We start from the raw sequence: 64,101 nt of genomic DNA on the forward strand, positions 1-64,101 counted from the left end.
CTAAGGGTAATCAAGGTTTAAGTTGAAAGAAAAGGGTCATCTCAATAATGCATTAGACGCCTTAGAGAGAGCGAGGGCTGCATAGGCATGAGGGAATATAAGAGTCGGTGCAGTTTGGGATGGTATGACAAAGATAGAAATCAGAGTGTCACTTACCCATAGAGGTGCAGTGTAGATGGGGTAGCCAATCAGGTGTAGAAGGGGTGGTAGCTTAGGTGGAGGTATATAAGAGGTAGTCAGGTGATCCATCTTCCTCTTGAGTCTGGATTCCCACCCTCCCTCCCTTGTGCTAATCTACCACCTGGCCTTTCGGCCTTCACCCAAATTTGGCTCTCATAAATTTAATCTTAATTGGTGGGAGGGCTCTCTCGATCAGCAGTCCAGTTTGAAGTACAGGAGGTCACTGTGAGGTATTGCAACCCTCTGCCAGGAAGGCTGGTGAGTCCCGCCCCCGAGGGGGGATGCAGGACACTTTTAGAACTGTCCTCACCATGCCCTAGGAGGGGCGGAAAGACAGTCACAGCGCAGGCTGGCTTTGAATTCAATGGGGGCGGTTCATCACCCTGGTTACAAGTTGGGGCGTTTTAGTTGCCGCCATTGTTAACGTTTTATGACTGGCTGGTCTCCAAGCGCTCTCCAGGCCATCCCTTTTCAATAGGGTCATACCACAATAAATACCCTTGACCTTTTAAACTTATGCAGTGGTTGTCCGTGTCGTTATTTCAGGTCACGTGTCCGTGTGAGTTATTTCAGGTCATGTGTCCGTGTGATTTACTTCTAAGGGTAATCAAGGTTTAAGTTGAAAGAAAAGGGTCATCTCAATAATGCATTAGACGCCTTTATAGTAATGGAAGCCTGAGACTGGATGATATCACAGACGCTGATCAGGGGACGTACACAGTGATTGCTCAAAATGCCGAATTTACACAGACTAAAACAGAATCGTATCAGCTGAACATCTACGGTGAGTACTAAGCATGGACTATAGGATCATTATTCCTCATGTTATGTTGCAGTATTATTACATACTAGCGTTTGCCCGCAGCCCCCACGTTGATATCTGTTATTGCTCAGTGGAACTCATTCTGCAAACACAGCAGTGGCTCTAATATTGTGATGTATATTTTATATTGTACAATACACATTAATCACACAAATAGTTGACTTTAGTCAAACAAATATGTTGTAGAATGTTTTGTAGATCCTAAATCTGTTGCGACCTAACCAGGGACGTTTAATTGTGTGTGTGTGTGTGTGTGTGTTGGGGGGGGAATAGACCCCCCCACAAATCTTATAGAGGAGCATCAGGGAATAGGCAGCTGCAGGTGGGATGGGGATTAACAAATAGTGGTATTTGGAGTCTCCTTCCTCCAAGATCTATCAGAGTGAATGGTAGGTTGTGAGGGTAAATAATTGAGACAGCCAACTAAGCAACAATAACCCTGCAATCAGGTGTAGATCTGACACAAACTGAAGGCAGAGGAAGAAAAGAAGACTCTTTGCTTATTTGGTACAGTATGTGATGATATGAATATATAAATGTAACTTTAATTTGGCTTTGAAAATAGGGATTTTTCTTTTTCAAACAACATATACCAGAAAATAAAATCTTGTATAAGACAAGTCTTGAAGAAAATTAATTCTTGTTTAGCAATTCATTAGAATTCCAAAGTGTAATAGATTGGTGTAGTCACCTCTGTGTAGTGAAAAGGTATATAGATATCTGGATATAGGTTGTGAGATCTTTTACTGTACAGCCCACTAATTCTCCTATCCATCTTGGATGTTTATTATGTAGTCAGGGGGTAATTCAGGTGTGCTCGCTAGGCTGCGTTTATTTGGAGCCTAGCAAGCAGGTTAACACCCCGCCGAATGCACGCCTCCCCCAAAGCCCCCCTCCCCCAGACACCCAAGTCCCCTCGCTACGCTGTGAGCAGATGTGTACATTAACACATCTGCCTGCAAAGGGCCCGAACATAGGAAAAGCCTTTACTGGTTACTTGCCACCAAACGATTTTTCATCCAGGCTCTGGTGCACGCAGCCGCTATGTGAGCCAGGACTCACTTTTCAGGTGGCCATAGTTATCTGAATTTGGGGCGGGCACTGACGTCATGGCAATAAGGAATCTTTATTGATCTGTCCTGGCAATCAATGTAAAGTAATGTGATTGTAGTGCGATTACATTATATGGCCAGTACAGTAATTAATGGTTTGCTTTGTGGAAGCTGGAACCCGCGGGGACAGACTACTCCTGAATCTCCTTGTACATCTCATTTGTTACTATAAATTAAATCTGACTGAATGGACATAACGTTTTGGCTGATATCACCATCATTGTCATCATTGTCATCATCATTATTAATAAATGTAATGTCAGACGGGAGAACCAGGTTTTCTTGCACCCCAGAAGAACAGATCAGAGGCTTCAGCTACCACCACTGATGCTCTTTTGTGTTCCAGCTGCCCTCACTGAACCACCAGTTCTCCGGACCAATGCATCAAATGGTCTTATTGCCGGCAGGAACGTGACCCTCCGCTGTGACGCTGGCAGTCAGAATGTAACCAGCTACACTTTCCATAGGGACAAAGAGGACGTCTGCTCTAAGCCCCATGTGACCTGCAGGGGGTCATTCCTGGACTTCCAGCCAATCACAGGGAGTGACACTGGCACCTACACCTGCACCATCCAGAACCCGGCCAGCACCAGGAGCAGTAACTCTGTGTATATGTATGTAATAGGTAAGAGTCTGATGAATGAGGAACACAACAGAGAGAATGGAATAATCATGAAAGCATAAACTCACCAAGGGGCCAGATTCTCTAAGCTTCAAAAGTGATAAAATGGAGAGTGATAAACAGCCAGCCAATCAGCTCCTACCTGCCATGTCACAGACTGTGTTTGAAAAATGTCAGACAGGAGCTGATTGGTTGGCTGTTTATCACTCTACATTTTATCGCTTTTGAAGCTTAGAGAATCTGTCCCTAAAAAACTAAAGGAGTAATTTTGGTTTGCTCGCTATTTAGCGAGTTCTACCCCATCCCGATGTTTTGGGGACTGTGCATTGTATATTGTGCACATGTGCAGCTCCCCTTTGGTTTGGCGACTTGCATAGTCTGAGCCCTTCGTAAACATCAGTGGATAGTGACGGGACGGGGAGCGCCCATGGGAATGCCCAGTGTTGTATGGGTGTCCCCATGAAAGCACTGGGCGTTCTCATGGGTACATGGGCGGGATGATGTCTGCCAGGGGCAGGTGGCAGATATAACAGGATGTCAGCCTCCCGTCCTGTCTTCGTCCCGGCGCTCGCAAATAAAAGCCAGATCCAACTGACTTTTATTCGCCGACCATCGAATGGTTTCTCCAGCAGCAGCAGAAGCATGTGAGGGGGTGTGTTTTCATTAAACGTCCCCTCGCATGTTACCAAGGGGAATCGGCGGAGGCGGCGGGCGGCATCTCTGGTGCTCAGTAAGGTGCGATGTTTGCAGCTTACTGAGAAAACCAGAATCACTCCCTAAGCTAAAGCCCCCCATACGCCAGAAAGATATTGCACCCAATCATACAATCTGGACTGGTTGTATGATGGATTGTGTGCAGATTGTACGCACATCGTGTGCACACAATCGTGCAATGCGCGGTCCCACAGATTGGAGGATTGGTCTACTGATCAGACGTGCTGCATCAGTTGATCGATTGGAGCTGATTGCATGTGCTTTTAATCACATGCAATCGTCATTTGATGGCTCATACAACCAGTGTCATTTGAGTGGCAGTTTTCAGGCAGTTTAGGTGCATACAATCGATTGTAAGACGACCGGTCATATGCAGCAACTGGATTGTATAACAGAATGTATGACGGATTGTGAGTACGTTGTGTTTACAAAAACCACCAAGGACTGCGGGGGAGTTGAAGGGAAATTGGACACAATCATGATTGTAAGACCGGTCTTTCTGATGTATGACCACCTTTAGGCCATTTGATACCACCAAACTCTAGGATGCTGCAGTAATGTCTTTGTACACAGCAAAAAAAAAATTAAATTGCATCTTGAACCTTTCTCATTACCTTCAACATCAATGGGGATTTCCTGACTTTGATGCTCTTCTTATTAAGATGTCTCCTCATACACAGTAATGCAGCACATGGAAAATCGAGAGAAAACATAGTGTGGCCAGTACAGTAATTAATGGTTTGCTATGTGTAAAACACTAGCAAGGAATGAAAGTGCTTATTCCCCAGGTAAAAGGAAGGTATTATTCACATATACAAGATATCCAATCAGCAGATGTTTACCGTTGGTGAATATAAAGACCACAAATGGTTAGATCAAGCTCCTCATCCTCATCTGTGGGTCCTCGTTCCCAATCCATTGCTATAGCTTAAGAACTCACATAGATTTAAAAAAAGTGAAATATATCTAGCGCAATACTGATATCACAAAAATACCATTATGGATGCACTGAATGAAAAATATAGATATAATGTTATTCTGTATATACAGTATAAAGAATGCCCACCAGATTGTCAAATTCATAGGTAACCTCAAATAATAAGAAATAGATCCATACCTATAATCAACATTGTTGGCACTTTCCTTGTTATCCAAAAATGCCTACCAGATGGATAAGAAGCTTAAGCACATTTATATGAAAAAAGGATCAATAATAGCATAGACTGGTGGACTTGTACCTTCTGGTGGTCCCAGGGTAAAACATGCCTTCACCATGATAAGGATTTCCTTGTCTGTCCCTTTTGGCTTCTCCAAAGCCAACACTGGAATTGCTGCCCCAGAATTAGCCATTGGTGCTATGTCACACAAACTATCCTTATGCCTATTTCTTATTACAGTACTGCCTACTGAGCTAGTTTATGTTATTGCTGGGACACAGAACTATTGGCAGTGAAGGTGTTTTTTTTAGGAAATATGAGACTGACTGATGTGTTTGTAAGTTTCTGGTATGATCCTAATGTACAGAGCCTGAAAACTGGCAGAAGACCTGACTCAACAGGCCTGGTGGGTTATATTCATTGTTCCACGTAACCTGCGGCACATAATAACAGGTGTGGTTAGACTTGTTGCCTTTATCGTGTTGACAATAATCATGTTGACAGATTCAAACGGTCCACTTGGAGCATGCATGTCGATAAACACCATGTTGACATAAATCATGCTTACCTGCATGATATATCCACATGAGGAACTGTTTACAAACCATCCCTGGCAGTGGCGTAACTAGATACATGTGGGCCCTATAGCAAAAGTTTGTAAGGGCCCCTATTCATCAGCTAATGCAATTTTTTTTATATAGCACATGATACCTTGACAGGCAAAGTGGGCCCCTCTCAGCTCTGGGCCCCATAGCAGCTGCACCCCCTGCACCTATGGTAGCTACGCCCTTGGTCCCTGGTGATCTAGTTGTCTCTTACCTACTCCCAGCAGCAGCGGAGTCTCCTGTATCTTTCCCCCGGTTCTAGTGGTTCTTCGATAGGGGTTCCGGTAAGGACCTGTGATGCTGCAGCATTCCGAATAGTATTTTTCCTATTATCCCTAACCCTTATCTTACTCCCCCTAATTCCCAAACCTGACCCTCCCCCCTTCCCCCTTAGGCTAACCGTAACCTCCGCCTTCGGGCCTAACCGAGTATCTGGTGAGGACTAGTGATGTTGCAGCATTCCAGCGAGTATTTCTACCACTATCCTTAACCCCAATCCCCCAAGTGCCTAAACCATAGGTAAAACCTAATCATAACCTAACAATGTTGGCATTTCACATGGTGACATTTCAAATGTCAACATTGTGAGCTTGTTGACAGTTTGGAGAGATATTCATATTGTAGACAACGCCAAAGGATGACTCATCTATAAAAATAAAAAAATTGCGTTATTGGTGGCCCACAGTCCAAGGACCAGTCACAAATTTATAACTAAACGTTACTATCACTTTAGTAAAATAATAGACCTCAAGCAGTGACATAGACATGAGCTGACTCATATACTAGGGATCATTGTATCTTTTCACTAAAGGGACTTAGTGGCTCATTTTGAACAAGCAGCTGCAGGGCCCAAGGGAAATCCAACACACCAGGCTCCCAGTCCCCAATACTGTACGTGAATACCGTTGCCTACCCATTGGAAGCAGGGCCGGCAACAGAAATATTGGGGCCCTGTACAATGATATCTCTGGGGCCCCCCACCTAATCCCAAATCCACACAACGCTCTTCTGCATGAGCCTCATTTAACCTTTCGCTGCTCGAGATCCTGCTTTCAGGTGCGGACTTTTCTCGTTCTCAGTCCTGCTGGCTTGGCTTCTGGCTGCTGCTTCCTGCTGGCTTCTGGCTGCTGCTGGCCTGTCACTTTCACAAAAGAACCCTGAGCACTACGAGCAGGCAGGGCAGGTCTTTCGCAGAGTGCGGAACAGACGACCCACGTGTGTGCAGGAAAAGTACAGGAGCCAGAGACTGAGGCCACAACACCAGTGGCGGGTACTGCTGTGCGCCTGCGGCCCCAGGCCATGCGCCAACAGAGTAGATGGCCCTGCGCGCCAAGTGGCAGGGCGCACACACAGTAGACGGCAGTGGCACACAGTGAGTCGGTCAGACTCGGCCAAAAACAGATGGTGCACAGTAGACGGCCAGGCCGCAAGGGTCACTGACAGGCCAGCTAGTACAGGCAGTGGCCGTGCCTGGGTATGGAAACTCTGGGGCCCTTCAAATCTCTGGGGCCCGTCACTCTTGACCCCCCCCCCTGTCGCCTGCCCTCCGCAATCAATCAGCTTTGAAGTAACATTTATCAGGTGTGTTCTATAAAATGATACAGAGCAGCTGATTGGTTGCCATGGCAAACCACCACTGTTTCGTGAATCAGCCTGGTTCCAACGCTGGTTCTGTTGAGGTGCTATAGGGCTGGTGAAACCACATGCAATCATGACATTAATGGACACCTAGTACAAGTGCTACTGTATATGATGGATGTACCTTGAGATGCTTCCATCTCACTGTATTCTTGCAAATAGTTTTTCATGCATCTAGTCACAACATATAAAGAATTCTGTGAGTGCAAGCGGGTTCCCGCACCTGTATGGGCACAGTATGGGGAAATGTTTTGAGATACAAATCTACTACTGTTTCTTTTAAAGTGACAATAATTTAAAAGGCAAAGCCAACCGGGGAAACGCACAGCTATTGCGAAATTGATGTAAGAATTTTGGGTATGCTGGTCTTTGTGTAATGTGACCTTTGTGATGTCATCACCAGAGCCAATTTCCGGGGTGAATCTGACCAGTAACACATCAGACTCGCTGGTCTGGCCAGGAATTAATTCAACTTCGCTGCACTGTTCTAGTGCCGGTACAAATGTCAGCTTCTCCTGGAGCCTAAAGGGGACAGCACTGCCTCAGGACCCCCGATACCGTATGACAGAGGATAACTCCACCCTCATTATCAGCCCCGTCTCAGCCAATGATAACGGAAACTTTACCTGCACAGCTTCAAACCCTGCAAACAACATGACCAGCAATGGCGTACAGCTCAGCCTGGCCGGTGAGTAATACATGGAAATGGAGAATGTTAGTAAATAGAGCAGGGCTGGCCAATCCGGTCCTCGAGATCTACCAACGGTCCATGTTTTCCAAATTAACTAGCTGGTGCACAGGTGCAGTCATTACTCACTTTCAAATTTCCCAGACTCCCTACCTGGTGCACAGGTGCAGTCATTACTAACTGTTACATTCCCCAGACGCCCTAGCTGGTGCACAAGTGCAGCTATTACTAACTGTCACATTTCAAACATGCTGCAGTCATTCCTACTATAGATCCCCAGGTTACCTGAGACACATGCACTGTTGGTAGATCTTGAGGACAGGTTTGGCCGCCCCTGCAATATATTATATTAATTTATGCTGTCTCTTTGCTTTGTTACTACAGTGTTTGCTGTTTGATAGCTGCATTACACTAATCTGCACAGTGGGACAGTCCTGAAACATGGGTTTTGTCTCCTATGAAGAACAGGATACATTATGGGCCTGATTCTGGTTCACTCGCAAAAGCAAATTCTCTCTCTAATGGACAAAACCATGGGCCTTATTCTAGTCCACTCTTTCTGACAAACTCCTTCTTAGATGGACAAAACCATGTGCACTGCAGGTGGGGCAGATGTTACTTGTGCAGAGAGATTTCGATTTGGGTGGGATTTTACTTCAACGTGAGATCTATATTGCAGTGTAAAAATAAAGCAGCCAGTATTTACCCTGCACAGAAACAAAATAACTCCCCCAAATCTAATTCTCTCTGTACCTTTTACATCTGCCCCCCTGCAGTGCACATGGTTTTGTCCATCTAAGAAGGATTTTGTCAGAAAGAATGACCTAGAATAAGGCCCCATGTGCACTGCAGGTGGGGCAGATGTAACATGTGCAGAGAGAGTTAGTTTTGGGTGAGTTATTTTGTTTCTGTGCAGGGTAAATACTGACTGCTTTATTTTAGCCTGCAATATAGATATCAGTTTGAAGTACAAACCCCACCCAAATCTAACTCTTTCTGCACATGTTACATCTGCCCCACCTGCAGTTCACATCGTTTGTCCATTAGAGCAGTGATTTTCAACCTTTTTCAGCTCGCAACACACCGGGCAAGACTGTAAAATTGCCAAGGCACACCAACCGTTTTTAATCAAATATAATACATATAATATCAAATGCCGCCCTCCCCCTCCTTAGATATTCCAAGCACCAGCTCCCCCTTAGAAATTCCACACACAAATGCACCCCCTTAGATATTAAAAGCATCAACTCCCCCTTAGAAATTCCCCACACAAATCCCCCTCCTTAGAAATTCCACACACAAATGCCCCTCATTAGTTATTCCACGCACCTGTCCCATAGATGGTGCCGACAAAACCTCACCGTCCGGGGGGGCCTTATGTGCATGTGCCGGGATGTGCCTGCAGAGCGCACAGGCTGATCTGACGTGCCTGGCACCTGCTACGCACAGGCACGTCCCAGCGTCGGCTCCAGACAGCGGCGCCGCGCACGCACACAAGCCCGAGCCGCCCACCCCCTGCATGTCAGTATTTACAGTGACAGGCTCCAGCACTGCCGGCGACTATTTGGTGAGTCACCGTGACCCACAGTCTGGCGGCACACCTGTGAACTGGCCGCGGCACACCGGTTGAAAAAGACTGCATTAGAGAGAGAATTTGCTTTTGTGTGCTAACCAGAATCAGGGCATATACTCCACTCATGTACTGAATAAAGTACATATTATGTATGAATTATTTACCTATTAGTTTCCTACTTTGTTCTGCCACCTTATTCTGTGTCTGGATTGCAGCTGCGGTCTCTGCGGTGACGCTGCGCAGTAACACATCAGACCTGCTCTGGGAGGGAGAGGATTCTGTGTCTCTGCATTGTTCCGCCCAAGGCTCAGCTGTCATATTCTCCTGGCGACAGAATGGAGAACTATTGGATGGGTCCCAGCATCCATCTTATACCATTACACAGAGCGGCTCTCCCCCGAACTCCAATCTCACCATCAGCCCTGTCTCCAGGAAGGACAGTGGACAATTCACTTGTACAGGATCTAACTTGGCAAACAATGAGACCAGTCCTGCAGTGACATTGGACCTGGCTTGTGAGTATTGCTGTGTGTTGTAAAACATTTCTAGTCTGTCATTGGTTGTTGTGGTAATACATGAGTTATATTTGGGGTATTAGGAAAAGTGCATGAGCTACAACTTTGACTTGGGCCCTGATTCCAGACATTATAACAGTCAGCAGCAGTGATAGTGATATGGTTCCCATACACTAGGCAGGGTGATATTGCATACAATCCTTTGACGTCTACCACATCTGTGCAATAAATCAGATGATTGTATGCATGTCGAATCATGTGCGGGCCCACCAGTCGAATATCGCGTCGACCGATCTTATGTTCTGCACATGATATCTGACGAATTGCATGAGCAATCACATGTGGTCTTTAACGATTGGCAGCAGCAGCGCTGGGGTGTGGCAGCAGGTTCAGGGAGCAGGAGGAGCTGGCTTGCGGCGGGAATCGGCGGCAGAAAAAAAAAACAGTTTAAAACAGAGTTGGTGGCCCTCTGATTGGCTGAGAGAGCTTTCGCAGCCAATCAGGGGCCTCTTAGTGTGAGGCCTCTGATTGGCTGTGAGCTCTCTCAGCCAGTTAGAGGGCTTCCCAATGTTTTAAACTATTTTTTGTTTTCAAATTCTGCCCCCGCTGACCCCCCCCCCCCCCCCCCCCCCGCCAGCCAGCTCTCCTTTATTTCCCTGCACTACTCCGCCCCCGAGAAAACAATACAGTGTGAAAGTAGAATATAGGTTGGTGACCGGCTATCATGAGCAGTAGTGAGTGGGATGAGGATTTTACATTTAAGTACATGTCTGCCCAACACAACCTCACATTCCCATTATCACCCTACCCGCTCGGTATACCGTATAACCCATGTTATACAGAGTATCACACATACTGTACACCGCTGAATGGACATTAACAAATGTATAGCACCAGACAATTAGATTATAATCACCAGATGACTTGTACCACTGCTAATCTGGACTGGGCATGATCCAGTGGGCCCGATTCACACTTGTTGGCACAGCTGTTAATTTCTACGGCGGCCAATTATCGTCAGACTGCGCGTGCGTATATTCCGTAGTGCGCAATGCCCGCCAGCAATCAACTCCTGCATCTTTTTCTGATCGCTGACCATTCACCCAGTGATTGACAGCGTCTGGAGGTGGAACCCGGCCGTTTACTGGGAGTCCCAGAAAAAACGCAGACGTGTCAGTAAAAAACGCTAGATGTAGTAAAGCCGGTTAGAGGAGGGTGTGTGACATCAGCTACAGCCCGGATTGGCACCACCGAGTAAGTCTTGGGCTACGCGGCGCCTGCGATGAGTTGTGGCCAGTGTACAAATCATTCGATGGTGAGCGGCTTGCGACAGGATTTGAACTAATTTGCACATGATCCATTTGCACAGCGGGCTCATTAATCTGTAGGGCTCCTGGTGCTTGCAAAGATGAGGTCAGTATCCCAGTGGTTGAAATGCTGATGGTGACATTGCTGACATCGGCGTCCCAATGTTCAAAACCCCAATGGATACAATCCTGCTGTGCATGTGACCTCCCTAGGCCCTATCACAGCACAGCTGTATAACACCGCTATATATCAATTGTGTGGTTAAATCTCAGTACACTTGTTGCTAACTCTCATTCCTCTTTTCTCCCAGCCAAAGTGCACATGTGCACCATGTGAGCAAGACACTACCATGGAACGTATTGTAGGAGCCGGACTGGAGGCAAAGCCTGGGGGTAGGCTCCCCTGACAGGGTTTGTAGGGAGCTGACTAGCAGTTAGTCATAGGAGGAGTGCTTAAGGAGAGGGTCATAGGGGGAGGGGCTTAACGGGGTGTTGGAGGGGTTTATAAGCAGGGTTCAGGCAGGAAATAAGGGTCACTGGGAGATTTTTCTCAACAGCTAAGCAGCGTGACATCTCCCATGGCTTCCCCAGGCAATGCTGATGCAGAGGTATCCGCTGCGCTTGCTGCCCTCAGGGAGGCAGCTGGCACCAGAGGGATTGAGTGGCTGCAGCAGCAGATGTCAGGTCTGCTGGGGGGACTGGGAGCAGCAACGCAAGAGGCTGCTCCAGCGGGTGCACGGCCTCGGAGGTCCAGGCCTCCGGAGCGCTTTAGCCCATCTGTGTCCCCCAGGGTTCAGCGCCATTCACGGAGCCCCGTTAGGGACCCTCCAGGCCAGGCTGTGGGCCGGGCACCTTCCGCCCGCAGGACCAGGTCTGGGAGGAATCCAACCAGCAGGCGGAACCCTCCGCGCGGGGGGGATCCCCCCCACGTGCAAGAAGATCCGGCGTTGCGTGGTACTGGACCTGGTGCGGTGGGGCATGCGGGGCATGCTGCTGCCCAGCGCGGGGTGAGTCGTGCCAGGGGGGCAGAAGTACAGGCTGAGGACCGCAGGCCTGGTACACGGAGCGAGAGGCGCACAGCTGGCTCCACCTCCAACGAGGTCACGCCGGCTGGTGCTGTACCTGAGGGTCGGGATGTCAGGAGAAGAGTGATGGCAGCGTCAGCAGATGATGGAGAAATACCTGGTCCTTCCTCATTGGCTGGAGTTCGTCAGGACACTGGACCTGCGGCTGCTGGGTTCACAGCCCCCAGGCAGCCTGGTGAGTCTGTCTCTATGTCTGTTAATGCTTTAGCGCAGAGTCAGGGGGGGGGGAGGGTTAGCCCTCCAAGGGGAAATGAGTAGAGGTTTTACTGAATTATTGAGTGGTTTTGCAGATTGGTTGGTGGGTTTGCGGCAGGGGGCGGGGCCGTCCCCGGCGGCAGCATGGGTGCCGCAGAATGCGGGCACACCAGCTAGCATTAGTGTGCCAGTCAGTAATAGTGTGCCGGTTAGCAGTGGGGTGCCGGTTAGCAGTGGGGTGCCGGTGAGCAGCGGGGTGCCGGTATCCGGCGGTGAGCAAAATAGCAGTAGTGCAGGGGCAGAAGGGGGCAGTGTCGGGACGCAGGAGGAGAGTGGAAGGCTCAGTGACACTGCAAAAGGGGAGGTGTATGTATGCTTTGAGGGGCCATTGGGGGCCCACCTGAAGCAGGAGGTGAGGGAGAAGATTTGGAAAGGGGAATACGTTGATATATTTTCATTGCTCCCTTTAGAGCGTTTTAATCTGGATAGGCCCCGCAAGGAGGAGAAGAAGGAGGAGGAGGAACGGCGGCGGTACCGGCTGATACCGCGGTCATTCACGAACTGGCTCCAAGCATTTGCTATTTTAGCTAGTGTGATTGGGGAGAAGGCGCCTGACAATTGTTCAGGCTTGTTTTGTTACATGGATGCGATAGGAGAGGCATACCGTGTGTATGGGGGCTTGGCTTGGCTCAGGTACGATGAGCAGTTTAGGCAGAGGAAGGCTGTTCGCCCTAACATACGTTGGGACCATAAGGATATTGCTTTATGGTTAAAGGTGACGGCTCCCACAAAAAGTGGGCAGCCCTTTCGTGGGGACGGGGGGGGGCCGAGGGAGGCCAAAAATGGGACGGCCATGCAGAAGGGACTCTGCTTTGCCTTTAATGACGGGTCATGTCGTTTTGGGGCAAAATGCAAATTTAAACATGAATGTTCCTCGTGTGGAGGGACCCATGGTGCAAATAAATGCTTCAGAGGGAAGTCACGGGACGGTAATTCAAAAGGGGGAGACACCGGTTCGGCTGGAAAGGATGCTGGGGTATCTGCGTAGGTATCCTGACCAGCAGACAGCCGTGTTGTTGGAGGAGGGGTTTAGGGAAGGTTTTAAGATACCTTCCGACGTGCAGGTTTCAGGGGGCTTGAGGAGGAATTTGAAGTCTGCAAGGGAGCATCCAGAGGTGGTGCAGGATAAACTGCGTAAGGAGGTGCAGCTGGGTCGTATGGCTGGACCTTTTGGGTCGGCACCATGGCCAGATTTGATAGTCTCTCCATTGGGGGTGGTGCCAAAAAAGGAGGCGAACAAGTTTCGTCTTATACACCATTTATCTTTTCCAAAAGGGGCGTCGGTCAATGATGGCATTGACCCTGACATCTGCTCGGTGGTTTATACATCGTTTGACGCGGCTGTTCAGTGGGTGAAGCGGTTTGGGAAAGGGGCCAGATTGGCAAAGACTGATATTGAATCGGCATTCCGTTTGCTGCCGGTTCACCCAACCAGTTTGCGTTTGTTGGGTTGTTGTTGGGACGGGGAATTTTTTGTTGATCGTTGTTTACCGATGGGTTGTTCTTTGTCATGTGCTTATTTTGAGGCCTTTAGTTCTTTTTTGGAGTGGGTGGTTAAGGATGTCTCTGGGTGTAGTTCAGTTATTCATTACCTAGATGACTTCTTATGTATTGGTCCTGGGGGGACCGGAGTATGTGACTTATTGTTGAGGACTGTTGAAAGGGTGTCGGCAGACTTTGGGGTCCCGCTTGCTCCAGGTAAGACGGAGGGCCCTGCGACTGTGATCAGTTTTTTGGGTATTGTCATTGATACCGAGAATATGGAGTGCCGCTTGCCCGAGGAGAAATTGCTGGGTTTGAAGGCCGAGGTAGGGAGGGCATTGCTGTTGAAGAAGATTAGATTGCGGGAATTGCAATCCTTGCTGGGCAAATTGAATTTTGCGTGTCGCATTATGCCTATGGGCCGCATTTTCAGCAGGAGGCTGGCAGCAGCGACCGCAGGGGTGGTTCTTCCTCATCATTTTGTCAGATTAGGTAGCGAGTTGAAAGGGGACTTGCGGGTGTGGGCAACTTTTTTGGAAGTTTTTAACGGCAGAGCTTTGTGGATGTCAGACACATGCGTCGCTACTGAGCTAGACCTTTTCACAGACGCGGCCGGGAGTGGTGGGTTCGGGGCATATTGCCAGGGACATTGGTGTGTAGGCCGGTGGCCGGAGTCTTGGGTGCAGAGAGGCATGGTTAAAAACTTGGCATTGTTGGAGTTGTTTCCTATCTTTGTAGCAGTAGTTGTTTGGGGGGAGCTATTCCGCAATAGAAAGATTTGTTTTCACTGCGATAATTTGGGGGTTGTCATGGCTATTAACCAATTGTCGGCATCTTCACCGTCAGTGGTCACTGTTTTGCAGCAGTTAGTATTGGAATGTCTGGCTTTGAATTTGTGGGTTGTGGCTAGGCACGTTCCTGGTGTCTCTAACGGCATTGCGGATGCTTTATCTCGTTCACAGTGGGAGCGTTTTCGGGAGTTGGCACCAGAGGCGGACAGGGAGGGGACCGGGTTCCCGAGTCGGCTCTGGGCTCTGCTGGACGGGTAGTCGATCAGCTCATCAGGGAATCCTTGGCCCCGAATACATGGTCGGCATACAATCAGGAATGGCGGAGCTGGTTAGAATGGCGTGAGGTAGTAGGTCTGAAGGAGGATGATGACGAGTTGGCTGTCTTGCTATATATAGGCCATTGTAAGGAGATTGGTTGGTCAGTGGCAAAAATCACGCGCTGCATGGCGGGCTTGGCTTTTGGGTTTCGTGCAGGCGGCAGGCCTGACGTCACTAAGAATTTCCTGATTGCGCAGGCTTTGAAAGGTTGGAGGAGAGGTCATGTCGTACAGGATCAGAGAAGGCCGGTGTCTTTCCAGTTGTTACAGAATATGGGCATGAAGTTAGGGGAGGTCTGTAGTTCAAATTTCGAGGAAAGGTTGTTTGGGGTAGCTTTTTCGCTTGCCTTCTTCGGGGCACTGCGGATTGGGGAGCTCGTGAGTCCAAGCGTGTCCAGGCCGGGAGGTTTGTTAGGAGAGGATGTGGATTTATACTTGGATAGGGTGGAGCTAGTGGTGAGGAGGTCTAAGACGGATCAGTTAGGGAGGGGGAAGAAGGTAGTTCTCTTCTCTGTACCAGGGTCGGATATGTGCCCGGTGGCACGGCTGAGGATATTTAAGGAGGTCAGAGTGGGCAGGGAAAGGGATCCTTTGCTGATGCATGCGAATGGATCCTTTTTATCACGGTTTCAGTTCACAAGTGTGTTTAGAGCAGTCCTGCGGACGTTGGGCCTCAAGGGGGAGGAATACGCGGGTCACTCTTTCCGCATTGGGGCCGCAACTGAGGCTGCTAGAATGGGATTTGGGGATGAGTTGATTAAGCGTATTGGGCGGTGGGAATCGTCTCGCTTTCGGTCTTATGTTCGTTTAAGGGATTGTTGAGGTTGACCGTGTTTTTTCTGTTTTAGGGCAGCCTCCGTGCCTGATTTGGATTTTAGGACATTCATATGTCTTTTGGGGAGCTTTACGGGCGGATGTCAGACCGAACGGCCGCCAGCTGGGTTTGGATAGAGAGGAGGCAGTGGTTCGCTGGCTGGGAAAACGCAGTATGGTATGGAGTGGAGTGCTGCAGGAATTTCACCGTTTTGTTCGGCTCGATAGGGTTCCCGACATATTAGTTCTGCATGTAGGCGGGAATGATCTTGGGAGCAGACCATTTAGGGAGTTGATACGGGATATCAAGTTTGATCTCCTACGGTTATGGGCAATGTTTCCGGAATTAATCACGGTTTGGTCAGACATCGTGCCACGCCATTATTGGAGGGATGCGAGGTCGGCTGACAAGCTCAATAAGGCACGGATTAAAGTTAACAGGGCGATTGGGCGTTTTATGGCCAGGAACGGGGCTGTTGTGGTGAGGCACAGGGAACTTGAGTCTGGTGCCGGGGCATTTTGGAGAGGTGACGGTGTGCACCTGAATGCTGTGGGGATAGATGTTTGGTCTTTGGGACTACAAGAGGGAATAGAAACAGCGTTCCGGATGTGGGGGGGGCGCACGGGGTTAAGGGTTTAACCTCGTGCTTTGTGGCGGAGGGGGGTCCTCGAGGTTGGTGGCATTGAGGCTTAATTATGCGGCGGGGAGGGCCCCATGAGGGGGCTGGACTCCCCTGGGTGAGGTTAATTAATGAGCACTGGGTGTGTACAATTGGTGCCCTCGAGCCAATCGCTATCGGCTGGGGGTAAGAGCTCCTGGAAGTGCTTAGAGGTGTGGATATATATTTATTGAGGGCCTCGGGGACCACCTTCCGTGGGAATGTATTGTATTGTTCAATAAAGATGGCTGCTGTGGCCAATTTTATCCAACAAGAGAGTTATGTCATTTGTGGGGGGATAGTTGGGCACAGCGATTAGACAATACCCTGTCATGTAGGAGCCGGACTGGAGGCAAAGCCTGGGGGTAGGCTCCCCTGACAGGGTTTGTAGGGAGCTGACTAGCAGTTAGTCATAGGAGGAGTGCTTAAGGAGAGGGTCATAGGGGGAGGGGCTTAACGGGGTGTTGGAGGGGTTTATAAGCAGGGTTCAGGCAGGAAATAGGGGTCACTGGGAGATTTTTCTCAACAGCTCCCACCCACCCTTCCCTATTTTTTATAGTTTAGGTAGAATATTTGCTAGGATGTCTTTTTGTCACAGTGGCCTGTGCGGAGGGGGGTCCTCGAGGTTGGTGGCATTGAGGCTTAATTATGCGGCGGGGAGGGCCCCATGAGGGGGCTGGACTCCCCTGGGTGAGGTTAATTAATGAGCACTGGGTGTGTACAATTGGTGCCCTCGAGCCAATCGCTATCGGCTGGGGGTAAGAGCTCCTGGAAGTGCTTAGAGGTGTGGATATATATTTATTGAGGGCCTCGGGGACCACCTTCCGTGGGAATGTATTGTATTGTTCAATAAAGATGGCTGCTGTGGCCAATTTTATCCAACAAGAGAGTTATGTCATTTGTGGGGGGATAGTTGGGCACAGCGATTAGACAATACCCTGTCAAGAGGACAGCAGATATCATAAAGAGCGGGTATGTCCAAACTGTGGCCCTCCAGCTGTTGTGAAACTACACGTCCCATCATGCCTTGCCACAGTTTTACTATTGGGGAATGCTAAAACTATGGCAAGGCATGCTGGGATGTGTAGTTTCACAACAGCTGGAGGGCCACAGTTTGGACACGCCTGAGCTAGAGGCTCAGTTAGTAATAATAATGTACAATGCGCACCCCCGACCCCGGGTACACATATCTAATAATGCAGAAGGTCAAATAACTGTATTTAAATCTCAGTATACTAATTACTCTCCCTCATTTCTTCTCGCAGGGCGCCCAGCAGAGGGCATTCAATGTCTCGCACAACCTTACAGTCAGAGTCTCCAGCTCACCTGCTCCTGGCCGGGAGGGGAACCTCCAGCCAACGTGACCATGATATTTAGTAACACAACAGAGACCAATCGAAACCAAGTGAGCAGGAATTTGACTTCAGAAAGTAATCTCCAAGGATCTAATCTGACCTGCCTTGGGGATCAGATGGGGAGAACCTCAAGCTGTACACTGCTGCTTGGTGAGATAAACATGGATATCATAATAATAAGCTGTATTGTGAATCTGTTACTGCACTTTTATATAACTGTTCCATCACCGATGGCTGTGATGTCATAGTCCAAGGTGTAAGAGTGATGTCATCCATTGTTCTATTCAATATTCTTATCCAAATTTTAACTAAACCTCCAAATGTATATGATCTATGGAGGTAACGTACATTATAGTGTAATATGGGGCTATTACAGGTCGCTGTAGATGGTATACGTTCATTAGGTTGACATGCACTGGGTCGACTACTGAAGGTTGACTGGGCTCAGGGACTGTACCAATAGGACACGGTTCCTATAAAATAAACTTTACTTTTGGGTCTCTAAATATCCCCTTAATAATTTTGCTTTATGTTCATAGTGAACAGATCTCACCAGTCTGTAACTGAATATTAATTGATGAATACAGCCTAGGGATGATCATCGATCATCGATGATTTGAAATCATTGATGGTTTATGGCCGATGTGGAATACTTTTGCAACCTATGGGGGAGAACCAGATGGTTTCCCTCCATCGATGACACAGCAAAACTGATGTTCTGCTTTTGTTTTGTGCCAGGACACACATTATAGCTCCACCCCCAATACCCCATGAAGCCCCACCCCCCATGTTTTATTGGAACACAGGCCAATCAGTCAAACAAAATGGATGCCAATCAATAAATATAAAGGTAAAAATATGGATGGCCATTCATTGCATAGTTTAACACTATCGGTGGCCAATTGCACTATTGCCATCGATGGCAACCATACCTAATAGCCGTTTGAAGATTGTGGATTACAGGATCTAGTATCCGACCAATTGTTAGCATCCCCTCGCATGGCACAGAGAGGCATGCGAGGGGATGCGGTACATTTTTGACGGTGTCCATGCCAACCAGGTCGACATACGGGACAAAAAAATTCGAAAAATGTTGACCTTTTGACTGTCAACCTTCCCATTGTCGACCTAATGCTTGTGTCGACCTTAGCCATGTTGACTAATTTCATGTGTCGACCTTCAGTGGTTGACCCAATGCATGTCAACATAATATGGGTCGATTCAATGACCCATTCTCCTGTAGAGAGCGGAAGCTCCTCCCACATGTTTGGGCCAAGATGAAGCTACAGGTAGAACCAGGGCTATTTTTCAGCAGGCTGTAGCAGGAACTGAGGCCCTTATTCTAGTTCACTCTTTCTGACAAAATATTTCTTAGATGGACAAAACCATGTGCACTGCAGGTGAGGTAGGTGTTACTTGTGCAGAGATAATTAGATTTGGGTGGGGTTTTACACCTGCCTCACCTGCAGTGCACATGGTTTTGTTCCATCTAAGAAATATTTTGTCAGAAAGAGTGAACTAGAATAAGGGCCTCAGTTCCTGCTGGAGCCTGCTGAAAAATAGCCCTGGGTAGAACTGAACATTGATGGTCAGGATGAGGGAACGCTATGAAGTGACTTAGCCTAGTTCTTCTGATTGTATTTTATCAGATCCCCCAGAGGCTCCAGGACATGACAATAATACAATCACTAGAGTGGAAGAGGGGCAGCCGGCAGTAATGACAGTGACTCTGACAGCTAGACCCCAATCCCGAACCAGTGCTCCTACACCGAAGGTCCTCCCTGCTAAGTTCTTCTGGTACGTTGCAAATCACACTCCTGTACCAAATGGAGGTAAATTCTCAGTGATCTCTACTGACTACACATCCAGTCTCCGTATCTCTGATGTGACTGTAGAAGAAAGTGGGAAATACGAATGCAGAGCCAACAATTTTATTGGAAACGCCACCTTTATCTTTACACTCAATGTGACAGCAAAGGGTAAGTGATATTCTTTAAATAACTGAAAGAAACATTATCATGTACAGAAGTCCACCAGTACCAGGCATTTATTGTAAATAGTATTCAGCTTAGTAGTAGTAGTAGTACGTTTATTTATAAGGCGCCGCAAAGTGTCCGCAGCGCCTTACATAGCAAACAAAAAACAAATGACAAGGTAACGTACAGGGTGTGTTGAAAAATACAGTATAAATAGGGGTATAGCTGGTAGAAATAAAATCAGCATCAGTTCAGAAGTAGGTGTCAAAATTGTCGAGGAGACTGAAGATGAAGTAGAGGAAGGGAAGAACAGGACAGGAGCACGGGTGAGGTAAAGAGGTAGGGTGAGTACGTGAGGCAGGAGGACCCTACTCATAAGAGTTAACATACTAAAAATAGGTGGGTGGACGAACGAAAAACAACAGGATAAGTAGGAACGGAGGGGAACGGAGGCAGGATAGAAGGATCAAAAGAGGTTAGGAGGAGGGATAGGCTAATCGAAAAAAGTGGGTTTTGAGGGAGCGCTTGAAGGAGGTAAGGGAATCAGAAAGCCTGATGGGTGGCGGGAGGTTGTTCCAGTGCAGGGGGGCAGCGCGAGAGAAGTCTTGGACACGGGAGTGGGAGGAGGTGATTAGGTGAGAGGTCAGTCGGCGGTCAGCGATGGAGCGAAGAGGACGGGAGGGAGTGTGGATAGAGATCAGTGAAGAGAGGTAAGGAGCGGTGGAGGAGAAGAGAGCCTTGTAGGTGGTGGTGAGGAGTTTAAAGAGAACTCGGAAAGGAATGGGGAGCCCGTGAAGAGATAGACAGAGGGGGGAGGCGGAGGTAGAGCGGCGGGAGAGGAAGATGAGCCTAGCAGCAGCGTTAAGAATGGTTTGGAGAGGTGCGAGGCGAGTGAGAGGTAGCCCAGAGAGAAGGATGTTGCAGTAGTCTAGGCGGGAGATGACAAGAGAGTGAATGAGAATTTTGGCCGCGTCAGTGGAGAGGAATGGTCTGATGCGTGAGATGTTGCGTAGGTGAAAGCGGCAAGACTGTGAGAGAGCACGAATGTGGGGGGTGAAAGAGAGGGAGGAGTCAATGATGACACCGAGGCAGCGCGTTTGGTCGGTGGAGGTGATCTCGGTTTCACCAATGCTGATGGAGATAGTGGGAGAAGAGGGGATGTTCGGGGGATGGAAGATTAGAAGTTCAGTTTTAGCCATGTTTAGTTTCAGGAAGCGTTGGGTCATCCAGGCTGAGATGGCCATGAGGCATTCTGAGACCTTGGACAGGAGTGATGGGGATAGGTCGGGGGAGGAGAGATAGATTAGGGTATCATCAGCATAAAGGTGGTAATGAAAACCATAGGAGCTGATGAGGGTGCCCAGAGAGGTGGTGTAGAGGGAGAAGAGGGACAAGGACTGACCCTTGAGGAACACCGACTGGCTGCGGGGTAGTAGGAGAGGAGGAGCTTGGAATGGAGACGGAGAAGGAGCGATCGGAGAGGTATGAGGTGAACCAGGAGAAGACCGTGCCAGTGATGCCAAAGGAGCGGAGGGTGTTGAGCAGGAGAGGGTGGTCAACAGTGTCAAAGGCTGCCGACAGATCAAGCTGGATGAGGATAGAGAAGAGGCCTTTGGATTTAGCCGATAGTAAATCGTTAGTGACTTTGGTCAGGGCAGTTTCAGTGGAATGTAAAGGGCGGAACCCGGATTGGAGGGGGTCTAGAATGGAGTTAGCAGTAAGGTGGCTTAGGAGACGATTATAGGTCAGACGTTCTAGGAGCTTGGAGGCAAAAGGGAGGAGGGAGATGGGCCTGTAGTTGGATGGAGAGTTGGGGTCCAGATTTGTTTTTTTTTAAATTGGGGAGACAAGAGCGTGTTTGAAGGAGGAAGGGAAGATCCCAGAGGATAGGGAAAGATTAAAGAGGTGAGCCAGGTGAGAGCAGACTGACGGACTGAGACGACGGATAATATTGGAGGGGATAGGATCGAGCGGGCAGGTGGAGGGAGAAGCGGATTGAAGGATAGAGTGGACTTCAGCCGCAGTGGTGGGGTAAAATGAGGACAGGGGATGGAAGGAGGGGAGTGGAGATGTAGGAGGGGAGGAGGGAGAGGGTGAGGTCATGGTAGCAGTGATGGCAGTCCTGAGAGAGGAGATTTTGGTTGAAAAGTAGGTAGCAAAATCAGCGGCTACGATGGAGGACGGAAGAGCTGGAGGAGGGGGGGAGAGCAAGGAATTGAAGGTGCCGAAGAGCCTGCGGGGATTGGATGATTGGGAAAGGATGAGGGACTTAAAGTAGGATTCCTTGGCCAGAGCAAGGGCAGAGCTGAAGGAGGAAAGAATTAATTTGAAAAGGATATAATCCGCAAGGGAGCGTGATTTCTTCCAGAAGCGCTCAGCATTGCGAGAGCACTTTTTAAGGAATCGGGTGTGATAACGCAGATATTTATCTGATAAGATTAGATATGATAAATAACCCAAACCAAATATATTTACTTTATTACCTTTAAATATAACGGCAACGCTGAAATGATTGCACACCCACACAACCTTGTTATAAAATGTATGGCAATGCTTTACTTAAAGAATAGCTTCATTACAGGTATTTGCAAATGCAGACTAACACAAGAAACATAAAACTGACTAGCTAATACTTAAACAGTAATTCTAAATCAAATCAAAATGGACACCTTTCAAGGACAGTGATCAGCCATGATTAAACCTCCTTCATAATTACCTCCAGCCCCCCCCCCCCCCCCCCCCCCCCCCCCCCCCCCCCCCCCCCCGTGCTTGCTGGTTCTTCCTCAACTGCCTTTTTCCTCCTTCTGTCACTCTGATATTTAAACCTTAATCACATTAATTAATTAATTACTCATAAGCATTGAGTCTTATTGGAAAGCTCTGCTTTCAATCATGATGTCATAATTAACCCAACACCCAACTTCAGTGGCCTTGTGGTTCTACGCATGTGTGGCTTTGTTCCCATATTATTGATGATTGTGGAGTCTAGGTGTCTGTCCTTGTTCTATTATACTGTCAACATCACATTCTTAAGCTTCTAAAACCAAAAACAATTCTCTATAAGAAATCACTTTTACAGCACTGTTCTGAATGATCAGCCATTTTATAATTTTATTATGCAAGTCATGGTTCAACAAAATGGCTGCTGCTTCTAACAAACACCTGCTGCTTAGCGCAAAGGGTAGGCCTCATACGCAGTGAATAGTACATTGTGCAACAAGCTAAAGTCATCTGCAGCAATAATAACAATATTTGAGAAAACAGAGTATAACAAAAGTATATAATTATTGATGCGTTATTTCAGTTTTAACAGGTGATAGGCGAGTGCCATGGTTGGGGGTTGGAGCATCAAAGGGGGATAGAGGAGGGAGGGCAGGCAGAGTCCAATGCCAAAGATAGGGTGTCATTATAGAGGGAGGTGGCGAGGTTCGGGCAGGACATGAGGGCGATTGGGGCGAGAAGAGGACACAGCGTGTTTGAGAAGGCAGCAAGATCAAGTGTGTTGACGTTATGCCGTGAGACAATGCGCTTGGGAGGGGGGGTGGGAGAGGGGGAAGCAGTGAGGGAGAAGGAGATGAGGTGATGGTCAGAAAGAGGAAAAGCCGAGATATTGTAGTCAGTAAGGGAACAAGAGCGAGAGAAGACGAGATCGAGGGAGTGTCCTTGGATGTGGGTGGGAGAGGTAGTCCACTGAGATAGGCCAAGAGAGGAGCAGAGAGAGAGGAGTTTGGAGGTGCCAGGATCAGCGGGGTTATCCAAGGGGATGTTAAAGTCACCAAGAATGACAGAAGGCAGGTCAGAGGAGAGGAAGTGTGGAAGCCAGGCGGCGAAGTTGTCAAGAAATTGGGAGATAGGGCCAGGGGGGCGGTAGATTGCAGCGACCCGGAGGTGGTAGGGGTAGTATAGATGGATAGAGTGAGACTCAAAGGAGGAGAAAAGGAGAGAGGGTTCAGGGTGAATGACACTGTAGGTGCATGAGGCTGAGAGGAGAAAACCCACGCCGCCACCTTGGCGACCGTCAGGCCTGGGAGTGTGAGAGAAAGAGAGGCCACCGTGGGAGAGAGCAGCTGGAGAGACAGAATCAGAGGTGGAGAGCCAGGTCTCGGTGATAGCAAGGAGGTGGAATGCTCTAGAGATGAATAGGTCATGGATGGCAGGGAGTTTGTTGCAGATGGATCTGGCATTCCATAGTGCACAGGAAAGAGGGGGGTGGGTTGTGTATTTATGTGGATAAGGTTTTTGGGATTGCAGAAGCGAGGGGGGGGTCGTTGGGAGGGTGGGGGTGCGGGGGCGAGTGGTCAGGATAGGTATGGGATGGGAGGGGGGAGGAGCGGTTGGAGAAAGTGAAGTTGAGAGATTAACAGCCATGAGGACCAGAGGTGAGAGGGTAGGTTAGTGAAAGCAGACAGAGGGATTTGGGGGGACAGACAGCGTCTGTAGTAGATTTGCGAGGATGTGGTAGAAAACCGAGTGAGAGAGAAGGTAACAGGCAGAGGAGACAAGTGGGTAAAATCAGGTTGATTGAGTAATCCAATTAAGTATGAAACAACAAGTGAGAGGATGAAGGGAACAGAGAAGGTCAGAAGTGAGGCAAATGTGAGCAGGCGTGAAGAGGGAAACAGAGGGCCTTATTTTGGTTCATTCTTTCTGACAAAATCCTTCTTAGATGGACAAAACCATGTGCACTGCAGGGAGGGCAGATGTAACATGTGCAGAGAGAATTAGATTTGGGTGAGTAATTTTGTTTCTGTGCAGGGAAAATACTGACTGCTTTATTTTTACACTGCAATATAGATCTCACTTTGAAGTAAAACCCCACCCAAATCTAATTCTCTCTGCAAAAGAAACACCTGCCCCACCTGCAGTGCACATGGTTTTGCCCATCTAAGAAGGATTTTGTCAGAAAGAATGAACCAAAATAAGGCCTGAGTGCAATAAATGTGTGGCAAAGATAAGAGAAAATAATAGTGAGTGAGTAAAATGAAATACAATGTTGGAAAAAATATAGATAAAATGAAATAAATGTCAAAATTGAGCAACAGGTTACAATAGGATAGAAAGAAGATAATATATTACAATAAAATAGAATATGAAGATTTAGACTGTGTTCAAACTCACCTTTTTCAGTATTCGAACTCACCTGCTTCAGTTTCCAACTCACAAGTCACTTAAGTAATCAAGCTTCACTTTAGTCAGCAAGCTTCCCTCTCAATGAGCACGCTCCCAAATGAGTTATGTCCCTCCTTATATAGTATGTCAGGCCCCTGTTACACTCAGCTCCTCCCCCTAATCTTCCTTGACACCTAGATTTAGCTCCTCCTCCTAGTATCTGTTCACACTTAGTAACAATACACTATACAGATACAGGCACAACCAAAATCACACTCAGATTTCTCCCTCAGAATTACAGTCTCTATATAGAAAGACAGATAAAGAATACAAGACAGACAGAATGCAAGATAACTCACCTGCTTCAGTTTCCAACTCACAAGTCGCTTAAGTATTCAAGCTTCACTTTAGTCTGCAAGCTTCCCTCTCAATGAGCCTAGATTGATATAGTAACGTCTGAAATCCAAACTTTAAGGGAGATTTACTAAGCCATGGACAGTGAGAAAGTGGAGTTAACTACTAACCAATGAGCTCCAAAACTGCCATGGAATAGACTGTGTTTGAGAAATGACAGTTGGGAGCTGGTTGGGACCTAGATGGAGATTCTCTAAACTAAAAATGCTGTAAAAACCCTGTTATCTGGGTTTTACTGCATTTTGGGATGCTCTAAGCATCCCCCGCCGGGTTAAGCATCCCCCTATGGGCTTCTACCGTGGCCCCGCACCGACCCCCGCCGCCCGCATCGACCCCCCCCCCCCATCCCTCACCTGTGTCTGGCAGAGCCAGATTAAGGTCTAAATGGGCCTGGAGCTGAAAATTATCAAGGGCCTATTATGCGCAATAATAGGGGTTGTGGCCAGCACCTAATAATGTGGGGGGTGTGACCGTCTGCTCATGGGTGTGTCTCTATTTGTGTAAATACTTTCAACTAATTATATATGCCTGGAAAAGGCAGGGAGCTGGCATAGGAAAAATGCAGGGAGATATTGCCGGGTGCCCAAAAAAGGACGCCGATGTCCTAAGATACTTGCGGGGTGAGGCGGCACTCCAGTCATAAAAAAAAAAATACTGAAATCCGAAACTTGGTAGACAACATTTCAGCACCTTTTATGTGGTCACCTAAGTTTACCACACCATATACCCCTTATACAAATCATGCAACACAATAGTAACCATCTTATACTGTACTTGCCTCTTACACATTATGCCACCAAAATTCACACCGACTGAGCCAAAATTCACACTATGGCACACAGATTGAGTCAAAATTCACATTATGCCACACAGATTAAGGCAAAATTCACATTTTGCCACATGGATCGAGCCAAAATACACACTATACCAAACAGATTGAGCAATAATGCACAATATGCTTCATAAATAGGAGCATTGTGCGCATAAAAAATTTACACCATAATGCCCATTACATGTTAAGCCACACACCATAATATCCATTACATATTATGCCAAACACCATAATGCCTATTAAAAATTATGCTACATAAGTGCTGCTTACCTACATGCTCATTGCCAGGGGTTCCATACTCGTTGCCATGTGGGATTACATGCTCATTACCAAGGGGGAACACATGCTCATGTAACTGGGGGACAGCCGCCGCCGGGCAGAAATTATAGCCATTGACAGCCTGGCAGAGAGCAGCGGGCTGCCCGGCTGTATTCAGAGCACTGCAGGTCCCAGCTATCTCTTATATATTTGGCTACATCTGTCACTCAAAGTGTGTCTGAAGCTGTAACGCTGGGTGGAGCCTCTGACTCACATGACTGACTCACACGACAGAGAACCAGCCCAGTGAGCCCACAGACAGTGCCAGACACCCTCTGCCTCTCCATGTTACACAGCAAAGACACAGCTACTCACCAGACACACCAGGTGAGTGCCCCACACCTCCATACCTCCCAACATGACCCTCTCCAGGAGGGACAGAATGCTCTGTTTGTGGACTTCCATCTTAATTTATGATTGTCATCACCTGTTTTAAACAGGGTAATTGATAAGAAAGGTGTTTAAGCACAGGTGATGGTAATCCATAAATTAAGAAGAAAGTCCAGAAACAGAGCAATGTGTCCCAACCCCCCCATTCACGGCAACCCCACGATTAAATGGCACATGCAAAACACTGACATGGCTATGGTCGACAATGAAAAAGGTTGACATGAGTTTTTGAAGATTTATTTTTCACTTTTTCAATGTTTTCATATTCATTCTCATGTGTCGACATGGACACCAATGAAGTGCCACACTTATGTCAACATTTACATGTGTTGACCTTTCTGTGTTGATTTTTTCTTGTGGCTATTCGCGTCACCCCCCGGCGACCCCCCTCCCGCGATTCACAGCACACCCCCCCCCCAATTCGCGGCGACTCCCGCGATTTGCGGCCCCACTCCGTGACACACACCCTCCTGCGATTCGTGGCACCCCGCAACCCCCCCTCCCATGATTTGTGCCAACCCCCCAGGCCCCCCCTTCCTTGCGGTACCCCCCCACCCCCGCGACCCCCCCTACCGCGATTCCCCCCCCTGTCATTGCGGCAACCCCCCGCCCCTGCGACCCACCCTCCCACGATTCACTGCAACCCCCCGCGTCCCCCCTCCCACGATTCGCGGCACCCACACCACCCCCCCCGCGACCCCCCCTCCCGCAATTCACGGCATCCACCCACGACCCCTCCTCCTGTGATTCGCGGACACACCTCACCTCCTCCCTTCCTCCCCCACCCCCGCTCGCGATTCACGGCAACCCCAGGATTAAATGTCACATGCAAAACACTGACACGGCTATGGTCGACAATGAAAAAGGTTGACATGAGTTTTTGAAGATTTATTTTTCTTTTTTGAATCTCTTATATATTTGGCTACATTTGTCACTCAAAGTGTGCCTGAAGCTGTAACGCTGGGTGGAGCCTCTGACTCACACGACAGAGAACCAGCCCAGTGAGCCCACAGTGCCAGACACCCTCTGCCTCTCCATGTTACACAGCAAAGACACAGCTACTCACCAGACACACCAGGTGAGCGCCCCACACCTCCATACCTCCCAACATGACCCTCTCCAGGAGCTACAGAATGCTCTGTTTGTGGACTTCCATCTTAATTTATGATTGTCATCACCTGTTTTAAACAGGGTAATTGATAAGAAAGGTGTTTAAGCACAGGTGATGGTAATCCATAAATTAAGAAGAAAGTCCAGAAACAGAGCAATGTGTCACTCCCCCCCCCCATTCACGGCAACCCCACGATTCAATGGCACATGCAAAACACTGACATGGCTATGGTCGACAATGAAAAGGGTTGACATGAGTTTTTGAAGATTTATTTTTCACTTTTTCAATGTTTTCATATTCATTCTCATGTGTCGACATGGACACCAATGAAGTGCCACACTTATGTTAACATTTACATGTGTTGACCTTTCTGTGTTGATTTTTTCTTGTGGCGATTCGCGGCACCCCCCGGCGACCCCCCTCCCGCGATTCACAGCACACCCCCCCCCAATTCGCGGCGACTCCCGCGATTTGCGGCCCCACCCCGTGACACACCCCCTCCTGCGATTCGTGGCACCCCGCGACCCCCCTCCCACGATTTGTGCCAACCCCCCACACCCCCCCTTCCTCACGGTACCCCCCACCCCCGCGACCCCCCCTACCGCGATTCCCCCCCCTGTCATTGCGGCAACCCCCCGCCCCTGCGACCCACCCTCCCACGATTCACTGCAACCCCCCGCATCCCCCCCCCCACGATTCGCGGCACCCACACCCCCCCCCCCCCCGCGACCCCCCCCTCCCACAATTCACGGCATCCACCCACGACCCCTCCTCCCCTGATTGGCGGACTCACCTCACCTCCTCCCCCCCCACCCCCGCTCGCGATTCACGGCAACCCAATGATTAAATGGCACATGCAAAACACTGACACGGCTATGGTCGACAATGAAAAAGGTTGACATGAGTTTTTTTTCTTTTTTGAATGTTTTCATATTCATTCTTATGTGTCGACATGGACACCAATGAAGTGCCACACTTATGTCAACATTTACATGTGTTGACCTTTCTGTGTTGATTTTTTTTTGTAGCAATTTTTTTACAGTGACAACTATGTGCACGTCAACCTACACATCATCAACCAATTCTTTGTATAATATATAACACCTGTTCTGTTTTACTGTAGGTGTTTTAAGTCAGATCTTTTACTGCTACTATTACTGTTTATGTAAATGCTTTCTGAATGACAGCAACATCCTACCATCCTTCTACAAGAATATATAACCAACTAGGTGATTTATCGCGCCCCGTGCCCCCCCCCCTCCCGCAATTCACGGACCCCCCGCGCACCCCCCCCCCCACGATTCACGCCCCCTCCCACGATTCACGTCACCCCCCGCACACACACCCCTCCCGCAATTCGCATCCCCCCTCTCGCAATTCACGCCCCCTCCCACGCTTTGCGGACCCCCGCCCTCTCCCGCAATCCGCGGACACCTGCGCCCCCTCCCTCCCTTGATTCACGGCACCCCCTCACGCCCCTCCCACAATTCATGGCACCCCTAAGTCCCTCTTTAGTCCCCCGTATACTCACACACCCCTATCACTACCCAGCTTCCTGCTCTCCTGAACCGTAACTTCCACCACTGGGGAGTCGCTGACGCTGTTTTGCCCACATGCCACTATCATGCCTCATAGCCCAGCCTCCTGCTCTCATGTACCCTAACTCCCACCCAGTAGGAGGAGACACTGACTTAGGGCCACCATCCTGTACTCCTGTACTGCCACACTGGACCCTCACCCATTGGCAGAAGCTGCACAGTATCTCCCACCCTCCTCTTTAGTCCCCCTTATGTCCACACACCCCTATCACTACCCAGCCTCCTGTTTTCCTGTGTCGTGAACTCCGCCAGTGGGGAGCCGCTGACTCAAAAACACCCTACTATACTATTGCACACACCTAAACAACATTCACACACAGCCCCCCCCCCCCACACACCTACAAATGTCACTGTACCATCCACACTATCAATGTACATCTTACTCTGTAACCGCTTTTTAATTAAACAAAACAATACACACCCCCTTCCAAATCATATGCTCTCTATTTAACACATTTCACCTATAACTCAAGTTGCAATACAGGCCATCTTTCATACAATTCTAACCATCTTTCTCATATACAAATGTTCACAAATTAAGGGGGCGCAGCCCTTAACGACGGTGTGAAGAGCGCCCGTAGGGCGCGATGAATCACCTAGTTTGAAATAATACCCCTTTCACATCAGAAAATGCAGGGACTTACCTAGGCTGGCCCCTTTAACACCAGCCTAGTCCCTGCATTTTCTGGTGCGAGGGAGAAAGAACCCCCTCCCCCCCTTTAACCAACCAGCTATATCTTCGGAACCAACTGACCCATTTACATAAGACCAGTATCATATTGAACTTTTGAGTGGGCTTTGAATGATTTTGGTCCCGTGAAACAGGGACATTTGGTTCCCGATAAATCTGTCCTCAAACAACATGAACAGCCATGAAATTACATTTCAAAAATCGGTTTTCCCGCAATATCTCTGGAACCAATAAACCCATATGGACCAGCCTGGTATCATATTGAAGGCCCAGCGATTTGGGTTCGACTGAGATCTGGCAGCCATTGAAGTCAGGTGGGGGTCGGAATTAGTGGGTCCCATATTATCCTACGGGGAAATCGTTCCAGCTTTGCCTGATGGTATCTCTGGTTCCCAGGGGGCTAGCAACGCGGGGCTGGGCTCGTTGGAAAGCCCTGGCCCTCAGCTACAAAATGGGCCTATTTGGAGAGTGGGCCTGGTGCTGTAGCTCCATCAGGTCCATTGTTAATCCGGACCTGTGACCTCCTCCTCCTCCCTGCACTGATCCTCTTCAGGGAGGGGGAAGCCGCCGGGTCCCAATGGGGCCAGCTGTCTCCCACCGCAAAGGACAGCTCTTAACGCAAGAGCTATCCTTTGCCATAATTATCGCATATGTTAGAGCATATGCGATAATTATGTATGCGATCTCAGGCGTGGGTGGCGGTAAGGGGGCGTGGATGTTAGAGCATCCCCCCTTTATCTCCATTAAATACGTTGGGCCCCCATACATTAATGTAAAGGTATCACCTCTCATGCGATACCCCGCCAACTCACCCGGTAGCAGGACAGCATATGATACACCGGATGCGGTCCTTTTGCATACAATGTATCGTACGCCATCCCAGTCATGGCTGCAGGATCTGACCATTCCTAAACTATTACATTTGTGAAGCTGCAGTGAATACAATGTGTCACAGGTAAGTGTAATAATGTAACAACTTCCTCTCCAGTCTTATCTGTAATGGGTATCACTGCTGCTTTATCAAGGCAAAGTCCAAGCAAGAGCAATTTGTGAGGTTTTCCTCCTGTGCAACACAATTTGCACATATTATGCAGTATTAGTGCATACAAGGCATACAAGGCAACAAGGATACAAGGCAATCACTTTGGGCTGTATGAGATCTGTATAGTGAGGATAGGCTAGGGAGAAAGGCGCTACCAGCGGTGTAAAGAGTGGGCGGGGCAGCTGCACTGGGCGGCAGAGTCTGGGGGCGGTGCCAGCTGTATCTGCCCTCAACTGCATGCCAGCCCCTCCCCTATAAAACTCAATTGAACATCGTTTTCTGTTATCTTTTAAAGTAAAATCAAAAGAAAATTCCTGATGTACAGTTCTATTATTTATCCTGTAGCTGCTCCTGGTGGACTGAATGGCGGGGAGATAGCCGGTATCGTGATCGGCGTGCTCGCTGGGGTGACTCTAATTGCACTCATTGTGTTCTTCATAGTAAAGAAAAGTACGTACTTATGGCTTATTTATAATATACTGTATTTATATTTATAATATACCTTATTTCTTCATGCTTATACAAACATAGATGTAACATATAATAATAATAATAATAATTTTATTTATACAGTATAGCGCTTTTCTCCCATAGGAGTCACTTAAAATAAAACATGGAATATTGAACAACGGCATTAGAATTGCATGAAGTTGGAAAACAGAAAGAATTAAGGATTTAAGGAGCCTATACACGCTCCGTTCCTGCTCCGTCTGGTTTGTACTCTGAGATGCGCGCTCCTGCGCATCTCATCGTACAGTACAAAAAGTATGTGCTGCACATACTTTTTGTACTAGCTTTACATCGTATTGCATCGCATTGCATGCACAATTCATGCACAAGGCATGCGATGCGATACGATGTGTACTTTAAAAGTACAAAACGGACGCCCAGAACGGAGCGTGTATGGGCTCCTTTAATGTAGAGAGCACATTAAGCATACTGCTGGGTTGGTGCAGACATTTTGAGTAATAACTTCTGTGGGTTATATATTCCAACGATAAAAGGTACCAGGTGCGGCAGCCGTCTTGGGCGCACAACGTAGGATTACCTCTGGATAAATAGATCACTCCCAGAAGAGATAACACAAAATGGGTGGTTTCAGCGCCCTAGTGCTAGTGTCCCACCATAACCATCAGGTCCATGTGTTTTTCATCCTATCCGCAGGCATACCAAATAAGGCAGCCATTATGGGCGCACTACGATGGATATGCTGTAGGACAGTGGTTCCCAACCTGGGGTACTAGTACCCCTGGGGGTACTCTGCAGACCAGTTGGGGGTACTTGAAAATAATATTGGTAATGGCGGACGATGACAAGGTCTTTTGATGGCTGAAGAAGTCCCATTGCCATGGAGACAAACCATGTTGTGTCATATGTCTGACCAGCAATCCACTGGGAGCTTCCCGCACTGCCCTCAGACATCAGCAGTCATCTGCCCAGCACTGACAAAGGTGGAGGAAGCAGCGGCATTAATCCTACCGGTGTTAGAGGGAATCCTGGAGATAATACACAACCAGTGTCTAGACATAGAAGGGCATGATTCCTTGCTGTATACTACTCCTCCGCTCCTCCTTAATAGAAGGACATGCATAAGGATCCGCATACCGCTAAGTACTGTCCATATTTCAAAATGAGAGGAGGGGGTACTTATCAATGAAAAGCCTAATCAAGGGGTACGGGAGAGAAAAAAGGTTGGGAACCACTGCTGTAGGAGATAAGAAACACATGGACGCAATGCACATATGGGAAAACCGATCTGTATAATAGTATGATAAACTCTGTATTAATAGAGCCACAAGTAGTACATTCTCTGTGTACAAAAGAAAGGTTTAGGTAACTGGGTTACCTGTTGGAGGCGCAGAGGTGTGAGTGGCTCTGTCAAGCTGCAGTACAATGGTGGGGGTGTCAATCCCCAAAATAGATATGGGAAAAAAAGGGGAAGAGAGTGCGCTAGTATCCAATATTTAGTGAGATTAATGATTAAACGGTACTTGTGTAGTATCACGGCGCCCATCGCATCGCAGACCATAAGGCATGCGATATCGCGCGATGTTCCACAATGCATACAATTTTTAAATTGTATGGCATTGTATATGGCATACAACGCCATACAATGCGATGGGATGCGATTATAACTTGTATAATTACAAGTTACATAATTACATAATTACATAATTAATGGGTGCTTACAATGTTAAATGCACCCCCACGCATGGGATTCTCTGCTGTGTTTCAGGACTATATTTGGGTTCAGTCAGTCACTAAAACCACCAACGCGTTTCACTCCACTGGGGAGATTTTTCAAGGTGTGAAGGTGGTTCACTCCCCAGTGGAGTGAAACGCATTGGTGGTTTAAGTGACTGACTGAACCCAAATATAGTCATGAAACACTGTCACAACTGAAGGGCTGGATGAAGTCGTGTGGTGTGTAGCAACCGGAGACGGACCAGAGGAGGAAGGATTAAATCGTGCAGGTTTAATAATAGAATTCATAAATGGAACAATACACACTTGAATACTTTCTCTAAGTGGCAGTTAGTGGTAATAATAATAATTGGCCAGCAAGGCACTTGAAAGAAGAAAAAGTTAATTTAAACAATGACAGTTCAGGACACTGAGGACGGCAGGCTGAGGTCTTGAAGAATGAGGGAATCCGGAAAGAGAATGTGCTTGATGGAAATGAGGGATCCTTGAAGACTGAAAGAAGATGGATAATGACTGAAGAATGGAAGTTGCTTGGAAGCAGACAGCTTGAAGAGCTTAGGCCAGGAAGCTCAGGGATGCAGGCAGAGACCAGACTGTGGAGAGAACTGGCAGCGATGGGATTAAGCTGAACCGGAACCAAACACAGAGCACTGGAAGCAAGGCACCAAGTCAGGAGAGGTGAGACAGAGAGCCGGAGTCAGATGGGAGCTGTGAACGCCTCTGGAGACTCTTTGTACTGACACTGAACAGGCCTAGGCAGATCCCCTATATCCCTAGAGGACTGCTGCCATTGGCTGTCAGGTCAGTATGGGCGGAAACCTCAGACATGGACCAATCTGCTTATTTGCCCTTAATCAAGATGGCGGCGCCGGCCTCCCGGCGCCCCTACAGCATATACCGCTACACTTGCCGGCGTCCCACGCTGCCTGCTGCCATCCAGACTGCTGCTGCCTGCTGCCGCTGACCTGGAGACCACTACACGCTAGCTGACGGCGGGCGCGAACGGGTGAGTAGTATGCCCGCCGCGCACCGCCGCGGCTGCGTGTGACAAACACAGCAGAGAATCCCATCTTGGACCTCTGAAGATTTGACCATTGAGGAAACGTTTTCCTCGGTCAACACCATCACCCAGAGGCAACCCCTAACATCTATCTGGCGGATATACTGAAGAGGTATTTGGATCCCCTATACGGAACTGCCAGTGGGGCTCTATTGCTTTTGTCCCTCTTACAACAATACCAGTGAAGATAATCAAGAAATGGACTCTATATCTGCAAACTAGAGCTCAGAATAACCAGAGCTGTTTCATCAAAATACGGTATCGTATGGACTTACAACTATCATCAGTTCAGTCACAATACTCAATCTGATTCTCTCCCCCCCCCCCCCTTATTTTTAAGATTTTTTCAATGGTCAAATTTTGACCTTCATTACTGTGGAGTTTATATTTTTTCAATTTTAAGATTAAAAATTATTTAAGGGGTACTTGAAATGTTTAATCATTAATCTCACTAAATATTGGATACTAGCGCAGTCTCTTCCCCTTTTTTTCCATTCTCTGTGTACACTCTAGCACCCTGCAACTCCCATAACCCAGCCCCTCCCCCTCACTCAGGGTGCCGCTCTCCGCCATAGCACCTCCAGTGCTGTCCGGCCTGCAACTCAGTGCTGAGATATAGCCCCAGGAGCACCAGAAGCACAAAGGCAGAAAGCAACACCCCATGCAGGACAGAGGAACAGCATAGGCCCCAAAAAATGGCGGGTGCAAGAATGAACACTACATCCTGCACACAGAGGTAAATATCTGAGGTACACTGCGCAGATTGTTGCTGGCAGGGTGTGCAACCAGTGAAGGTACCGCATACAGGCTTTGCCTCCAGTGGGGGCAGGGGTACATAATGAAGTTCATGGTAAAGAAACAGTAGAACAAAGAGTAATACATTAGTTTTCCTCAGCTCAGAGGCTGAAACAGATGGTAATTTGGGAAAAAGCAAAAATAAAATGTGGCAGTGTTTCGGTTTATGTCCAAATCCAGTCCAAACTCCAGTTCTAACTCATTGCTTGCTTTAGATTTAAGATGCAGGTCTCAGATGGCAGGCAAGCCTTGTGCAGGCTTCTCAATATTTCCCTTTTTAAAGGAAAGTTTGGATCAGCTTTGCAAGAGTCTGTTCTGTGAGGTAAAAACATACCATTGCTCCGATTTCCTAGCGATATGTGTCAGGGTTGCTCGTGTATTGTGTATTACACGTGGTTCCATAAAAGTGGCCAAGAGAAACCTTTAAAATGTATGTAGCCATAAGGACCATATAATAAGTGCCTTATAATAACCAATGCATGGAAATGCCACGGATGCTCCCATTTGAATGTATATACTGTATTTCTGATTTCTTTTTTTTACCCAAAATGTAACAGCTGCACAATGTGGGTTAGGTGACATCAGGGACATTGCTAGACCTTTCAGGGAGAGAGGGAGATTCCTACTATTTCAGGGAGTCTCCTGCAGGATGCAGCAGGGTAGGGAAGTATGATATATAGATAGCTAGATGCCAGTGGCAATTACTGGGATGTTTCAAATTTTCCTTCAAGACAAAGGCGATGTAGTAAAATACGAAACGTCGGCAGTACTGACAGTGTTGTGTCGCTTATTGGAAGTCCAAGTGATCGCCACTGACATCCAGATTTCTATTCCCATTGAGTGTCGCACCCGGTATCTGACAGTTTGAGGTTTATTTGGAGTGCCACTCTTCTTTGTGTGTGTATGTGTATATAGAGAGAGAGATCTATACAATTCATACAGTTCCACAATTCTTTTTATAAATATTTATAATTTGCTTTTTTCTAGATGTCCCCCCAAAAATTCCTGTTTATGAGAATACAAATATGCCATCAGGACCCATTTATGAAAATATACTGAGAAGAGCAAAGGTACATTGTGTGCAGTGCGGGTGTAACATAGAGATAATCATTTATATTTGTGGGGTTTTTGTGGTTTATGTGTTAAAACTGAATCTGTTTGTAATTTAAGGAGGGCTACAAACACTGAAACCACATTCACCTAAAGTGTTCTGGCTCAGGGCAATGGGCACTGGGACATTCTCGGTACCCCAGTGCAGAGATACCAGGGTCCGTATAATAAGTGTAATTGTGTGATATCACAGGGGTCAGAATGCATTGGTGTATCAGTCTATTCTTGAACTTGTAACATATCATACACTACAAGATACTGTAGAACTGAAATAATGGGTAGAACGCCATATAAAAGATTATCAGCGTTGTCCATATATTGGTCCATATATTGACAAAAATTATCTTCATGCCCCTCAGAAATTCATTATAATTGACCTCTTTATTAAGATACAGTATGTAATATTTACCACTTTGTTAAAAAAAATATCATTAACATTATATAAGCATCGGCCAAGTACAGTTTGAACATTTCAATTTAATTTAATTACGCTCAGCAAGTACAGTATGCCTCTCTGAGTCCTGAATGTAGATAACTATGATGACGAATGGCCGCCTTTTCTGGATGCACCTGATTTATTTATTTATGTATTTCAATTTTTCAGTTTTCTGATTGGCTAACTACAGTATGTCTGTACTCCTCCTACTGATTTGTTAACCTGTACTGGCCACTCACTCAGTTATTATTCTCATTGTTGTTTCTGTAGCGGTATGATTCATTAATATTGATACTTTTATGTTTTGCTTGCAAAAAATGTTTATTATGTCTTATACAGACGGAGGGAACAGATTCTGCAAATCAAAATCCACATTATGAGGTATGAAAAAAATACATCTACTGGGATGATGCTGATAATATACTGTAGGTGCAAGATGCTAATATATATATATATATATATATATATATATATATATATATATATATATATACTGTATATATCAGGGAAGTGGGGGGTGATTGGGGTGCGCTACCTAGTATAGAAACTGTACCATCCAATAAAACATTACAATTTCAAAACAGAATACACATTTCTGAAATAGTGTTCTTGTATTTGAGGATGTTCCCAATGAATAAGCTCAGTCCATCTCTGGGTAAATAGTTCTTTTATTGGTGAAGAAACCCGACGCGTTTCGTCTCATTTTGAATGCAGAGCGAGGAGGATACTGCAGAGAGAGCGTCCTGATATTGTTCTTGATAAGAACCTACACAAGACTCTCAACTCAGAAATTTTCATTTAATTGAGGCCCATCAAGAAGGACTTGGTGATATTTATTTTATTTGCATCAGCTGTGATCAGCAGAAACTTCAAATAGGACCAGCCACACAAAATCCACTCACCCATTGGTTCTTACCCCTGATGAAGTCTTAGAGACGAAACGCGTCGGGTTTCTTCACCAATAAAAGAACTATTTACCCAGAGATGGACTGAGCTTATTCATTGGGAACATCCTCAAATACAAGAACACTATTTCAGAAATGTGTATTCTGTTTTGAAATTGTAATGTTTTATTGGATGGTACAGTTTCTATACTAGGTAGCGCACCCCAATCACCCCCCACTTCCCTGATTACTACACCGTTCCTCACTAACAGGAGGAATTTTGGTGGTGCTGCACACACAACCCAGCGCAACTCAGAGTCAAAAACCCTTTCTTCTATATATATATATATATTCGAAAAAATAAGAGAAGTAGTAGTCCTTTCAATGTCCAAAGTCAGAGGACTATTTAGTCACAACACGTATATCCAGCACTTTAGTCTTATTATGACCGGCAGCTCCCTTCACAAACACCCGGATTCGTGGGGTCGATCAATCTACAAGAAAACATAGGGGCCTCCATAGTGCAGTATTCAAAGCAAGTTTATTGTTTAAAAGGCTTTTAAGAACAAAAAAAGCGACCTCAATTCTATTTGTTCTTAAAAGCCTTTTAAACAATAAAAACTTGCTTTGGGTATTGCACTATGGAGCGCTCCTATGTTTTCTTGTAGATGTATACACACACACACACATTTTTATCATACACAAGCTGTTGCATAGTGTAGGCAACAAACTTCTGACCATGGTTTCAGTATATCATTGCTGAACACTTGAATATTTATTTATTATTATAAGTTTCTTATATTGCGCACACATATACCACAGCTTTACAGAGTATATTTGAACATTCACATCAGTCCCTGCCCCAGTGGAGCTTACTGGAGCTTAGTGGGAGCCAATTAGCCTACCAGTATATTTTTGGATTGTGAGAGGAAACCGGAGTACCCGGAGGAAACCCACGCAAGCACGGGGAGAATATACAAACTCCGCACAGTTAGGGCCACGGTGGGAATCGAACCCATGACCTCAGCGTTGTTAGGCAGTAATGCTAACCATTACACCATCTGTCATGATTGGATGCCATCTTGTCATGAGCGACCGCCATTATTACGCCAGAAGGAGCGTAATTGTACCACGCCATTCTGCCCTAATTGTTAATGTAATGGAGAAAGTGACCTGCCTTTGCCCTGGATGGTTGGGAGGACTGGGGGGTGAAGCAGGAAGGCAGATGGGCTCTCTTTCATTTGAAGTCCATGCTCTGTTTACAATACTGTTTCTGATATGGTGTGCTATCTACTCATCCTGTATTGTTATGAAGAAATGGTGGGTAAAAAGGTTATTCCAACAACCCTTGCCCATCTGTTTGAAACTCAACAGGAAAGCAGAGGTTATCTTCTTCCCCCCTGCATCTATAAAACTTGTACTGAAGTCCAGGGTCTCTGGCAAATGTCTTCCCAGACCAGAAGAGATGTCAGGAAAGCAATTCCCGAACTCTAGAATGACACCTTATTTGAGATAAGAATTAGGAGGCCCCAGGGGGGTGATTGAATGGCTAAATTGCTCATCTTCAAAAGGGAAGTCAATTAGCCAGCCCCTGGGTATATCCTAAGGAAACCCCTGGACAGGGAGATTCATGAGGTGGGGGCTGTGGTTGTGTGTGTTTTGCAAATCTTAAAAGTGTGTGTATCACAAGACCTGTTGTTCATTTTCTTGGGAATGGGATGGGTCCGATACCTGTCTCTGAAATGATCCAGTATCCGGAGAGATTTCCACTCCAAACCCCGCTTTATGCTGTGTGTCCTTGAAGTGGTTTGTTTCTTTATTCCCATTTTGTTTTATTTTGAAATTGTTTTTACGTTTGACTTACCTATTAATCATATATCTTGTAACTTAGGTTTCTGTAATATACTGTAAGCCTTGTAGTGTTTTCACTTAATTAAAAGTCATAATTAGTTCTGGTATCTGCTGTTTTCCAGCCCAAGCCTCTGACGAATTCGCCAGAGCGCTACCCTGTAACTCATAATTTGGTGTGTCGGCAGAATCAAAGCTGTCGCGGACTAAGTCCAAAAAGCTTACTTTGATTGGTGGCAAGCGGAATCGTGGTGAAATACGCACACGCTTGGGATACTCAGTAGAAGTGTCACGTGGCCGGGATACTCAGATTGTCGTATCTGGGGAATTGCCGACTAGGGTCGTGACACCATCCGTGCTGATCAAAAATTTAAATAACCAAATAGCAGTATTTTTATAGCCCATAATGTTAAATATTTAATAACAAACTGTACACATCAGTCACATAACCTCTCACTACTGTTTCTGATCTGAGTATATTTGTATGTAATTACTGTTTCTGTTTTATCTGCAGACTGTGATACACACGGACAGAAACATATACAGCAACATGATCAATGTTCCCTCAAGATAACAATGGCAGCAGTATGTACCGAATATTCTCCTGTCACTTTCTGGTGACCTTATTAGCTCCCCTCAATATTCCTGTAAGGTCGTGTTTTTGAGGAATTATCCAATTAAATATGGGTGGCATCTCTGAAAACTTTGGTAAATTAATTAGTTATAAACAACTTTTAAAAAACAGACAGTGAGGTAATATCCATTGTATAAACAACAATATATAATTATAAAGCATTCTAATGCTTTATGAGGGAATTCCATTAGACCTGTTCATTTCACAGGTGTGATAAAGGGAGGTATTCTCAGGCCTTAACACGCAGGACTACTCATTTACCACATTTCTGTGTTTGGAAGATAATGCGCTGAATCTGGGATGAAAACATCTGGGAATTGTTTTTGGTATCGCCCAGATCCGAAAATCCTTGTTCAATCACCACAATGAATATTGATTCAGCAAGAACTTTGGAACCCAGCATCTGTAACAAGACGCCTGCTCTCAGACGGGTCTACACGCGCGGCAGTGAGAAGGCCACCACTAATCCACATATTTCCACTCTGCCACTTCATAACATTTACGAAGGAACTTTTCCCGGCATTGGACCTGAAAATACCAAGGATTTGCAGAGACTCGCTTCCCTCTGGAGTTTGTATTGTATTTAGGTGCCCGGTTATTCTTCATTTAAGAGTGATATTTGCACTATTTTATATCTATGGTTTATATCTATGGTTTAATTTTTAAGGATAGGACCTTGGCCCTTATTCTAATTCACTCGCAGAGGCAAATTCCTTCTCAAATGGACAAAACCATGTGCACTGCAGGGGGGCTGATGTAACATGTGCAGAGAGAATTAGATTTGGGTGAGTCATTTTGTTTCTGTGCAGGGAAAATACTAGCTGCTTTATTTCTACACTGCAATATAGATCTCACTTTGAAGTAAAACCCCACCCAAATCTAATTCTCTCTGCACATTACATCTGCCCCACCTGCAGTGCACATGGTTTTGTCCATTTGAGAACAAATTTGCCTCTGCGAGTGAATCAAAATAATGGCCCATACTCTGTAGGTAATGTGTGTATGTTTGTTATGTTCCCTATATGGGACTTATACGGGTTTTCTAATGTATCAATAAATAATTTATATTTTTAATATAGAATTTTCTGTAGTCAATATATATATCATTGTTTAATATTGTTTCTGTACTGCCACCAGATTCACTACACTGTCCTGGCGTCCTTCTCCCCGGTTGTACTTACTGTGATGGGTGACTGTCTATAAGGACTGGCAGCATTGTAGTAACTCTGATTTCTCTTCCAAAACTATTTTCCAATAGATTTCTTAACATCTGTTGGACTCAGCAGCTTCCAGTGTTCAAACCCATCCTTCCCCTTCTCCTTGATTTACTATAGATTTTTTTTCAATAATTACTGTAGGTGCAAATCAATTTTAAGTTACATAAGTTACTTTTTTCCTTAATTACAAGGAGGACAATGAAGGGAACTCTGTGGTGGGCATTCTTCATTAAATTTAACTTTTAAGACAAAGGGGGGGGGGGGTGTAAACTCTGCACCGACATATATCCCAACATGGGAAATATCAGTACTCGCCTATTCAATGCTGCCGTTACCAACAGCATTGATGGCTGTCAGACCCAACTTTTTTTTTTTTTTTAAAGTCAGATCTGTTTTGTCGGAAACAGCAACGGATTGTCGAATTCACAGACGTTTTCTGACAATCCATTGGCCGTTTCCAACAATTTAGGATGTCCTGACAGTTGGAATCCGGGATTGAATACCCCCAAAATCTAATAAAAAAAGAAAATGCAAGTGAATAAAGGAAACATAAGATAAAATAACACAGCACTCATGATCTTTCAAAATAACAATAAAAAAAAAATGAATAATTCTACAAAATACAGTGTGGGAAATTTACTAAGATGTGTATTCTACTTTACATGGGATGTTGCTATGGGCAACCAATCAAAGTCTACTTATTTTTTTAGCACCCTCTAGAACAGGCATGTCCAAACTGTGGCACTCCAGCTGTTGAAAAACTACACATCCCAGCATGCATTGCCATTAGTGTGGCCAATCCCGGGATCGGGATCGGCGGGATCCCGGGATTTGGCCCCCAAAACGCCAGGATTTCAATCCCGGGATGCGGTCTAATGCCGGGCAGCGTCTGAGCACTCGCTCAGCCGCTGCCCGGATACTCCCATACCCGGCAGAGCAACCCTGCGCAGCGTGACCTCTCAGCGTGACGCAGCAGGCAGGCAGAGATGAAGCCGCCCGTCCACCTAGCCAGCCCACCCAGCAAGCAAGCAACTCCGCATTATGAAGTCGCCCACCCGCCCACCTAGCCAGCCAGCTAGCTGACCCAGCAACTGACTAGCCAGCCAGCTAGCTGACCCAGCAACCCGGCTCCCGAAGTAGGAAGCTGCCCACCCGGTATCCCGGCTCCCACCCTGCCGCCGGCTGGATGAAGCTGCCCACCCGGCATCCCGGCTCCCACCCATCAACCCGGCCGCCGGCCGCCCCTGCAAATGTAAGTAAATGCGGGGCGGCCAAGGCGTTTTTTGTTAGGAAAGCCAATCCCGGGATCCCGGGAATCCCGGGATTGAGCATTTTTCAATCCCGAATCCCGGGATTGAAAAAATGCCCCGGGATTGGCTTCCCTAATTGCCATAGCTTTAGCATTCCCTAGAAGCAAAATTGTGGCAGGGCATGAGGGGACTTGTAGTTTCACAACAGCTGGAGGGCCATAGTTTGGACATGCCTGCTCTAGAAGATAGGAAACAGGATCTGATTGGTTGCCCATAGCAACATCACATGTGAAGAAGAATACACATCTTAGTAAATTCCCCCCAGTATGTCACACTCTGAATATCAGCATTGGTACAGGGCTATGGCAGAAATGGATATTCAGAATAAGCTAAAGGCCTTATTCAGATCTGATCACAGTACACATTTGTTTTCAAAATGGGCAAAACCATGTGCACTGCAGGTGGGGCAGATGTAACATGTATAGAGAGAGTTCGATTTGTGTTCGTTATTTTGTTTCAGTGCAGGGTAAAAACTGTCTGCATTTTTTTTGCACTGCAATTAGATTTCAGTTTCAACACACCCCACCCAAATGTAACACTCCCTATACAGATGGAGCCGGCCTTAACTTTGCAGGGCTGGCGTTTCTGTCGCCAGCCCCGCCAGCGGCCGGCTCCCGCGAGGGGCGCGCGCGAGACGGTCGCACGCCCTGTGGCAACGGACCTTGTCCCGGGTCCCCGCCACCTTCCCTGTCGCCTCCCCCCGGTGCCCATCGCCGCCCCGCCGACCCCCCCTAACCCTGCCCCTCTCCCTGAAGCGGAGACGGGCTGGGACCCGCATCGCCACCGTCGAGAGACTGGGACGCGCGTGCATGTGAGACGCACACGCGTCCCAGTCTCTCTCGCCGACGCTCGCCAGCGCAAGGGGTCTGGCAAGCGCCGGCCAAAGATGAAACATGCTCCATCTGTACATGTTAGATCTGCCCCACCTGCAGTACACATGATTTTGCCCATTTTGAGAACAATTTTGTACTGCAATCAGATCTGAATAATCTGAATAAGGCCCTAAATACAGAACCCTCCAGCATGTTTAATCTTCACTGTTCTACTTCCAAAAAAGAGCATGAAAGGTGAACAGTGAAGACTAATCCTTTGATTTTCTTTTCCCTCACCGGCTGAGAAACAAAGAGACTTCACACAAAAATATCCAACATCCAAAATCTACAGGATTGGACAGTGTCGGGGAATTATCACTGTTTGCTTATTGTGTAAAGTGTTTCAATTATTCAATGCAATACAAATTAGTTTATTTTATAAGAAAGTTAATTAAATAAAATGTGACCAAGTTTGCAGCCAACTCCAGTTGCCATGGGCTTATTTTCAGTATTTCCGTTTTGCTGATGTACGCCAATATTGTTCTTACTGATAATCCTTACAGAACTGTTATGGATCTTTCTGGTTACTTTCATCACTGTATGTGTATGACTGCATGTATGTGTGACTGTATGTGTGTGTATCTGTTTAAGCATACCTCCCAACATGATCCTCTCCAGGAGGGACACAATGCTGTTTCTGGACTTCCCTGGTAATGTATGATTGCCATCAAATTTGTTGAAGCACCTTTCTTATCAATTAACATGATCAAAACAGGTGATGGTAATCATACATTAGAGAAAAGTCCAGAAGCAGAGCATTGTGTCCCTTCTGGAAAGGGTCATGTTGGGAGGTATGGTTTAAGTGTATGTATGTATGTATGTATGTATGTATGACTCATACCTCCCAAAATCTATCTGTATCGTTAATTGGGACATGGCTTATGGAAAGGAGGCATCATCAGGCCACACACCCATTTTGCACCCCTCTGCATTGCCGCCCCACTGCGGGACACTGGTGGCCCCGGGCGGGATGCGGGAACATCCCCAAATACCGGGCCGTTCCCGAAGAAAGCGGGACAGTTGGGAGGTATGGTGACTGTATACATTCCTCCTAACATTTGACTGCCATTAAGAGGGACACTTCGCAAGACTACATTTTTGGGACGTGGCCTAGCGGCAAGGGAGCATGGCCTATTCCTGCAAAGTCACGCCCCTGTTTTTGCCACTGTGGGGGCATGAGCTTCTGGCTGTGTCCCAAGCCCCCCAGCGTCTATTCACGGGTGACAGGGGGGACTCCCAACTGCCCCCCACACTGCAGGACACTGCTGGCCCCAGACTGGGAAGCCGGAACGTCCCCCCAAAAAATGTGACATTCGTGCAAAAAGCAGGACAGTTGGGAGGTATGATGCATGTATGTGTGACTGTTTGTGTGTGTGAGTATATAGTATATATATATATATATATATATATATATATATATATATATATATACTAGGTGATTCATCGCGCCCTACGGGCGCTCTTCACACCGGCTGCGCCCCCTTAATTTGTGAACGTTTGTATTGTGAGAAATATGGTTAGAATTGTATGTAAGATGCCTATATTGCAACTTGAGTTGGTCCGCTGGGGGGTGGAATTGCCGGAAGGGGATCAGGGGGGTATGCAAATTGCGGGAGGGGGGGTGTACGGGGATCTGCGATTAGCGGGAGGAGGTCCGCAAATCGTGGGAGGGGGCGCGGGGGGGCTTGAATTGCGGGAGGGGGGTTGTCGGGGTCAGTGAATTGTGGGAGGGGGGGTTGTGGAGGTCCGTAAATGGCAGGAGGGGAGCGGGGAGTGCCGTGAATCAAGGGAGGGGGGGCACAGGAGGGTGGCATGGGGGTCCGTAAATCGTGGGAGGGGGCATAAATCGCAGGAGGGGGGGTCGTGGGGGGCTGTGAATCACAGGAGGGGGGGGTGCTGTGAATTGTGTGAGGGGAGGCGTGAATTGCGGGAGGGGGGGTCCGCGAATCAAGGAGGGGGTCTGCGAATTGCATGAGGGGGCACGGGCGGGGGGTGTGTGAATGGCGTGGAGGTCCACGAATCGTGGGAGGGGGGGCGCGGGAGGTGCCGAGGGAGTCCGCAAATCGCGGGATGGGGCTCTACGGGGGATTCTGTGAATCGCGGGAGGGGGCGGGGGTCTGCAAATCGCACGGGGGGGGGTGTGGAATCACGGGAGGGGGGGCGCTAATTGCGGGAGGGGGGGTCACAAATTGCAGGAAGGGAGTGCCGTGAATCTCAAGAGGGGGCTGTGGTCCGCAAATCCCGGGAAGGGGGGCGCGGGGATCCACAAATCGCGGGAGGGGTCACAGGGTCCTGCGAATCGCGGGAGGGGGGTTGTGGGGGGCTGTGAATCGCAGGAGGGGGGTGCAGGGGTGCCATGAATTGCATGAGGGGGGGCGTGAATCGCGGGAGGAGGGGTCCGCGAATCGCAGGAGGGGGTCTGCAAATTGCGGGAGGGGGGGGTGAATCGCGGGGGGTGCAGGTGGTGCCGAGGGGGTCCGCAAATCGCGGGAGGGGGGCGCTACGGGGGGTTCTGTGAATTGCGGGAGGGGGCAGGGTCTGCAAATCGCGGGAGGGGGGGGTCGCGGGTGTCCCACGAATCGGCAGAGGGGGGAGGTCGCGGGGATCTCGCCAATCGCGGTAGGGGGGTCACGGGGGTCCCGCGAATTGCGGGAGGGGGGGTCGCGGGGGTCCCGCAAATCGCGGGAGGGGGGGTCGCGGGGGTCCCGCGAATCGCGGGAGGGGGGTCGCAGGGGGGGTGATGGCAGAGGGGAGGTGCAGGAGTAATGGTGGATGGTGGCTGTGGAATAATGGTGGATGGTGGGCGTGTACTGTAGCCCTGGCTGGGCGGGGTAAGGTGATGTTAAGGGGGTGAAACGTTATACACATGAAAACGTTCTACACATCCCCTAGGGGGGGTGGGTTTGTGTATCCCGCTGGGCGGGATCGTTACCTACACAGGGGATGAGTGACAGATGTGGCTAAATATATAAGAGATATATATATATATATATACTAGGTGATTCATCGCGCCCTACGGGCGCTCTTCACACCGGCGTAAGGGGCTACGCCCCTTAATTTGTGAACATTTGTATTGTGAGAAATATGGTTAGAATTGTATGAAAGATGCCCTGTATTGCAGCTTCTTGCAGTGGGTGAGGGTCCAGCGTGGCAGCACAGGAGTACCGGACGGTGGCCCTGAGTCAGTGTCTCCTCCTACTGGGTGGGAGTTAGGGTGCATGAGAGCAGGAGGCTGGGATATGAGGCATGATAGGGGTATGTGGGCAACACAGCGTCAGCGATTACCCAGTGGTGGAAGTTACGGTTCAGGAGAGCAGGAAGCTGGGTAGTGATAGGGGTGTGTGGGCATACGGGGGACTAAAGAGGGTGGTGGACACTGTGCAGCTTCTGCCAGTGGGTGAGGGTCCAGCGTGGCAGCACAGAAATACAGGAGTCAGTGTCTCCTCCGACTGGGTGGGAGTTAGGGTGCATGAGAGCAGGAGGCTGGGCGGTAAAGCATGATAGGGGAATGTGGGCAACACAGGGTGAGCGGGTCTCCACTGGCGGAAGTTACGGGGCTGGAGAACAGGAGGCAGGGCAGTGTCCTCCCACATTGATGGCAAAAGTATTCAACATCGGCCATAAACCATCGATTATTTGAAAATCATTGATGGTCGATGGGCATCCCTAGAACTGGAGGAGGGTGGGGGACAGTTTACAGCTCCCGGCAGTGGGTGAGCGTCTCCTCCCACTGGGAGGGAGTGAGCGTGCATGAGAGCAGGAGGCTGTACAATAGTGGTATGTGGGCAAGACATTGATAAAAGTTGTGGCGCTGGTGCAGAGGGCAGTGGGGAAACCTGCAGTGCGGCAGCCAGGGCCGGATTTCCCACCTAGGGGCGGTACCTGCTTGTGGTGGTACAGGATCCCCCATTGTCACGTGGGTACGTGAAATGCGGGAGCGGGGGCCGCGGTGGTCCGCTGGGGGGTGGAATTGCCGGAAGGGGGTCTGGGGGGTCTGCAAATTGTGGGAGGGGGGGTGGTGTGTGGGGATCCGCGGTTAGCGGGAGGGGGCGGGGGTGCGCAAATCGTGGGCAGGGGCGCGGGGGGCTTGAATCGTGGGAAGGGGGGTCCGCAAATTGCGGGAGGGGGGTTGTCGGGGTTAGTGAATTGCGGGAGGGGGGGTTGCGGAGGTCCGTGAATTGCGGGAGGGGCGCGTGGGGTGCCGTGAGTCAAGGGGGGGTGGTGCGGGGGTCCGTGAATCACGGGGGGGGTCATGAATCGCAGGAGGGGGGGGTCGTGGGGGGGCTGCGAATCGCAGGAGGGGGGGTGTGGGGGGTTGCCGTGAATTGCATGAGGGGGGCGTGAATCAAGGGAGGGTGGGCGCAGGGGGGTGGTGCGGGGGTCCGTGAATCGCGGGAGGGGGCATGAATCGCGGGAGGGGGGGTCGTGGGGGGTTCCGAATCGCAGGAAGGGGGGTATGGGGTGTGCCATGAATCGCGGGAGGGGGGGTCCCCGAATGTGTGAATTACGGGGCGGTTGCAAATCGCGAGAGGTGCCGAGGGGGCCCGCAAATCGCGGGAGGGGGGCGCTACGGGGGGTTTCGTGATCCGCGGGAGGGGGGGTCGTGGGGGGTTGCGAATCGCAGGAAGGGGGGTGTGGGGGGTGCTGTGAATTGCGTGTGGGGGGCATGAATCGCGGGAGGTGGGGTCCCCGAATGTGTGAATTAGGGGGCGGTCGCAAATCGTGAGAAGTGCCGAGGGGGCCCACAAATCGCGGGAGGGGGGCGCTACGGGGGGTTCCGTGAATCGCGGGAGGGGGCGGTGCAAATTGCGGGAGGGGGGTCGCAAATCACAGTAGGGGGGGGGGCCGTGAATCGCAGGAGGGGGGGTCGAGGGGGGCCCTTTTAATGCCGGGAGGGGGGGGTCGCAGGGGTCCGGCGAATCGCGGGAGTGGAGGATGCAGGGGTCCTGCGAATTGCGGGAGGGGGCTCGCGGGAGGGGTCGCTGGGGTCCCGCGATTTGCGGGAGGGTCGCGGGGGTCCCGTGTTTCGCGGGAGGGGGTGGTCGCGGAGGTCCAGCGAATCGCGGAAGGGGTTGGTCGGGTCTGGGACGGATATTAGACAGCACTTACATCGACAGCCATTACATCGACACCATTAGTTCGACAGCTCAATAGGTCGACATGGTTTTAGGTCGACATACCATTAGGTCGACATGTCATTATGTCGACAGCTCATTAGGTCGACAGCTCATTAGGTCGACATGTTTTTAGGTCGACATGTTTTTAGGTCGACTCTGCCATTAGGTCGACAGAGTCTATGTCGACAGTCAAAAGGTCGACATGGGTTTTTTCACTGTTTTTTTTTTGGCCGAAATGTCGACACAGTCGACATGGACACAGTTTGAAGTGTATCCCAGCAGCCGCTCGCTATGCTTCGGGCACGGTGCCTCGCTGCGCTCGGCACACTATTTTATTCTCCCGCCACGCCCTAGTGGATAGTAGGGCATGAAATACCGCCTGTCGGCTCAATAAACAGTGGAAAAACCCATGTCGACCTTTTGACTGTCGACATAGACACTGTCGACCTAATGGCAGTGTCGACCTAAAAACATGTCGACCTAATGAGCTGTCGACATAATGACATGTCGACCTAATGGTATGTCGACCTAAAACCATGTCGACCTATTGAGCTGTCGAACTAATGGTGTCGATGTAAGTGCTGTCTAACAATAGTCCGGATACCGGGGTGGTCGCGGGGGTCCCGCGAATCGCGGGAGGGGGGGTTCGCGGGGGTCCCGCGAATCGCGGGAGGGGGGGTTCGCGGGGGTCCCGCGAATCGCGGGAGGGGGGGTTCGCGGGGGTCCCGCGAATCGCGGGAGGGGGGGTTCGCGGGGGTCCCGCGAATCACGGGAGGGGGGGTCGCGGGGGTCCCGCGACTCGCGGGAGGGTGGAAAGCGGGGGTCCCGCGAATCGCGGGAGGGGGGGTGCGGGGGTCCCGCGAATCGCGGGAGGGGGGTCACGCAAATCGCGGGAGGGGGGGTCGCGGGGGTCCCGCGAATCGCGGGAGGGGGGGTCGCGGGGGGTCCCGCGAATCGCGGGAGGGGGGTGGGTCGCGGGGGTCCCGCGAATCGCGGGAGGGGGGTCGCGGGGGTCCTGGCAGAGGGTAGGGATGTGCAGGAGTAATGGTGGATGGTGGCTGTGGAGTAATGGTGGATGGTGGGCGTGTACTGTAGCCCTGGCTGGGCGGGGAGAGGTGATGTCAAGGGGGTGGAACGTCATACACATGAAAGTGAAACTGTTCTACACAGGAACATTCTCCACAGGGGTTGAGTGACAGATCTGGCTAAATATATAAGAGATATATATATATACACAGAAGTACCAACACACTCGCCATTCCTAGGAATGGGGTGCAAACTGCACCCACATCCCAGGGTGGGGTGCGGTGGCCTGTGACCACACACTCTAGTAAATACAAACACAGGGGGCCCAGCACTCACTACAACAAACTAACTCACCTTAACATTCAAATAATCAATAAATAAATAATGGGGTTTTAGTTCATGAATTGATCAATGCATTTAAGCTTGCAGCCCATCGCCAAGGGACCCCATTTCACTGCAAGTCCTACACTAGCAACTGGTTATCTTGAGAACCTGGCACCTGCTTACACATCATAGCTAAAATGAACATGTGTTTTTTCTCTGGGTTAATGCTCAACTGCCAAGTAACATGGCTTTTATAAGGTGAGACAATCCCAAACACAGCACCTGAATTAGAATTAAAGGGGCAGCTGTCACAGGTTTCAGGTAAATGAGCTTATCAAGGGTGCATGAGAAAGCTATGATCACAGTAACAGAGGTTAATTAAAAATCAACCCAAATATATAGATACAGAAGTACCAACACACTCGCCATTCCTAGGAATGGGGTGCAAACTGCACCCACATCCCAGGGTGGGGTGCGGTGGCCTGTGACCACACACTCTAGTAAATACAAACACAGGGGGCCCAGCACTCACTACAACAAACTAACTCACCTTAACATTCAAATAATCAATAAATAAATAATGGGGTTTTAGTTCATGAATTGATCAATGCATTTAAGCTTGCAGCCCATTGCCAAGGGACCCCATTTCACTGCAAGTCCTACACTAGCAACTGGTTATCTTGAGAACCTGGCACCTGCTTACACATCATAGCTAAAATGAACATGTGTTTTTTCTCTGGGTTAATGCTCAACTGCCAAGTAACATGGCTTTTATAAGGTGAGACAATCCCAAACACAACACCTGAATTAGAATTAAAGGGGCAGCTGTCACAGGTTTCAGGTAAATGAGCTTATCAAGGGTGCATGAGAAAGCTATGATCACAGTAACAGAGGTTAATTAAAAATCAACCCAAATATATAGATACAGAAGTACCAACACACTCGCCATTCCTAGGAATGGGGTACAAACTGCACCCACATCCCAGGGTGGGGTGCGGTGGCCTGTGACCACACACTCTAGTAAATACAAACACAGGGGGCCCAGCACTCACTACAACAAACTAACTCACCTTAACATTCAAATAATCAATAAATAAATAATGGGGTTTTAGTTCATGAATTGATCAATGCATTTAAGCTTGCAGCCCATCGCCAAGGGACCCCATTTCACTGCAAGTCCTACACTAGCAACTGGTTATCTTGAGAACCTGGCACCTGCTTACACATCATAGCTAAAATGAACATGTGTTTTTTCTCTGGGTTAATGCTCAACTGCCAAGTAACATGGCTTTTATAAGGTGAGACAATCCCAAACACAGCACCTGAATTAGAATTAAAGGGGCAGCTGTCACAGGTTTCAGGTAAATGAGCTTATCAAGGGTGCATGAGAAAGCTATGATCACAGTAACAGAGGTTAATTAAAAATCAACCCAAATATATAGATACAGAAGTACCAACACACTCGCCATTCCTAGGAATGGGGTGCAAACTGCACCCACATCCCAGGGTGGGGTGCGGTGGCCTGTGACCACACACTCTAGTAAATACAAACACAGGGGGCCCAGCACTCACTACAACAAACTAACTCACCTTAACATTCAAATAATCAATAAATAAATAATGGGGTTTTAGTTCATGAATTGATCAATGCATTTAAGCTTGCAGCCCATCGCCAAGGGACCCCATTTCACTGCAAGTCCTACACTAGCAACTGGTTATCTTGAGAACCTGGCACCTGCTTACACATCATAGCTAAAATGAACATGTGTTTTTTCTCTGGGTTAATGCTCAACTGCCAAGTAACATGGCTTTTATAAGGTGAGACAATCCCAAACACAGCACCTGAATTAGAATTAAAGGGGCAGCTGTCACAGGTTTCAGGTAAATGAGCTTATCAAGGGTGCATGAGAAAGCTATGATCACAGTAACAGAGGTTAATTAAAAATCAACCCAAATATATAGATACAGAAGTACCAACACACTCGCCATTCCTAGGAATGGGGTGCAAACTGCACCCACATCCCAGGGTGGGGTGCGGTGGCCTGTGACCACACACTCTAGTAAATACAAACACAGGGGGCCCAGCACTCACTACAACAAACTAACTCACCTTAACATTCAAATAATCAATAAATAAATAATGGGGTTTTAGTTCATGAATTGATCAATGCATTTAAGCTTGCAGCCCATCGCCAAGGGACCCCATTTCACTGCAAGTCCTACACTAGCAACTGGTTATCTTGAGAACCTGGCACCTGCTTACACATCATAGCTAAAATGAACATGTGTTTTTTCTCTGGGTTAATGCTCAACTGCCAAGTAACATGGCTTTTATAAGGTGAGACAATCCCAAACACAGCACCTGAATTAGAATTAAAGGGGCAGCTGTCACAGGTTTCAGGTAAATGAGCTTATCAAGGGTGCATGAGAAAGCTATGATCACAGTAACAGAGGTTAATTAAAAATCAACCCAAATATATAGATACAGAAGTACCAACACACTCGCCATTCCTAGGAATGGGGTGCAAACTGCACCCACATCCCAGGGTGGGGTGCGGTGGCCTGTGACCACACACTCTAGTAAATACAAACACAGGGGGCCCAGCACTCACTACAACAAACTAACTCACCTTAACATTCAAATAATCAATAAATAAATAATGGGGTTTTAGTTCATGAATTGATCAATGCATTTAAGCTTGCAGCCCATCGCCAAGGGACCCCATTTCACTGCAAGTCCTACACTAGCAACTGGTTATCTTGAGAACCTGGCACCTGCTTACACATCATAGCTAAAATGAACATGTGTTTTTTCTCTGGGTTAATGCTCAACTGCCAAGTAACATGGCTTTTATAAGGTGAGACAATCCCAAACACAGCACCTGAATTAGAATGAAAGGGGCAGCTGTCACAGGTTTCAGGTAAATGAGCTTATCAAGGGTGCATGAGAAAGCTATGATCACAGTAACAGAGGTTAATTAAAAATCAACCCAAATATATAGATACAGAAGTACCAACACACTCGCAATTCCTAGGAATGGGGTGCAAACTGCACCCACATCCCAGGGTGGGGTGCGGTGGCCTGTGACCACACACTCTAGTAAATACAAACACAGGGGGCCCAGCACTCACTACAACAAACTAACTCACCTTAACATTCAAATAATCAATAAATAAATAATGGGGTTTTAGTTCATGAATTGATCAATGCATTTAAGCTTGCAGCCCATCGCCAAGGGACCCCATTTCACTGCAAGTCCTACACTAGCAACTGGTTATCTTGAGAACCTGGCACCTGCTTACACATCATAGCTAAAATGAACATGTGTTTTTTCTCTGGGTTAATGCTCAACTGCCAAGTAACATGGCTTTTATAAGGTGAGACAATCCCAAACACAGCACCTGAATTAGAATGAAAGGGGCAGCTGTCACAGGTTTCAGGTAAATGAGCTTATCAAGGGTGCATGAGAAAGCTATGATCACAGTAACAGAGGTTAATTAAAAATCAACCCAAATATATAGATACAGAAGTACCAACACACTCGCCATTCCTAGGAATGGGGTGCAAACTGCACCCACATCCCAGGGTGGGGTGCGGTGGCCTGTGACCACACACTCTAGTAAATACAAACACAGGGGGCCCAGCACTCACTACAACAAACTAACTCACCTTAACATTCAAATAATCAATAAATAAATAATGGGGTTTTAGTTCATGAATTGATCAATGCATTTAAGCTTGCAGCCCATCGCCAAGGGACCCCATTTCACTGCAAGTCCTACACTAGCAACTGGTTATCTTGAGAACCTGGCACCTGCTTACACATCATAGCTAAAATGAACATGTGTTTTTTCTCTGGGTTAATGCTCAACTGCCAAGTAACATGGCTTTTATAAGGTGAGACAATCCCAAACACAGCACCTGAATTAGAATTAAAGGGGCAGCTGTCACAGGTTTCAGGTAAATGAGCTTATCAAGGGTGCATGAGAAAGCTATGATCACAGTAACAGAGGTTAATTAAAAATCAACCCAAATAAGGCTTCCGGTTCCGGTGTCATGCAAGCAGCAGCGTGAGCACACAGCTCCGCTTACTGACCCGCTCACCGTCAACTATCTGGGCTACCCCCCCGCTTCAAAGCTAACACCAGAGGCTTCCTAACACTCCCCTGACCTTGATGGAGAAGTTATTAGCCAGCAGCAACCCCTCTCAGCCGCAAACGCCGAGACAAGAGAAACGCCGCGCTGAATCCAAGATGGCGCCGGCTACAGGCTCAGCGCCGCAACCGCCAGCGTCTAAGAAAACAGCAGGTACCCTGGAAACTCCAGGCAACACTCAGGTACCTCGGGACCCTGATGCGGTGGTGACATACAGAGACATCGTAGATGTCATATCTGCAGCGATGTCCCCGCTGCTTAATAAGGCTGTCACAGAAATCACACAACAGCTCCAACACCTTACTGGGAGGGTTACAGAAAATGAACAGCATATAGGAGTCATATCGCACGACCTACACAACGTGCAGAAAGACATACTGAGGCTCCAGAAAGAAAATTACCAGCTCTGGAATAGAATAGACGACGCTGAAAACAGATCCCGGCGTAACAACATAAGAATAGTAGGATTGCCTGAGTCTGTTAAAGGCCCCGAACTTGAAAAATTTGTTACCACTACTCTGCCTCAACTGCTGGGCATACAAGAGGAATGTAAGTCCCTAACAGTGGAGCGGGTACACAGGGTGGGTCCCCCACCAAAGCCGCATGATAAACGTGCAAGAGCGGTCTTATTCAAGTGCCTCAGCTATGTACATAAGGTCTCATTTTGGAGAGCGTCACGTAAAATACAAAACTTGAAATGGGAAGGTAACGTCCTGAGAATATTCCAAGACTTTTCAGTAGAGCTATCAAAAGCACGCAGGGCCTTTTCCCCCATCTGCTCTGCATTGGTAGCAGAAAAGCACAGATTCGCCCTGATGTACCCAGCGAGACTAAGAATCTTCCTGAATGACACCCATTACGACTTCTCCACACCTGATGATGCACGAGAATTCCTCAAAGATCACTTTCACCCAGAGTCAACGGACATCTCGGATCACCCGGAATAACCCTCTTTCCTGAGCGACTGTCCGAGTAACCCCCTCCAGTATAACTTCACACAGACAGTCCAACCCTCTGTTAAAACTCAAAGACCCCTGCCAGGGTGTCATCCCTGAAGGAACTACCCAGTACCCATTTCACACCAGCTCTTCTTCTAGCTCTATACTCTCACCAGACTCTTTAGATTACAATCCAGAATATGAGAGATAAGACACCCAGTCATATGAGCGCCAGAGCTATAATCTCCTCACCCCCCCCCTCCCTCCCTCCCCCCCCCCAGTTAGGAAGTTTCTCCTACGTTGTTAGCACTGTTTTACTATATTCAAGCCAAGCTAAGAGAAATGCCCATGACAGTTTTGGGTCACAAGCTTGCAGTGTACCGTTAGCTTATTCTCCTTGAGATTTAAAAGGAACTCAAAATCAGTATTATTTTACCAAGTTGAAATGTATCATTATTACTGCCCCCGGAATGCCCACCGTGGCTCAAAGAAGTACAGTGTGTTGATCATACTAACTTTTTTCTGTTTCACAGGTTCTTTGTCTTGTGTTGTCTTGTCTCCCCTTCCCCCGCTTTCCTCCCCCCTTCCTTCTCCCAGTCCTGACCAAGTAGACTACGACGTAAACCTGATGAAGAGAACCAGATGGATCTTCCTCCCATACCTATATGACTGACCTTAGACTCGGCTCGTTCAACGTCGGAGGATTCCATTCACCAGCAAAGCGCAGGAAAGTACTTTTATATTTACGCAAGCAAGCTCTAGACATAGTATGTCTTCAAGAGACCCACCTTCTCCCCCCCGAAATCACTAAATTGCAGATGTTCCAGTGGTCAGTAATAGCCTCGGCACCCTACAACAGCAAAGCTAGGGGCATTGTTATTCTAGCTTCTAAATCACTTCCAATAACAGTTCACTCAGTTATCCCAGACCCAGAGGGCAGATATCTAATAATACATTGCATGATCCAAGGCACTAACTATACTATTTGCTCAATATACGCTCCAAACGTTTACTCCAAACCCTTCTACAAAAAGATAATTGGCCTCCTCATGCCACATGCTTCGGCGTCACTAATTCTATGCGGTGATTTTAATCTCACCTCCCACCCTATCCTTGATAGATCTAACTCCTCTAGCCACAACAGAAAACTACCTAATTTAGGCATCCCTTTCATACTTAAATCTTTACAACTAATTGACTCTTGGAGGGCCCTTCATCCGACACTTAAAGAATATACATGTATCTCTGCTGCCCACAAGACCTTTTCTCGTATAGACTTCATCTGCGTATCTGTCTCCCTATTCTCACAACTTACTGATGCTCAAATTCACCCCATCTTATTATCAGACCATGCCCTTATATCGATCGCACTAAAAACTACTAAAGAATCATCCTCCTATAAATCCTGGCGCTTCCCAGTACACCTCATTCACTCCCCTAAGTTTCAGACTCTTCTCTCTGAAACCTGGCAAGATTTTGACGCACACAATTTACATATGTTGTCCGAAAACCCAGCTATTTATTGGATGACTGCTAAGGCGGTTCTCCGTGGTGCTATAATCCAATTTGAATCCTCTCTTAAAAAACAATACACTAAGTCTTATCTCTCCCAACAAGAAGCTCTCACCAATTCCTACTCTAATTACACGACTCACCCTTCCCCAACCCACAAAGCTAAATACCTACAAGATAAAGCACTTTTAGACGAAACACTACAAAACATGGTAGATAAAATCCAATTCTCAGCTAATTTTAAATACCATAAATTTGGCAACAAGACTAGCAAGCTCCTAACAAATATCCTGAATTCTTCTAGAACCCCCATGTTAGTTCACCCACTTAAACTATCAGACGGCTCACTAACGACTTCGAACACCCAAATCTCTAATATTATGTCCAGTTTCTATTCCTCTATATACAATGAATCTTCCTCCCCATCCATTCCAAAGATCTTTGACTCCTCTACTCCACCCACTCCAGACCACTGGTCAGCTTTGAACTACCCTCATCCCCCCCAACAGCTCTTAGAAAACCTAGTGTCACCCATCACCCTAGCAGAAGTAACAAAAGCGATTAAACACCTGAAACCAGCAAAAGCTCCAGGCCCTGACGGGTACACAGGAGACTTTTATCGGTCCCACATAGACAAAATGGCCCCAATACTTACCTCTGTATTTAACTCTATACTACAAAACAATGAAACACCAGCCCATTTTAATTCGGCCACGATAAAGGTATTACCCAAAGCAGGCAGGGACCTGTCACACCCGGGATCTTACCGCCCGATATCCCTGCTCAACTGCGACTATAAACTCCTAACAAAAATTCTAGCAGACAGATTAGCCCTCATTCTCCCTCATATCATTCACCCAGATCAAGCAGGCTTCATAACAGGCAGATACCCCGTTAAAAACATAAGAAAGATCCTAGCCGCCATCCAAAATCAAAGCCAACCCTCTGCCCCCCTACCTCTAAATTTAATTTTATCCCTTGACGCCAAAAAGGCATTTGATCTTGTCTCATGGCCACATCTTTTTACCACCATGCAAAAATTTGGTCTCCCCCCCCGTTTTATATCCTTCATTCAGACTCTATATAAATCATCATCATCCCAAATAGCCTGCAATGGATTCCTATCCCCCCCCTTCCCGATTACAAGAGGAACTAGACAAGGTTGCCCCCTCTCCCCTCTCCTTTTTGCAATTGCCCTAGAACCCCTAACAATGGCACTTAGAGAATCCAAAGAATATACTGGAATTGTAGTCAATGAAAATGAATTAAAACTTGCACTCTTCGCAGACGACATGATCTTGCTAGTCTCCAACCCCCTCATCTCTATCCCGGTGATCATGGAAATTATCTCATCATTTGGCCCTAGATCAGGTTATAAAATTAATATTACTAAGTCTGAAATTTTACCACTCTTTCCACTTACCCCGGACATAATATCCCACCCAACCCTGTCCCAATTCAAACTACAAAAATCTAATCTAAAATACCTTGGAGTGCTCATCCCACATAATCTTCATTCCCTGTACAAAATAAACTTCGCACCATTAATATCCTCCATTAAAACACAACTAGAAGGATGGAATAAACTGCCTATATCTCTATTTGGGAGAGCCTCGGTCCTAAAATCTGTCATCTTCCCAAAAATACTGTACCTCATACAACTCCTACCTTGTTCCATCCCTAAAAAGGATATCCTAACGATAAACAGAATCATGTCAAATTTCTTGTGGAATGGCAAAAAGGCCCGCATGGCCCTACATAAACTAATGTTAAATAAATCAGATGGAGGACTGCGAATACCAAACATCCAGCTCTATTCATGGTCAGCCCATTTTCGTATTATTTCGGATTGGTTAGCATCTACCTCAACATACACCAACATAGAACTTGATACAAATTTATTTGCCCCTTTCTCTCCCGCTGCATTACTTCATGCCCCAGGTAAATCTATCCCTCACCACATCAAAGAGCACGTCCTATTCAACGGTATATATGATGCCTGGATCAAGATCAACACTACCCTACACAGAGATCACTCAATCTCCCCCTTCATCCCATTATGGGGTAATCCCTCCTTTAGACCCTCTCTGCATAATACCCATTACCTATCCTGGAAATGTAAAGGTTTAGACTTGGCCTCCAAGATGTTCGACCCAGGAGGAACTACACTAACCTTTGATTCAATTAAAATCTCTTACGAACTCCCTAACAATCAGTTCTTCATGTTTTTACAGGCCAGGCATTTTGTAAACTCAGTTAAACCTAAAATCATAGCCACCCAAGACACAGACCCTCTCCTGCCAGTTTTTATGCTCTTCCATAACCACCCTATATAAATGAAACATTTATACGAAATACTACTGATCCACACAACTCCCACAAACCTAACATACCCGGCTCATGCCTGGACAGCTGACATCCCAAATATCTCTGAACCGCACCGCCTAATATCAGCAATCCCCGCCAAATTGAAACTATTACAATCTTCATATTTGCAGGAAGTACACTTTAAAACTATTCATAGATTATATATCGCCCCGGCTCAATCCAAACACATGTCCCCAGAAGCCACAGGTCGATGCCCAAAATGTGGCATGATGGACGCTAAACTTTATCATTGCCTTTGGAACTGCACCAAAATTTTGAAATTCTGGAGGAAAATAATGAATTTCATTAACTCCATGCTTTGCTCCCACCTCCCTCTTGCTCCCCAAGTAGCCCTATGTCTATGCTTTGACCACTGGAACACTGCACTCAACTACTCCAAATACATCCCTTTACTTACGCTAATATTTACATTAGCAAAAAAGCTTATACTGACACACTGGATAACCTCAGCTTCTCCGACGTTGACTGAACTTCACTCCAGACTCTATCAAATTCTCTTATTTGACAAACGTTCATCATTAATGTCTAACTCACCCACTCCCAAGTGCTTTCTCGAGAAATGGTCCCCTTATTTAAAGATGATCTCAGATCCCCAGAAGAAGACAGCGCTAAACCTGATTTCTACAGATGAAGATCTCCTTGCTCCCCCCGTCTAACATAACTTCCGAAAACACCAAATGCAAACCCAATATTCACAAAGCGCTTAACCTTCACATCTCTGACAAGAACATATAGTAAATAATGCAATGTTTCTATCCTTATCTCTACTTCTAAGACAACATATACTAGATTGGTCACCCCCCCCCCTCCTCCCTGCTTTCCTCCCCTCATATCCTTCTGTCTCATATTGTCTCCCCCCCCCCCCATTTGAATTAGTAATAGACATTAAGTACTATAATTATACATATATTGCTTAGTTATGTTTGTTGTCAAGCAACTGAATATTTTTTTGTTAACAAACTATATCAGCCACTGTAATGATTTATGTACAGCGCGGAAAATAGTGATGAACATCTCACTTAACTAAGGGCTTACTCTGAAGATATCGTCTATGTAAAAATGTAATCCTGCTTACGATGCAGACTTAGATCACTGTAATGTCTCACCTTCGCCTCACTGCGCTGAGGCATCACTCTAAATCTATGTATAATTCATCGATACAATTGATTTCAAAACTCATTTATTGAAAAATAAAAAATTTTAAACCAAAAATCAACCCAAATATATAGATACAGAAGTACCAACACACTCGCCATTCCTAGGAATGGGGTGCAAACTGCACCCACATCCCAGGGTGGGGTGCGGTGGCCTGTGACCACACACTCTAGTAAATACAAACACAGGGGGCCCAGCACTCACTACAACAAACTAACTCACCTGTGACTGTGACTGTGATCATAGCTTTCTCATGCACCCTTGATAAGCTCATTTACCTGAAACCTGTGACAGCTGCCCCTTTAATTCTAATTCAGGTGCTGTGTTTGGGATTGTCTCACCTTATAAAAGCCATGTTACTTGGCAGTTGAGCATTAACCCAGAGAAAAAACACATGTTCATTTTAGCTATGATGTGTAAGCAGGTGCCAGGTTCTCAAGATAACCAGTTGCTAGTGTAGGACTTGCAGTGAAATGGGGTCCCTTGGCGATGGGCTGCAAGCTTAAATGCATTGATCAATTCATGAACTAAAACCCCATTATTTATTTATTGATTATTTGAATGTTAAGGTGAGTTAGTTTGTTGTAGTGAGTGCTGGGCCCCCTGTGTTTGTATTTACTAGAGTGTGTGGTCACAGGCCACCGCACCCCACCCTGGGATGTGGGTGCAGTTTGCACCCCATTCCTAGGAATGGCGAGTGTGTTGGTACTTCTGTATCTATATATTTGGGTTGATTTTTAATTAACCTCTGTTACTGTGATCATAGCTTTCTCATGCACCCTTGATAAGCTCATTTACCTGAAACCTGTGACAGCTGCCCCTTTAATTCTAATTCAGGTGCTGTGTTTGGGATTGTCTCACCTTATAAAAGCCATGTTACTTGGCAGTTGAGCATTAACCCAGAGAAAAAACACATGTTCATTTTAGCTATGATGTGTAAGCAGGTGCCAGGTTCTCAAGATAACCAGTTGCTAGTGTAGGACTTGCAGTGAAATGGGGTCCCTTGGCGATGGGCTGCAAGCTTAAATGCATTGATCAATTCATGAACTAAAACCCCATTATTTATTTATTGATTATTTGAATGTTAAGGTGAGTTAGTTTGTTGTAGTGAGTGCTGGGCCCCCTGTGTTTATATATATATATATATATATATATCTATATATCTCTTATATATTTGGCTACATCTGTCACTCAAAGTGTGTCTGAAGCTGTAACGCTGGGTGGAGCCTCTGACTCACATGACTGACTCACACGACAGAGAACCAGCCCAGTGAGCCCACAGAAAGTGCCAGACACCCTCTGCGCCTCTCCATGTTATACAGCAAAGACACAGCTACTCACCAGACACACCAGGTGAGCGCCCCACACCTCCATACCTCCCAACATGACCCTCTCCAGGAGGGACAGAATGCTCTGTTTGTGGACTTCCATCTTAATTTATGATTGTCATCACCTGTTTTAAACAGGGTAATTGATAAGAAAGGTGTTTAAGCACAGGTGATGGTAATCCATAAATTAAGAAGAAAGTCCAGAAACAGAGCAATGTGCCCCTCCCCCCCCATTCACGGCAACCCCACGATTAAATGGCACATGCAAAACACTGACATTGCTATGGTCGACAATGAAAAAGTTTTTGAAGATTTATTTTTCACTTTTTCAATGTTTTCATATTCATTCTCATGTGTCGACATGGACACCAATGAAGTGCCACACTTATGTCAACATTTACATGTGTTGACCTTTCTGTGTTGATTTTTTCTTGTGGCGATTCGCGGCACCCCCCGGCGACCCCCCTCCCACGATTTGTGCCAACCCCCCCCAGGCCCCCACCCCCCGCGCCCCCCCCCCTACCGTGATTCCCCCCCTGTCATTGCGGCAATCCCCCGCCCCTGCGACCCACCCTCCCACGATTCACTGCAACCCCCCACGTCCCCCCTCCCATGATTCGCGGCACCCACACACCCCCCCCGCGACCCCCCCTCCCACAATTCACGGCATCCACCCACGACCCCTCCTCCCGTGATTCGTGGACACACCTCGCCTCCCCCCCCCCCACCCCTGCTCGCGATTCACGGCAACCCCAGGATTAAATGGCACATGCAAAACACTGACACGGCTATGGTCGACAATGAAAAAGGTTGACATGAGTTTTTGAAGATTTATTTTTCTTTTTTGAATGTTTTCATATTCATTCTCATGTGTCGACATGGACACCAATGAAGTGCCACACTTATGTCAGCATTTACATGTGTTGACCTTTCTGTGTTGATTTTTTCTTGTAGCAATTTTTTTACAGTGAAAACTATGTGCACGTCAACCTACACATCATCAACCAATTCTTTGTATAATATATAACACCTGTTCTGTTTTACTGTAGGTGTTTTAAGTCAGATCTTTTACTGCTACTATTACTGTTTATGTAAATGCATTCTGTATGACAGCAACATCCTACCATCCTTCTACAAGAATATATAACCAACTAGGTGATTTATCGCGCCCCGTGCCCCCCCTCCCGCAATTCACGGACCCCCCGCCCCCCCCCCACGATTCATGCCCCCTCCCATGATTCACGTCACCCCCCGCACACACCCCCCTCACGCAATTCGCAACCCCCCCTCCCGCAATTCATGCCCCCTCTCACGCTTTGCAGACCCCCGCCCTCTCCCACGATTTGCGGACACCTGCGCCCCCTCCCTCCCTTGATTCACGGCACCCCCCACGCCCCTCCCACAATTCACGGCACCCCTAAGCCCCTCTTTAGTCCCCCGTATACTCACACACCCCTATCACTACCCAGCTTCCTGCTCTCCTGAACCGTAACTTCCACCACTGGGGAGTCGCTGACGCTGTTTTGCCCACATGCCCCTATCATGCCTCATAGCCCAGCCTCCTGCTCTCATGCACCCTAACTCCCACCCAGTAGGAGAAGACACTGACTCAGGGCCACCATCCTGTACTGCCACGCTGGACCCTCACCCACTGGCAGAAGCTGCACAGTGTCCCCCACCCTCCTCTTTAGTCCTCCTTATGCCCACACACCCCTATCACTACCCAGCCTCCTGTTTTCCTGTGTCGTGACCTCCGCCAGTGGGGAGCCGCTGACTCAGAAACACCCTACTATACTATTGCACACACACCTAAACAACATGCACCCTCCCCCCACACACACACACCCACAAATGTCACTGTACCCTCCACACTACCAATGTACATCTTACTCTGTAACTGCTTTTTAATTAAACAAAACAATACACAAGCCCTTCCACATCATATGCTCTCTATTTAACACATTTCACCTATAGCTCAAGTTGCACTACAGGGCATCTTTCATACAATTCTAACCATCTTTCTCACAATACATATGTTCACAAATTAAGGGGGCGCAGCCCCTTACGACGGTGTGAAGAGCGCCCGTAGGGTGCGATGAATCACCTAGTATATATATAGTGGTCAAAATGCCCTAGGTCTTAACAAAAGGTCGACAACATGAAAAGGTTGACATGATATTAGTTGACACATAAAAAGGTCATTATGAGTGTCTTAATATTTTTTTCCACTTGTTTGGACTTTTTCATTCTTTAACCCCTTACCGCCGCAGCCTGTTTTTGCCTTCCTGACAGAGCCCTTTTTTTCAAATCTGACATGTATCACTTTATGTGGGGATAACTTTTTATTGCTTTTACTTATCCCAGTGATTTTGAGATTGTTTTCTCGTGACACATTGTACTTCAAGTTAGTGGTAAATTTTGGTCGATACAGTCTGGTTTTTTTTGTGAAAAATACCAAAATGTCGTAAAAAATTTGAAAATTTTGCAATTTGCAAAATGTTAAATTTTCTGCTTGTGAGACAAATAATCATACCACTCAAAATAGTTAATAACTAACAAAGACCATATGTCTACTTTATTTTACCATCATTATTTCAACCTCCTTTTAATTTTT

At 47.4% G+C, this 64,101-nt stretch overlaps 1 protein-coding gene across 2 annotated transcripts; it reads left to right on the forward strand.

The window, feature by feature from the left end:
* Positions 1-2,427: 2,427 nt before the first annotated feature.
* Positions 2,428-41,673, forward strand: LOC146042252 (Fc receptor-like protein 5). 2 transcript variants are annotated; one of them, XM_083162178.1, is made up of 10 exons: positions 2,428-2,740; positions 7,255-7,539; positions 9,328-9,627; positions 17,602-17,841; positions 19,341-19,670; positions 31,518-31,622; positions 36,220-36,302; positions 37,118-37,159; positions 40,025-40,095; positions 40,353-41,673. In XM_083162178.1, the coding sequence occupies exons 1-9, from the start codon at positions 2,443-2,445 to the stop codon at positions 40,082-40,084; spliced, it is 1,743 nt and encodes a 580-aa protein (XP_083018304.1). In that variant the 5' UTR covers positions 2,428-2,442; the 3' UTR covers positions 40,085-40,095; positions 40,353-41,673. The 2 variants fall into 2 exon arrangements, with proteins under 2 accessions (XP_083018304.1, XP_083018303.1); XM_083162177.1 differs by having other exon boundaries at positions 40,025-41,672.
* The last annotated feature ends 22,428 nt before the right edge of the window (positions 41,674-64,101 follow it).

Source organism: Crinia signifera, chromosome 19, assembly GCF_055691185.1.
Source record: "Crinia signifera chromosome 19, ASM5569118v1, whole genome shotgun sequence".
Classification (NCBI taxonomy): domain Eukaryota; kingdom Metazoa; phylum Chordata; class Amphibia; order Anura; family Myobatrachidae; genus Crinia; species Crinia signifera.

Bases quoted from the DNA above. Each gene is read 5' to 3' on its own strand.
- LOC146042252 (XM_083162178.1), top strand. From the start codon at position 2,443: ATGCTCTTTTGTGTTCCAGCTGCCCTCACTGAACCACCAGTTCTCCGG. The intron at 7,540-9,327 runs GTGAGTAATACA...TCTGGATTGCAG, and splicing joins CGTACAGCTCAGCCTGGCCG to CTGCGGTCTCTGCGGTGACG. The intron at 36,303-37,117 runs GTACATTGTGTG...TGTCTTATACAG, and splicing joins ATATACTGAGAAGAGCAAAG to ACGGAGGGAACAGATTCTGC.